The following is a 71,155-nucleotide window of genomic DNA, read 5'->3' on the forward strand; positions in this document are numbered from 1 at the left end:
CCAAAAGCCACTAAAGCTGTTGTGTAAATCGTTATGTTGATATTATTTTTAGTCGCTGCTGTAGCTTTTGTCACCATTCTAAGTCAGCTAGCCTACTCCTGGCCATTAAAGCTTTAGTAGTTTCTGGTGTGAACACATAGACCCTGAGCCAGGGCCTCAAAATATGGAAACCGTTACCGAAAAAGTGGAAAAGGCTACCATACCTTTTCTGAAAGCTTGGATTCTCAGCTTTTCAGTGATGTATGATGGCCATCTGACAAGAGTAGCTGTTTTGAGTTATCACACATAATGTAAACTAAGGTTGAGAAAATATTGCGTATAAATCAAGCAGAACACTGTATTCATTTTGTAATGTAAATTCCATGAAAGTTGGGACCTGATATAAATTATATGTGGTGGACATGTATTAAGGACCCTTTGAAATATCTCAAAATGCTGAATAACAACTTTTTCTAAAAATGTTTTACCTCAGACTTTCAACTCGACATGTCAACAAATTAGAATCGTACACTACTGTTTTGTCTTTGAAAAAACGCCATGTCTGTTATCAGACTGAAAATCCCCCCTCCAAATCAGATAATATGGGTAAATGGTACATTTTCTGAATCCTCAGGGTCATGCCAGTATTTCAGTGTTTGGATTTTGTTTTTCTGGTGCCACAGAATTAAAAGACAAATGATGACTTAGGCAGAAATGGAAGGAAAATGTGTGTGATTAAAAGTTTGAAGAGCTCCAGGGTTGGCTGTACTCATCTAAAAATGCTCACAAAAGGATTTAAATGAAAGCTCAGAGTCTCATCTCATTATCTCTAGCCGCTTTATCCTTCTACAGGGTCGCAGGCAAGCTGGAGCCTATCCCAGCTGACTACAGGCGAAAGGCGGGGTTCACCCTGGACAAGTCACCAGGTCATCACAGGGCTGACACATAGACACAGACAACCATTCACACTCACATTCACACCTACGCTCAATTTAGAGTCACCAGTTAACCTAACCTGCATGTCTTTGGACTGTGGGGGAAACCGGAGCACCCGGAGGAAACCCACGCAGACACGGGGAGAACATGCAAACTCCACACAGAAAGGCCCTCGCCGGCCCCGGGGCTCGAACCCAGGACCTTCTTGCTGTGAGGCGACAGCGCTAACCACTACACCACCGTGCCGCCTGAAAGCTCAGAGTCTCCCCTTTAAAATGATGCCAAACATAACAAAATAAAATATTCCAATATGTCCAATATAGATTTCAGCAATATCAGTGTTTTGCTTGATTTATACACAATATTTTCTCAACCTTAGTTTACATTATGTGTGATAGCTCAAAACAGCTACTCCTGTCAGATGGCCATCATATATCACTGAAAAACTGAGACTCCAAGCTTTCAGAAAAGGTATGGTAGCCTTTGCCACTTTTTCGGTAACGACCAACCCCTCTAGCTCACGGACTAACAGTAGAGAGTGGTTTACAGTTGATACTGATGTACCACTTGCACTAATACAAACATTATCCTTAGAATGAGTGTGTTAGGGGAAGAGGATGCTGCAGCTGTTAAAAAGCTGGATGCAGGCATTAAATGCAGCTGGAAGTGGGCCTGGCTTAAGCTGGAGGGCAAGGTAACTGTGAAGGGACAAGAGGTGTCCTTTCACGTTGGGGATTTCTTTAAGAAAATTGACAGAGAGGGATTGGCCAGGTGTGTCCTCTGCCACAAGGACACAAATTATGCAAACAAGGGCAGCCATGCTTTGATTGCTCACGTCCAAACTGCGATACATAAGAAGAAGATGGATGTCATTGCGTCCACACAGTGTTGCCAGCACTTTTCTCTCAGCATCAGCAAGCCAGAGTCAGGCAAGCCAGAGCCAACCAACTCAGGGCCCAGAGACTATAAGGCAGCAGTTCCAGGGAAAGATGCCGGTACCTGTACTAAGCCGCATTGCAAATGCAGAGGTAGGTGTAGGTCTGTTAGATAGCACAGGCAGCAAAGACACAGTACACCATCACTTTCTTTATTCAGTTAACTTTATTATTATTATTATTATTATTATTATTCACAATCATACACCATCTTTGTATTCATTGCACACTCTGTGTTTTAGGCAATGGTCCTTGGAACCCTGGCGGAGCATTCCAGCCCCTTTTCAATGGCTCCTGTTATTGTCGAGCTTGCCCGGACCCTGTCCTTAGACAAACTAGCTCTGCAGGGAATGAAGCTGTCGCGGACAGCAGCGTCCTACAAGATGATACATGGCTTGGGTATTTATTTCAATGTTTTAATTTCTATCTTGGTGAACTATACATATGTTATACTGTGTTCCCATAATATTGCTATATTTGCCAAATTAATTGTGGTGGGATTTATTTTTAATCAATTAGATTATGCATGTAATGTGACATCTGTCCACCTTTGCTAGGGCGGACGTACTCAGAGAGGACTTTTTTAAACATGAGGAGATTTTCCTTTTCTTTGAATATTGATGAGAGCACCTCCAACAACAACAAAAAGGTTGGTTTCATATCACAATACTGCCATCAAAGTGTCCTTATGTTTATGCTTCAGTGCATTCCCTTTAAAATACTGTGTGGCTAAACCTAAACCTTTGTACGTTAAAGGTCCTCTCCATGCTGGTGTGCTATTACCACGCTGACTTGCAGAAAGTGATGGTGGAGCATTTGGGGTCCCTGGAGATTCTACAAGTCGATGCCGCTTCATTGGAGAAGATCCTCTCTGATTTCTTTAAGAAAAACAACATCCCATGGCACAACCTGGTCAATTTACTGATGGATTCCTGTGCTGTGATGAGGGGCAGCAAAACCGGCCTTGAGACCAGGATTCACCAACATTGTCCAAACCTGCTGGATGTTGACGGAGACTCCTGTCACTACATACACAACGCCGCAAAGAAACTTTCCGAGGCCTTTGATGGGTACTTGGAGAGGCTATTCAGTGACCTCCAGGTTGACCACCAGTGGAGTCCAGACCAGGTAAACAAAATACAAGCACATTTGACACTTCAGTACTTTACCATCCTCTGGCATTCCACCAATGTCAATGTATGAGCCATTTTTGGTATTATGGTGATTTGTGATTTGTTCTGTATTGCATCATGTTAAAGTTGTTAAATCTATCTGATGGGCCACCCATCCTAAATGTTACAGGTGAGCAATCTGTCTTGGTGAAACAAAGAACTGAACATTTAAACATTGCGGCTTTGGAAAGTCTAGACCATGGCTGCTGACCTGACTGTACTGAATTATGTAATGTGTAGATTGTGTGTGTGTGTGTTTTTTTTTTCATTTCGTTTTCTATCTTTTGTCAGGTGATGTACCTCAAAGAGGTCGCTATGATATTAAATCTCCCCGCCTCCAGCCCACAGAGGGGCTTTGTTAATCATTGCTGGCTCTCTGCCTATGACGCTAGCATGGCAACCCATGCCATGATGCCAGCATACCGAGTGTTATATTATGGATTCCTCTCCACAGCAGACAAGGAGCTCTATAAGGAGCCATTAGAGTCTATCCTCACCAAACACAATGTTAATCAGACTGCAAGAGCGAGAGTCAAGGTGATTCAGGACAAACTTGACAAGAAAGGTGATGAGAGTTGACGTTTCAATGCCTAATAATTGGCACAATACTTGATAATGAAGTTACTGATCAGGAGGATTATGTCTTTTGTTGTTCACTTACATTTGTCTTTCACAGGCATGACTCCTCAAGGCCGTGAAAGAAGAGGATTTGTCAGAAATTGTGGCATGAGGAGACGACAACGGTTCTACAGCTGAGCCTCTACATGGGTGTGCTGGCTATATTAAAGGACTACGTCATGGTTTTCCAGGTCTGTGCTAGTTGTGCTTGGAAATACTACATCTTTACTGCAACTGTATGCACATTCAATGTTGAGTTGGTCCATTTCCTAAGAATTTGTTTCCATGCACAGGGCAGACAGACATTGGTCCATAAGCTTCATGATCGGCAGCTCGAGCTTTTCCTGTCCTACTTGGCTTGCTTTGTGAAGGCAGAAGACATTACTAAGGTAATTTCTCTCCCTTAGGCTTTCTCTGCCTACCTAAGTTCATTGTTCATTATTATACTTTTGGTTTCCCATGCCATCTGTTGAATGTTTCATTTTTTTGTTAAGGATCACATGCTGCTGCCCTCGAAGGACGTATATGTGGGACAGGAGGCTGACGCATTCAGGAGCCAGAATCCCAAACATGCTGTAAGCACCCTGCATCACCTACATGACTTTCTAAATTGTTTTTGAGACTTAAATAATGCTACATTTGTTCCAAGTCAGAGGCATGCTCAGTCCCTTCAGAGAATAAACCAAAAAAATTTGGCTGAGTTCTCTTTGGTCCAAGGTTATGTTATCCAAGGTTAGGTGAAAATAACTTTTTGCATGGACAATTTTAAAGCCCTTTTTGGACATTTCAATATAAATAATTTTTTACGTCATGGAGTGCCTTGGTCAAGAACAGTTATTCTTTTCACCTAACCTTTCTTAAAATAATGGTCTTTGTTGTTTTTCTGTCAGTTGTTGGTGCCATACCTAGCTAGCGTCAGGAAAGCCTACATCACCACTGCCATTTACCTTCAGAAGAAACTCCCCCTGGACAGTCCAACTCTAATAGCCCTCTCTGCACTGGACCCTCTCCTGCGAGGTCACTCACACTCATTCAGTTAAAGAGGTAAGATAAAAAAAATACTTTTTTGCTTTGGGATTTTGCTTACTCCTGTCATTGATTTTAAACTCGTATATATTTCTTGGCAGGCTGAGTGCTATGCTGCGTCACCTCTTGCCAGAAGACCAGGATCTTCCAAGGGAACTGGTTCAATTCAGTGTGGATCTGACCCTCCCCAGGTACAAGGAGGGAGATGGGATAGTGGAGTGGTGGGGTCATGTCTTTGACCAGCCTGGTAAGTACCCCACCCTCAGTGCATTGGCCAAATGCTGCTTTTCTATCTTCCACGGACCAAGAGTGGAATCCTCCTTCAGCCTGATGAACGAGGTCATTGACGAGCGTAGTGGCAACATGAATGTGGAGACCTTCAACGCTATCCAGACGGTGAAGTATACCCTGCGGTCCAGGGGGCAGACAGCCATGCAGATGTTCCAGCGGAGCGACGTGAAATTTGGGGAGGTGGACAGAATCATGTGCCGAAATATAAATAATGCAGCAGCCACATACAAACAGAAACTGAAGGCAAAAGCAACAGAAAGACAGCTGCAGCACAGAAAATATGGCTGTCAAGAAACTGGGAGTGCTCAGCAGGCAAAGAAGCAGGCTGCTGAAAGTGAGAAGCAGGCAAGGCTGAGGCATGTGGCCACTCAGCGTAAAAGGGCCATGGAGACTCTGGCAGCCCAAGAAAAAAGAAAGAGTGATCAATTGGACTTGGAATTGGATTTATTGGAATTGCATATATTGTTCTCCAGTCTGGCAGGGCATACATTGATCTAGAGTCTTTTTTTTTCAGTTTTTTTTCCTCTTTTATTATTGTTCATATGGCCTTGTACAAACAGTTTTGAACACCTCTCTCTGACTCATCTAACACATTTGGCTTCTGTGAAAGTAAACTTTGTTTCTAAATAAAACATGGCCAGCACAAGATGCATGTGGTGTGTGTGAGAGAGACTTGGAGTGTTTTTGGCGCCTCCTGCAGATCACTGAAATAGTGTGGGTGGACAGCTCAATGGAGCACTTGCATGTGATGTCACAGCCGATCCAGATTGTGACAGACGCCATCTTGTCGGTCAAACGCCATATCCGCCTTCTACTTCTGCTTCTACTTCTGCTTTTACTTCTACCTTTTCTTCTGGAAAACCCTACTATATACAATTCTACTACAACGGCTGCGGCTACAAGCTCTCCCTACCTGTGCACGTTTGTTTTTGTGTGTATTTTTGCGTGGTGTTCGTCTGTACCGGACTTCAATATCCACTACAACTGTATGGACTTACTGGACATGGGTTTCCAGCAGAAAATGACGGTTTGTAGCGATTTCCATCGCATGCACAACATTCCGGACGAGATAGTGAGACCAGCGGGGTCTCCGTGGATTGTTATCGGAAGCAAAGCGAAGGAGGCGGCGCCGGGAGCGGAAGCAAAAGCGAGGCTGCAGAGCCGGCCTGTTGACTAAGCTCAGAAAACAGCCACTCAAACCTCCACTGCTAAGCCTCTATCTCTCCAACGCCAGATCCATGGCAAACAACACGGACGATTTGGAATTACAGCTGGAATTACCTTATTCTATTCTATAATCGGCTGGTCAGTGCTATACTCAATACTTAAGTGACTTACCCATCCAATGAGGATTCTTGTTTACAAGATGCCACATCTGAGTCGCTGACAAATCCTGAATTTCTGTCGAGATAACTGTCCAGAAATTTATAAGCACGCAGTGCTTCACCACTGAACAGCGAGGGAAAGTTAATGAGGTAATTATACACGTCTGGGTATTCCGCTGGCAGTTCAAAATCCGGTCGTGAAAACTCCGTCCGGTAAGCCATAAGGGTCACTAATCTGTAGATCGTTTATTTTAGACATATATCTAGTTATCTGTTCATTAGAAAAATGAGCCGTGTAGTCCGTCGGTTGAAATTGATCCATTCTGTACACGAGTGCAGCAGTATTCAGCGGTGTTTTTTGCCGACAATATGGCGGCTGTGTACTTTCCGGTCACGTGACTGCAAGATCTCTATACTGTATTTTGTTGGGTTGTACAGTGTACCGGAAGTATTTCCTCCGCACCACCAACGCCCGTCTCCCGACAATACCCCACCCCCGCGCGTCCGCACCCTTCTCACCTTTTCAACCCCTGACCCATTTTGATGCCTGTGTGTGTGTGTGTGTGTATGTATATATATATATATATATATATATATATATATATATATATATATATATATAAGTGCTATCAAGCGATTAAAATATTTAATCGCGATTAATGTCGCGACTGTCATAGTTAACTTGCGATTAATCGCACATTTTTGTCACATGAAAAACCACTGTAATTCTCTTATCAGCATAAAAAAGTGAATGGGCTTGCTCACCGTTCGAACTACGGGGGTACTCGGGGGATCCGATCTCCCCTGAAACAGACATGAGATCCCTTGAAAACATGATTTGGGAAATGTTGGGGGGTCTCTAAAATATTGGCAAAATGATGTTTATTGACATAGCAATCGTGTGTAATGGGAAGCATTTGCATATCCGAAGTGAGCGCGCGATGGAGAGCCGTGCTCTGAGACAAGCGCAAGCACCCCCCCCCCAAGGGAAAAAAAAGGGACCCCCCGAAAATATCGGCATAGTTCGAACACTGGTTGTACCAATGTTTTTTTTTTTTTTATTGCAGAGCATAACACGTCTTGTCACAGCCACTGCAAAGTCGGGCTGGAGCCGCCGATGGGAAAACGAAAAACTTAAGCCGAGCACCGTGGCGCTTCGGGGGAGGGCAGAGGACTCTGGCTGTGCGGGGCGTGGCATCATGTCACAGAGCGTTAATCTTGCGATAAAAAAATTACTGCCGTTAAAATTGAGTCAAGTTAACGCATTAATAACGCGACATATATATATATATATATATATATATATATATATATATATATAAAAATGTGCTGTCAAAAATGTCACGTAATTAATGCGTTAACTTGACTCAATTTTAACGGCAATAATGTTTTTATCGCGAGATTAACGCTCTGTGACATGATGTAGGTTTTTCATAAGCTTTTGAAACTGCCAGGAACTTGGAACAGAGACTTTGCTTAGAAAAACGATAGCAGCTAGACTGTAATGCCACGCCCCGCACAGCCAGAGTCCTCTGCCCTCCCCCGAAGAGCCACGGTGCTTGGCTTAGGTTTCATTTTCCCATCGGTGGCTCCAGCCCCACTTTGCAGTGGCTGTGACAAGACGTGTTATGCTCTGCAATAAAAAAAAAACATTGGTACAACCAGTGTTCGAACTATGCCGATATTTTCGGGGGGTCCCTTTTTTTCCCTTGGGGGGGTGCTTGCGCTTGTCTCAGAGCGCAGATCTCCATCGCGCGCTCACTTCGGATATGCAAATGCTTCCCATTACACACGATTGCTATGTCAATAAACATCATTTTGCCAATATTTTAGAGACCCCCCAATATTTCCCAAATCATGTTTTCAAGGGATCTCATGTCTGTTTCAGGGGATCTCGGATCCCCCAAGTACCCCTGTAGTTTGAACGGTGAGCAAGCCCATTCACTTTTTTATGCTGATAAGAGAATTACATGGTTTTTCATGTGACAAAAATGTGCGATTAAATTGCGATTAATCGTGAGTTAACTATGACAGTTGCGACATTAATCGCGATTAAATATTTTAATCGCTTGACAGCACGTGTGTGTGTATATGTGTGTGTGTGTGTGTGTGTGTGTGTATATGTATATATGCACAATTATTTTAACACTTACACTTTGATTGTAGACGAGTAAATGACTTCCACTTCAATGCTGATCGTTTACTCCCAGTCACCGAGGCTCCAAAGAAATACACACTAGTAGATGAAATTCAGCAAGTTGATAAATGAACACACCTATCTGAGGAAAAGCTTGGGAGTCATGTTCCTTAGCAACCAGATTGCCCAGCCATCGGTTCCATCCACTGACAGTGTAGCAGCTAGCAGTTTGTAACGGAACGCTGTTGAATATTATAATAGCAGCCAGCAGCTACACTGTCAATCTTACTATGTCTGCTGTCAATGGTTCCATATGTCCACCAGGGGGAACCAAATGTTATATGGTCTGCACAGTACTCGGGTCTATCATTACTACCAGAGTGGATTACCGGAGAGCAAACCCCCCCCCCCAAAAAAAAAAAACTCTTCGGATCTGCACGAATTACACAAGTCACCCAAAATACTGGGGGAAAAAGCGGAATGCGCCGAAAAGCGCGACGTTTGCACGCTTGACCTGGGGACTCCTCAGTGTGCACTTGTCGTCAGCAGTGGAGTGGAGCTGTGAAAGGTTGCAGGGTTGAAATCTTGTTCATATGGTGTTCTATGTTCTTTATAAATCGTGTCATGTTTTGTTTTAATGATCTTATTAAATTATTTTTGCAATTATTTCTTAATATACTTCTCTTTAGATTTTATTATATAATATACGTTAGTATACTTGTTTAATGCACCTGTTTAAGAACGAGTTTGATTCCAAGAAAATCATCAAAATAATAAAAATCAGGGATGAGAGTTTTCCACTTTTTGGCGGAATTCCGCTTTTTTTCAGTCAAAATGGACCTTTTTTTATATTGTTGCAAATCCGTTGAGAAAATTTTAGGGGGGTAGGGTAGGGTCTGTACTATTTCTGGGCGGCCGGACTGACTTGCCGTCAGCTGACTCATATATCAAGACTCACGTAATGTTTACAATTCACAGAAATGTAGGCATCCATTTTGAATATCGTACTTTCTCGTAAGACGTTAGTTTGCCGTTAGTTTGTATTTGGTGTATAACCAATGTCTCATGTGTTGTGATTGGCCCCTTTATCGGCATTTGCTGAATGACAACCAATCCGTATTCACCTTCTTAAACCACCTTCCCGCGCTACATGAACTTCAGGCAAAGAGAGAATTGAAGAAAGCTACCCAGACATCAATGGCTGTGCCAAGCACAAGCATGCAGAGTAAGAGAAAGGCCAAGGAGGAGTTAGACAGGGAGCAAAAGAATGCAAGGCTGGAGCATGTGAAAAATCAAGAGGAGTTGGCTAAAAAGAGGGAGAGGACCAACAAGCTTTTAGCTCTTGCTAAAAAGCTCAAAATAAAGAATAAACCATGCACCATGAAACTTCTGCACCATGAAACTGTAAATAGTTGTATATATTGTAAATAGACAAACACCTTTATAGAACCAAAGGAAAAATGTATTCATAAATCATATAAACCATTATTTAATATAGCAGTGAATGTGTTACCTTAGTTTGGATTTAGAGCAGCAAATTTGAAGTATCATGTTGGTGCTCACCTGGAATGTATATGCAAAATTTATCACAAAAGGCCCGTCAATGTTTCCTTTACATAGGTGTAGTTGATCTTTATCAAATGAAAGTTTAAGTAATGTATGTACTTGAAAGAGAGTTCTACTTTTGTATAAGTGTCAATTTTGTAAGCAAACAGGGTATGGTATTTCAACAACATTTGTAAAATTTTGATGATAAATGGTTTTTAGGGTAAAATATCTCTAAAATCCATGAGCTCCCGGGGGCTTCGCCCCCTGGGCCCCCACCGGGGCTTCGCCCCTGGACCCCACCGGGCCTTCGGCCCCAGACCCCCGACTAATTTTTCAGATTTTTTCATCACAAGCCACTCTCATCCCTAAAAAATACATATTGCTTGGAGTAACAAAGTGGTTTTGCATCAATAATAAATGTAATTTTTTTTTTAAATAAAAGCCACTTTAATGCTCACTCGTGTAGGTGTCTGTTCAGCCGGTCATGTGTCAGTAGTTTATATGCAGAACATAAAATCGTGCAGATACAGGAGCAGAGCTTCAGCTAGTGTTTACAACTGACATCAGAATGGAGAAAAAAATAATCCTTTTGATTATGTGATGGTTGTGAGTTTGAGGATTTCAGAAACTGTTGATGTCCTGCTGGAAATTTTACATGCAAGTCACTGGAGTTTACACAGAATGGCATGAAAAACAAAAAGCATCCAGTAAATGTTAAGCCTGTGGGCAGAAACACCCAGGTTAGGAGAGGATCAGGGGGTAATGGGCAGACTGGTCTGAGATGAGAGAGTGAGTAATGGGCAGACTGGTTTGAGATGAGACAGAGTGATGGGCAAATTGGTTCAAGATGAGAGAGAGTAATGAGCAGACTGGTCTGAGATGAGAGAGTGAGTAATGGGCAGACTGGTTTGAGATGAGAGAGTAATGGGCAAATTGGTTCTAGATGAGAGAGTAATGGGCAGACTGGTTCTAGATGAGAGAGTAATGGGCAGACTTGTTCAAGGTGAGAGATGGTCAGAGGATAATAGGCAGACTGGTTTGGGTGGACTGGAAGGCTCCGGTAACTCGATCACCCTTTACAAAAGTGATGAGCAGAAAAGTATCTCAGCATGCACTTATTGAATCTTGATTTGGATGAGTTACAACAGCGGGAAACCACATCAGGTTCCACTTCTGTGAGCCAAGACCAGGAGTCTGAGGCTCCAGTGAACAGACTCTCTCTCACACACACTCTCTCACTCACACACACACACTGGGCAAGTGAAGTCTGGAAAAAGACCAGGAGCCATTTTTAACAATATTCAGACTTGATATGCCTCATGACTAGCCGCTCGAAGCACTTCATGAGGATGGGAGTGAGTGCGACAGGGCGGTAGTCATTGAAGCAGGAGGGAGACGGCTTCTTCGGGACCGGGATGATGGTGGTGGTTTTGAGGCACGTGGGGACAACAGCCTGGCTCAATGAGATATTGATGTCTGTAAAGACATCTGTGAGCTCCTCAGCACAGTCTCTCAGGACACGACCAGGAATGTTATCAGGACCTGGGGCTTTCCGTGCATTTGTCATCCTGAGAGCTCTCCTCACGCTGTCTGGGGACAGCGTCAACACCTGGTTGCCGGGAGGTGGTGGGGTCTTCTGTGCCGTGGTGCTGTTGTTTGCCTCAAAGCGAGCGAAGAAGTCGTTCAACTGATTCAGCAGAGACGTGGAGTTGTCACAGGTCTGTGGCGAGGGCTTGTAGTCTGTGATGGTCTGAATCCCCCGCCACAGGTTCCTGGTGTCTGTCGTTGAAATGGTCAGCAATGTGCCTGGAATACTGTCTCTTGGCCACCCTGATGCCTCGTGACAGATTGGCCCTAGCTGTCCTCAGGCCCACCTCGTCCCCAGCTCTGAAGGCGGTGTTCTGAGCCCACAGGAGCCTATAGACTTACATGAACAAGATAAACAAATGAACAAGAAACATTGTCAACTTTCAAAAGCCTCACTTCGTGTTTCATTTATAAAATGAACAAGAGTGTTAAAAAAAAAATTACTTGCTAGCATATGGGACAGTCTTTCTCTCATATACACACACACACACACACACACACACAAGTACGCGTGAAGAACTCACATTAACTGAAGCACGAAGACAAATCAAGTTGTAAAATTCTGACACTTGGCCCTGTATGTGTCCTTCTCAATGCATTTCCTGTCTCTCCAACTACTCCCTCTCTTTCTGAAACATCTCCTTCTGGAGTTTTTCCTTTCTCGAGCTCCATCTTCTCCGTCCAGCTCTCGGATCTGCTGCTGCAAACTCCTCCTCACTTCCCGCTGCACGCGCCTCAACGCCTTTGTCAGCTCGCGCTTGAGGATTGTCATTTTGAAAATAGATCTAGTTTACAGCGCTGTATTTTGAATAAAACACAGTAAACAAAATTGGTAACCAAAACACTCCACGCCCTGATGCTGCTCACAGCTCGGTGATGTTTGTAAGAGATGAGGCGAGTATCATTGATAACACGTATATATGCTATATTTACTATATGGACATGGGATCAGAAAACAATTTTATTTATAATCAGTAGCCACATGTACCCAAAGGGTACCTAATTTTTTTAAAGATAACATCAGAGAAGGGTCTCAAGATCCATCAGGGCAGGAAAAAGTGCCTGAGAGAGTTTAACGAGGGGCCTCGCATTGACAAGTACTTCCTTAGAGGTAAGAAAAATAAGTCGAGTGAAGCCCAGTGGTAGGACAAGCACCACAGTCCACAGCGTATCAGCGTAGCCTGAGTGACAGAGCACACTGCCCCCTAGCGACTGCTGCACGAATTACACCTCGCTCTCTCCATGCTTTCATCTTTTTTTTAAAAAAAAAAATCTCATCTCATTATCTCTAGCCGCTTTATCCTGTTCTACAGGGTCGCAGGCGAGCTGGAGCCTATCCCAGCTGACTACGGGAGAAAGGCGGGGTACACCCTGGACAAGTCGCCAGGTCATCACAGGGCTGACACATAGACACAGACAACCATTCACACCTACGCTCAATTTAGAGTCACCAGTTAACCTAACCTGCATGTCTTTGGACTGTGGGGGAAACCGGAGCACCCGGAGGAAACCCACGCGGACACAGGGAGAACATGCAAACTCCGCACAGAAAGGCCCTCGCCGGCCACGGGGCTCGAACCCGGACCTTCTTGCTGTGAGGCGACAGCAGTAACCACTACGCCGCCGATATTTTTTTAAAAATTTCTTTATTATTTTTATTATAACACTTTAAAAAGTACAAATGCACAAAACCAATATGGCAACATCATCATATCATGTTATCATCCTATTAAATAAAGGGGAAAACAAAGAAATTATCAAAGGGAACAATCTGGTAAAAATCGAGTATAAACAACTTATAATACAAAACTGAAAATAAAGTATGTAGGAAATGCTGTAGTTAAAGATGTACATGGATAGAAAGGGAAAAAAAGGAAAACGTAAACAAGCAAGAAAAACTAATAATAATAAAAACAAATTTTAAACAAGTGTTTCCAGGCAAAACAACCCTCTCCCGGTAGCACTTATGATGAATATGAAGGAAGATGTGGTGAAATAAATAAATGGGTCCCCTATGGGTCCATGTGGCTCCTGTTTATAAATAAAATAGTTTTCTGATCCCGTGTCCCTACAGTAAATACAGCATATATATTTACTCTCTGAGCCACAAAAATGAAGCGTAATCCAAAAATGAACAATTTATAAATCACAGAAGTAAAATATACCAAGTGTCTGTACTTTATATTATTCTACTCTTCCCTCTTACAGTTTTCCAAACTGAACCCTCGGAACCGAGGCTGACACGCTGTCGCCACGACCCAAACTCTTATCTCCCGGAAATGGCCCGGCGCTAGAGCTCAGTGGAACGCACTTTCCCTCTGGAATAACCATAAACGTGTCTGAAAGCCATTTCTTTAGTCCATTTATGTATAATTTATATTTATAGTAATAAATCAACAGAGCGGGGAAGTTTTAATCAATGGGGTTCAAAAGTGGGCGTGGCCCAAACCCCTTCCTTTGCGTATGTAAACGAACCAAGAAACCATCCAATGATAGCAGTATATGCAAATGAGGGAGGTAGTGATCCAATCAGCGTGTTTGTGGGAGGAGTCTTTCCGAGGCAGCTCTCCTGCAGAGCTTTTTTTTTTTTACCTTTTAGCTCACTGTGACCTTGACCTTGGCCGGATGACCCCCAAAATGTTGGAGGTTCTATTTGAGACCAATGCCCATCTGTCCTACAAGTTTCATGAAGACGGGTCCAGCCGTTTTCCCATTACGTCATTAACAAAAAACAAACAAAAAAAGGAACAAAAAACAAACAAACAAAAACAAACCCCACCGAAAACAATAGCACGCCCCCTGGTGGACTCCGTCCCGGGCGAGGTAGAAAAAAACCACCATCCAGACATACAAGGGGAAACAGTTTAATCTGTGTTATCTCATTCAGTGGGAAAATGTTTCAAAATATCATACAATCTTTCTGCTTTTGCTCCTTTTACAAATTTTACAATCTTAAGTATAATTTAAATTCATTCAAACAAGAAACAAATTTGGCAGATGATTCTAAAAAAAAAAAAAAAAACTTAACCAGACACAGAATTACATCACTCGAGCTTTCATCATTTTGGTTTTGTAAGATCATACCAAATGTTATATTGTCTCTTGAAATATAATCTAGAAACGAGGAGACTTTTTGTTTTATCTGTTTGTGAATGTCAAGTTAAAATGTATTTCTATCTGTCTTCCACCACATGAGAGAAATGCATGGTCTGTAGTTTCAATATCATTTTCACAAAATGAGCAAAAATTATCATCCGTGTTAAAGCGTAGTCTAAATCTTTCATCCTTTTATCAACTCCTCCATCTACACACTTCACTGTCGAGGTATAATTACTTACTGTAGCCCATATCCTGCTTTGTGCAAAGTATTGGCACCCATCTACCTGCATCTGTGAGTAATGGGTTCATAGTTTTTAATCCACTAACCAAAGCAGCCGATTAGAACATGATCCTGTTGGAGACAAATCATAAACACACAGTTCATGGACACATAATAAGGCAAATAATAAACACCAGGTTCTGCTGATACACTAAAATACTGAGTGACCTACTGGTGTCATGAATTAGAGATACTCTCATAACTAGGAAGCTGATTATTTCCCTCAGTGTTTTATTCCACTTATACAACAGCAATGATTTGGCAAAAAACTGAAATGTACAGCTTCACCTCTGACTGTTACAGACACCTGACACTGCAAACTCCTCCCATAAACTGAAAATAAATGTCTCCTTACAGACATCACCTTATTGTTTATCAGTTACACATTTTATTTTTTATCCACTGAAACCTGTGTTTTGCTGCTGCACTATTGTCAGAGCTGCTCTTTTAGAAAATTAATAATCAACACCTTCTCTTCTGACCAATCACAACCCAGAACTCAGCGGCACTGTGGGATAAAGGGTTTGAAACATCAACAAAATCATTTCTATCGCAGTTGGTAAAACAATTAAATGAATTATACACTGATGACAGACTGATAAAGACAGACTTTATGGAGTAGAATGGATTTAAAATGTTCCTCAGGCTGTATTTTGGGATTCAGTCCATGAGTTACTTCAACATTAGAAGTGAGAAGTCAACATGAGGAAGGTCTAATGGATAGAAACAGGGAGGAAAAAACACTTTTTGGGGCTTTTTGTAGAAATAAAATCATGCAAATTGATACAATGACATAATCCATTCCTGCCAATCAAATGTGTGTGTGTGTGTGTGTGGGGGGGGGGGGGGGGGGGGGGGGGGGGGTTGACTGCAGAAAAAGTTGAAGAGACAGAATAAGATTAGATAGATTGAGATAATATCCTGAAGCAACACACAGAACCATTATGGATTAAATTCTTTCCTCCTCATTATGAAGCACTGTGCAGACGAGCATAAGCATTAATCCCAGATTTATTTTTTTTCATAATCTCATGCCTGCACAGTCCTCCCTGATATTTTACACTCCCACAGTTGCCTTCAAGCGCAGCTTTTTATCTCAGATACACGAGCAGGCAAGACATTTTCTAAAGGCTTGATCAACCTGTGTGAGCAAATAGTTCAGTGTGTGTGTGTGTGTGTGCAGATGCTGTGACAGCTCAGGATTCTGGATTAATAACAAAATGTATCTGCTGCTGTTCCTCTCCCTCTGCCTCAGTGAGTAAAACTCCATTCAATTTCCGAATGTGTGGCTAAATCAGGTTTGTCTTTTAAAAATTTTCTGTCATACAACATTATTACAGTGACATTATAACGTTATTATAGTAACTTTATATTATAAATGCTTAATTAAAAAAAAAACACCAGGAAGATTTTATGGTTTTTGTTGCGGCGACCTGCCACAAGGAGTGCCTGAACGCAGGCTCACATGATTGACAGCTGCCTCCGCCACTTCCTGCTACGCTGAATCGCTGCGCTACCAGCGCACGCACGCTGCGCTGAACAGGCAGCCAATCACAACGCTAGTTAGCAGGGCAGCCAATAGCAGGGCAGCGGTCGTTCTAGAACGCTAGGCAGAATTGACGTTCAGTTTGTAATGAAGCAGCAGCGCAGCAGTTGCAAAGAGAACTTCGCTACTAACACAAACTTTACAGCACATCAGGGAAAAAAGGACAAAAAAGGCTACCTGTAAACCCACTGAACTTTTTTATATGCAAACACTGCGCTCGCAGTAATCCGTGGGCATGAGAAATGTTTGTTCCTTACCTGTGATTGGTTTAATGTGATTGGTTTAAACTTCCTTTCTCAGTGGCGTGTAGTAAAAGATCTTCAGTTAAAGTGAACAAACTGCCTGTGAAAGGGCTAATGGTTAAAATGGTTCTTAGTTTAAAACTGTCTTTCTGTTCATTTATATTTGTTCAGCAACATATTACCTGAATTATTAAAAATGGTTAAAATATACCTAATTTACCTTATACATAAATATTTATATATTGTTGCCTAATTAACTTGGGTTTTGTTATAGAAAAACAAGCATTTATTCATACATGCTTTGTTGTAGAAAAACAAGCATTTATTCATACATTTATTTTATGTTTGTATGTTTTTAAAGGTTTTTCACCTTCTAACTTCGGCTTCAAGCTCCAAGCTTCTAGCTTCTACTTCTGATTCTACCTCTGATTCTACTTCTGATTCTAACATCAGTTCCACTGAAAACCAATAAAATACAAGACGAGTGGAATCCTGTGTCCGAGTCCTTCCCTTTCAAGTGTGGGAAACCCTGATGCTCACATACACTTGACAGTGAAAAACCGATGCACCAGTGGAAAATGACGACTGCCAGACGACTGCCAGTGAATCACCACTGCACCAGTGCATCAAACCGAAACCAGTGACCAAGAAGCAAGACTCCACTCATGCCACAACCCAACAGAGAGGGAAGACACTTCACCTGGGGGCCTGGAGGATAAAGCTAGAAGTCATCTGGAAAAAAGAAACGAAATGGTGAAATCATTAGAAGAACTGAAAACAGAGCGAACCACAGCCAAAAGACTTTTCTCCCATCTTGCTAACTGCATTGCAAGAACATACTCAGAGATGACTGTGGAGGAGCTAAAGCAAAACTTCAACAAGCTTACAGCAGAAAGCTCGAGACTCATGGAGGCGAACGAAGAGATTGAGGCCGCCTACATGGCAGAAGCAGACGCAGCCGCTGTAGAGGACCTGGGCGCCGAGAAGAAAGCCGACCTGGAGAAGATAGAGGCATACTGTAAGCAGAGGACTAAAGAAGCAAAGCTCCTAATTCAACAAACACTCTGGGAATCGTATGGGGAGAAAGAGCTGCCCCTTGCTCTATACATCGCTGAAGCTGACTGCAAGAATGTCTCCTCTGCCCAGCTCGACGTGACTCTGGAGGCATATGAGTTCATGCTGAAGCACTTTGAGATGTTGGTGCTGAAGGCCAAAGAAGTGCACCGTGACTGGAACCGCTGAGCTCCCGCTGCAGAGCAAAGAGACTTTGATCACCGCATGACAGAGCTCGAAGTACAACTTCCCCAGCTGGTGTCGCGCAAGGCCGCCTTCATCAAAGCTGCAAAAATCAAGACAGAATCTGAAGAGCCCACTGTCCACCGTACAGCTCCAGTGCCAGCAATAAAGCTGAAAGCCACAGCCCTTCCAAAGTTTGCTGGCAACCAGCGAAGTTACTACAGGTGGAAGAAGGAGTGGGAAGCTCTACAGAAGCAGGGTGAACCGACAGGGTCTAGAGAGGTCAAGAAATTCCAGCTGCTCGACAGCATCGATGAAAAGGTGGCCGAAAACCTACACCTGTCGACCTACAGCTCCTCAAACGAAATCTTCAGAGTCCTGGATAACCGGTTTGGGAACCAAGCCAACATTGCTCTCGAGATCATTGAAGATCTACAAGCAACTCCTGCAGTCAAAGCCGGCCAGCCAAGAAGAGTCATCGAGCTCATCCAAACAGTGGAAAAAGCTCTCTACGACTTAAATGAACTGGACAATGCCGAGGCCATAAAGAACCCCATTGTGACCAAATCCATTGAGGGCAAGCTTCCAGAAACTTTAAAGAAAGACTGGCTCACCTATGCTGCTGATGTGAGTAACGCTGTGGACCATCACGACCGCTTTGACAAGCTGCTGGCTTACCTAAAGTCACAGGAAGCCATATATGAGCAACTTGACCAACTGAAAGATGGCGCTGAACCTGCCAAGGACAAGACCAAGTTCCTGAAGCAAGCCAGAACAAAAGCAACCAACAGTCCGGCAGTGTCATCCAACGGTGACGCAGCAGGCTGCATCGTCTGTGGTGACCCAAAGCACAGAAGAAAACTGTACTTCTGCAGAAAGTTTAGAACCAACCTAAAGCCATTGGAGAAGAGGGATGCAGCACAACAACTCGGTGCCTGCAAAAGATGCCTCGAAGTCCACACTGGTGAAAGCTGCAAGAAAACCACTTACCTGTGCGGGAATCCAGAATGCAAAGACCAACACCACTTCCTCCTCTGTCCAGTTACCAGACCCCAGTCCCAAAGAACACCCAAGTTCAGTCCAGTGAGGGCTGAGGGCAGAAGACTCACTGAAACCCAGGAGCAGTTCCTCTCCAAACTCACACCAGAGCTGGCACAACAGTGTTGAGATGCCTTCTGCAACATAGCGTCCAGGGCATTCAACTCCAGTGCTGCTGAGAGAGGTCTTCTAGATGAACACTGCCTCACCGAGTACCCAGTCATCCTAATGCTCCTCAATGTCACTGCTAATGACGGACAGAGTGTCGGGACCCTCATCGACCTGGCATCAGACACAAACTACATAACGCACAAAGCTGCAAGCAAGTTGAACCTGAGAAGTGAAGACGTTACGCTGGAGGTTCATGGCGTTGGAGGGATGAAGGTGTCTGTTGCAACCAAGCGCTATTTGCTGAAGATACGAGTCAGCACCCCAAGAGGGACACTCAAAGCACACCAACTCATCTGCTATGGACTTGACAAAATAGCAGAAGTCCACAGACATGTCCCGGCGAAAAAACTGCAGAAAATCTTCTCAGACATCTCCCTGGAAGATCTGGCAAGACCAAAGGAGATCCAACTCCTCATCAGCCACAAAGAAGGGCAGCTGGTACCCCAGAAGGTTCGTTCCGTCGGTGACTTGGTGCTCTGGGATGGCCCGCTTGGCAAAACCATTGGAGGCACACACCCAGACCTCTTTGAGGAAGTCACCTTAACGGCCCACACCTCCAAGACTCACTTCGCAAGATCCATGCGCACTGCAGCTGTCATTGGAGACAAACCTGCTGGTTGCATAGCCCAGGTTGCCATGCGAGAGACAGCCAGCCTGCCTTCATTCAACCACTTCAAAGAGGAGAGACGTGTCCTCGAAGAGGATGCCTATGTCGATGACATATTGACTTCCCACAACAACCTCGACCACCTGAAATGCCTCACATCCAACATTGAGCAGATCCTTCAAGCAGGAGGGTTCTTCATGAAGCCCTGGATCTACTCGGATCAAAGTGGGAGAAGCGAGTCGAGAGGTAAGAAGATCGAGTCAAACACCATGATCCTGCCAAACCAACTCACCGAAGAGGATAACAAAGCCCTGGGCCTCGGCTACACCATCGACGATGACAAGTTACATGTCATGGTTGCAGTGAACTTCTCCAAGAGGAGGAAGAAAATGCGCCTCGGCCAGGACTTGTTGAAAGAACAAGTGAGAGAACAAACCCCCCTTGACCATAAAGGTGACCCTGTGAAAGCAGAAATGTGCGGAGCAGTCTTTGCAGCACGGCTGAAGAATTACTTCCAAAAGCACTGCCGAATCGAGGTCAAGAGGTGGTATCATCTAGTCGACAGCCAGACCATCTTGGGTGCCATACAGCGTGAAAGTTATGGATACCAAACCTTCTACGCAAACAGAGTTGGTGAGATCCAGAGCAGCACTGACATCCGAGATTGGTGGTGGATTCCAGGTGCCGAGAACATTGCAGATATTATCACCCAAGGGGCCAGTCCTGATGACCTAATCGAGAAATCCAAGTGGCAGTCAGGTCCGCAGTTCCTTCAGCTTCCTGAGAGTGAGTGGCCAAAAAAGTCAGCGAAAGATGTTGCTGCACAGGCAAGAGACAACGTCACAAAAATGCAGAAGAAAACATTCACTGCTGTACTCACCCGAAGTCAGCTGAAGACACAAAGCCCAATTGCAGTCCAGGACAAAGCACAATCCAAGTCCAGAAACCCGCCACCAACAGTAGCAGCAGTCCAAAATCTATTGGACGAAAGGCGCTTCAGCAGTCTAAGACGGCTGGTCGGGACGGTTGCATGGATTTGGAGGGTGGCTAAGAAGTTCTTGCACACCAAGAGGGGAGATGAAGCAAAGTGGGAGGCAATACCTTCATCTGGCGTCATCACTGTCAGCGAAAGGAAAAACATGTTCCTGAAACTATGTCTGGCAGCGCAAGAAGGTGTGAACTTCCCAAATACAACTACTGACAGGCTTGTTGTATACAAAGACCAAGTAACTGGGATCCTGATGTGTGGAGGGCGGATACAGGCCTTCAAAGAGGACCATAATGCTGTTCCCCTGCTACCATACCAAGCCTGGGTCTCCACTCTCCTGGCCCGTGAAGCACACAGTGAGGGACATGACGGAGTGGCAGGAACTCTGCTGCGGATGCGAAAGAGAGCCTGGGTGATCAGAGGAAGAATTCTGGCCCAAAAAGTTGTTGACAACTGCATCATCTGCAAGAAGGAAAGAGCAAGAACCTGTCAGCAAATCATGGGTGACTTACCTGAAGAGCATGTCAATCCAGCTGCGCCATTCCAGTTCACATCCGTCGACCTGTTCGGACCATATCAAGTGAAGGATGACGTCAGAAGGAGAGCAAGCATGAAAGTATGGGGCGTACTATTCTGCTGTATGTCAAGCCAAGCCATCCATGTCGAACTGGCAAACACTCTAACAACAGAGAGCTTCCTCCTTGCTTACCAGAGGTTCACTTCAATCCGTGGTCATCCGCAGAAGATCTGGTCCGATCCTGGAACAAACTTCATTGGAGCGAAACCTGTCCTGGAAGAAATGTATACTTACCTGAGACAACTGAACAAAGAATCACTTGAAGAGTATGCTGCCAAAAACGGTACCTGCTGGACGTGGAAAATCCTTCCAGCTGACTCACCCCACCGGAACGGTGCGGCCGAAGCTGCTGTCAAGGTCACCAAAAGAGCTCTGCAAAGCCTCGGTGGCGGAGGAGGCCTTACCTTCAGTGAGTTCCTGACAGTGCTTAAGCTAGCTGCTAACCTTGCCAACGAAAGGCCAATCGATGCCAGAGTTCAGAGCCGTGAGGACCGCATCAACTACGCAACCCCAAACACACTGTTGCTTGGCCGAGCCACACAAACTGGAGACTTCAAAACAGTAGACTACACCACCTACCCCTTCAAGAGACTGCGAGAAATGCAAACACAAGTTAGCCACTTCTGGAGGTCCTGGAGCCAACTTGCAGGTCCGAACCTGTTCATCCGCAGCAAGTGGCACACTGCAAAAAGGAATGTTGCCGTCGGAGACATAGTGTGGCTCTGCAACCAAAACGCACTGAGGGGGCAATTCAAGCTTGCAAGAGTGGTCAGCGTGAATGCAGACTCCAAAGGCATTGTCCGGGATGTCCATGTGAAAGTCCCCCTAGGTGGACGTGCTCGAGTGAAGACTCCAAAGCCAACCGAAAAGTCCTGGGACCCACAGGGTACCACACTGCATCGGGATGTGCGACGCCTCATTGTCCTCCTCCCAGTGGAGGAACAAGTCAGCAGAGACCAGCTCGCCTGATGGGTGCGATCTTCCCGTGTCGCGCCACACCAAGATCGAGTGGGAGGTGTTGCGGCGACCTGCCAGAAGGAGTGCCTGAACGCAGGCTCACATGATTGACAGCTGCCTCCGCCACTTCCTGCTACGCTGAATCGCTGCGCTACCAGCGCACGCACGCTGCGCTGAACAGGCAGCCAATCACAACGCTAGTTAGCAGGGCAGCCAATAGCAGGGCAGCGGTCGTTCTAGAACGCTAGGCAGAATTGACATTCAGTTTGTAATGAAGCAGCAGCGCAGCAGTTGCAAAGAGAACTTCGCTACTAACACAAACTTTACAGCACATCAGGGAAAAAAGGACAAAAAAGGCTACCTGTAAACCCACTGAACTTTTTTATATGCAAACACTGCGCTCGCAGTAATCCGTGGGCATGAGAAATGTTTGTTCCTTACCTGTGATTGGTTTAATGTGATTGGTTTAAACTTCCTTTCTCAGTGGCGTGTAGTAAAAGATCTTCAGTTAAAGTGAACAAACTGCCTGTGAAAGGGCTAATGGTTAAAATGGTTCTTAGTTTAAAACTGTTTTTCTGTTCATTTATATTTGTTCAGCAACATATTACCTGAATTATTAAAAATGGTTAAAATATACCTAATTTACCTTATACATAAATATTTATATATTGTTGCCTAATTAACTTGGGTTTTGTTATAGAAAAACAAGCATTTATTCATACATGCTTTGTTGTAGAAAAACAAGCATTTATTCATACATTTATTTTATGTTTGTATGTTTTTAAAGGTTTTTCACCTTCTAACTTCGGCTTCAAGCTCCAAGCTTCTAGCTTCTACTTCTGATTCTACCTCTGATTCTACTTCTGATTCTAACGTCAGTTCCACTGAAAACCAATAAAATACAAGACGAGTGGAATCCTGTGTCCGAGTCCTTCCCTTTCAAGTGTGGGAAACCCTGATGCTCACATACACTTGACAGTTTTGATGGACAAACAAAAATGCAAATGGACAACAGATTTAATACGCATGCACGCTTTCAATTTTTGTGCTACACGTCACTCTTCACCAACTACTCCTCTCATGCTGTGTTTAAAAATGCTGCTTATAATTTTAAACGTGAGGCGGCACGGTGGTGTAGTGGTTAGCGCTGTCGCCTCACAGCAAGAAGGTCCTGGGTTCGAGCCCCGGGGCCGGCGAGGGCCTTTCTGTGCGGAGTTTGCATGTTCTCCCCGTGTCCGCGTGGGTTTCCTCCGGGTGCTCCGGTTTCCCCCACAGTCCAAAGACATGCAGGTTAGGTTAACTGGTGACTCTAAATTGAGCGTAGGTGTGAATGTGAGTGTGAATGGTTGTCTGTGTCTATGTGTCAGCCCTGTGATGACCTGGCGACTTGTCCAGGGTGAACCCCGCCTTTCGCCCGTAGTCAGCTGGGATAGGATCCAGCTTGCCTGCGACCCTGTAGAAGGATAAAGCGGCTAGAGATAATGAGATGAGATGAGAATGAGATGAGAATTTTAAACGTGTTTCCAGACCCAACATCCTTTTGTAAACAACCCTTTACAACCCAGAAACAGACTCCGCCCCATGTCACAAGCAGAGCTCCTCAGCGCCACGTCTTTTCCGTATGTGTCAAATCCTAAACTCAGAGTGCTCTTCATTTCTGCGATACGGTTCAGGAATGTGGGATTGATCCACCCTATGTGAGCCTGACCTCCTTGTTTACGCTCTAAATCTTTACATACCGCCCCTTTAATATTTGGTCAGTGCTCTGAATAAAGTGAAATGGTCAGTGAGGATGAGGCGTACCCTCGTATGTCTGTCAGCTCCACGTCAGTCTGACTCAACAGCTTCCCGAGTCTCCATTTCTTTCCTGACTGGTCACAAAACTCCAGTCCTTCCTCCACGGGCTCCACGGCACACACTCGCTTCGCCCGTTTAGCTTTGCCTTTCAACAAAGACACACAAAACACAACAGCAGGAATATTTACAAAGTGTAGAAAAGTGCTTTCCGTTACAAGGCTCCATGTTCGGTTCGTTTTGACAAGTTTGAATGACAGCTGTGTCGATACTTTTCTCAGCTGCTGTGTAATCGCTCACCTGAGGGTGGAGTCTGACAAGACGGAGAGAACACTTTCTTTTGCTCTTCCTCTTCTTTCACTTCCGGGGACGTTTTCTGTTTCCGAGGCGATGTGACCGGACTCTGACCTGAAATCCGAAGGGAACAGATAAGAACTTTAAGGCTTTCTGATCGCCTTGGATTTTACAATAAATCGTTTGCTTTTAGAGGAAACTGGATAATTATGAATGAATGAACCCTTTATTGTCACTAGTCACAAATACCAGCGAAATTAGCCGTCAACCTGTCCGTCATACATATTGACACAGGGGTAGACAGGACAGGAAGACAGGGATGAAAAATACAGAATAACATGAGGGGAGAGGAGGAGAAAAAAACAACCCCCACACTATGCTTCTGTGGGAAGTACAGTGTGGGAACATTAAAAACACACCTCAGCACATAAACACAAAAAACACAGTACACTTTACAACATGAAAGCTCGGGACTCGAGGGGGAAGGGAGTGAGGGAGGGCAATCATGGGGGGCAGAAGTATAGGTAACCCAGCGCAAACGAGCAGTCCGGTCCTGCAGCCAGACGGCGCTTACCCACTTGTCACACTGGGGGTAAAAAATTATGATGTTTGAAGTGCGTTCTAATGTTTTACATTACATGGCTGTGACTACTGAGTTTGTGGTTAAAGCCAAGATTTCACTTAGTTTCTCTTTTTTAAGCACCATCACTGTTAGTAGTAGTTAGTAATAATTGTTTGTAAAAATGTGTGGATTTGACAAACTATTTTATTAAAAATCGTGCTGTTATCTTTTTCCCTAGATTTGTGGGTTTTTTATTTTTATTTTTATTGAATATTCGAGGTTTCTTCCTCAGGTTTTCTCAGAGCTTTTCCTCGCCCTAGTTAGTTCTGGCTTGTTCATGAAGAATCTCGGCCGAAATCCATATTTCTGTAAAGATAAATCCATTTATTTTATAAGTCGAGTCAAAGTCAGATTAATTTATAAAGCACGTTTAAAAACAAAAGTGCTGTCCAATCACGGGTAAAAACCAGAAAAGAACAAAATGCAAAGACCAAGTTCAGAGACTGATAAAATTAAATGTATTAATAGAACCAGCGATGGGCAGCACGGTGGTGTAGTGGTTAGCGCTGTCGCCTCACAGCAAGAAGGTCCTGGGTTCGAGCCCCGGGGCCGGCGAGGGCCTTTCTGTGTGGAGTTTGCATGTTCTCCCCGTGTCCGCGTGGGTTTCCTCCGGGTGCTCCGGTTTCCCCCACAGTCCAAAGACATGCAGGTTAGGTTAACTGGTGACTCTAAATTGACCGTAGGTGTGAATGTGAGTGTGAATGGTTGTCTGTGTCTATGTGTCGGCCCTGTGATGACCTGGCGACTTGTCCAGGGTGTACCCCGCCTTTCGCCCGTAGTCAGCTGGGATAGGCTCCAGCTTGCCTGCGACCCTGTAGAAGGATAAAGCGGCTTGAGATAATGAGATGAGATGAGATGAGAACCAGCGATGGAAAGAACGTTTTCAAGATCTCCTGAACCAAGACTCTTTCGTTGATGAATCCTTGCTAAATAAGATCCTGCAATTACTGATCAATGAGCTGCTGAAGATAGAATCGAGCCTCAGGGAAACAAAATCAGCGGTCAGTCAATTGAAATGCGGCAAAGCCTCTGGTGTTGACGGAATACCAGCAGAGCTCTTTAAGCACGGAGGTGAAGATCTGGTCAGATGTGTTCACAAACTTATTTCCATCATCTGGCAGACGGAGGAAATAGCATCGGACCTACGGGATGCAGACACGGTGAGGATTTTTAAAAAAGGGGACAAATCGGAGTGTGGGAACTATCATGGTATCTCCCTTCTTGCTGTTACTGGCAAGATCATTGCTCTAATCCTCGCCAATCGTCTCCACCCATATGCCGAGAGCTTCCTACCAGAATCTCAGTGTGGCTTCCGAGCTAACAGAGGGACAACCGACATGGTATTCACTGCCCGACAGTTACAAGAGAAATGTCGAGAGCAGCATCAACCGCTTTATATGGCCTTTATAGACCTTACAAAGGCTTTTGACTCAGTCAATCGAGAAGCACTGTGGCGACTACTGGCTAAATATGGATGTCCTGTAAAGTTTATCTCCGTCCTCAGACTTCTTCATGACGGCATGTCCACCAGAGTTATTGCCAGCTCAGGTGACAGCGAAGCCTTCGAGGTGCGGACTGGTGTAAAACAAGGCTGCGTTATTGCACCTACCCTCTTCTCTATCTTTATATCGGCTATCTTTCACCTGATACAAGACAGACTACCCGTTGGAGTAGTGGTCGTCTATAGAATGGATGGGGGGCTGTTTAACCTCCGAAGACTGAAGGCAAGAACCAAGACCACAACTATTTCCCTGATCGAGCTTCAGTACGCTGATGATAACTGTGTCTGTGCCACCTCAGAGAGTCAGCTACAGGCCATTTTAGATGCAGTTGCATATGGGTACGAAAGTCTTGGTCTATCCGTAAACATCAAGAAAACGGAAGTCCTCTACCAGTCAGCTCTTGGTCAGCAACCCATGTCCCCTTCTCTTAAGATTAGTGGGACTTTGCTGAAGAACGTCCAGAGCTTCCCTTACCTAGGCAGTATTCTCTCCACAAAGGCTGATATTGATGCTGAGATCTTACATCGTCTCAAGGCTGCAAGCTGCGCCTTTGGCAGGCTGCGTGTGCGAGTGTTTGAGGAGAAAGGGATAAGGACCGATACAAAAATTTTGGTCTACAAGGCTGTCGTGCTACTTTCCCTCCTGCACAGTTCAGAATCCTGGACAACTTACAGGCGTCACCTCAAATGCCTTGAAAAGTACCATCAGCGGTGTCTCCACTGCATTCTTGCCGTGAGTTGGCAGGATCGTCGAACAAACAACAGTATTCTCAAGGAAGCCGACTGCACAAGCATTGAAGCTATGGTTATCAAAAATCAACTCCATTGGACTCGGCATGTCATCAGGCTAGAGGACTCACGCCTTCCAAAGCAAGTCCTACGGTATATGGGGAGCTGGGCCAAGGACATAGATCACAGGGTGGACAGCAGAAACGTTCCAAGGATAACATCAAGGCAAATCTAAAAGCCTGCAATATTGGCCTAGCTGGCTGGGAAGACTTGGCTCATGACAGGGCTGAATGGCGAACAATCGTTCAGGAGGGCGTGGTGCTGTTTGAGCAAGAGCGTCGTCGCAAGGCAGATGATAAACGCCAGCGCCGCAAGGAGCGTGACGGGGCTCCTGGTCAGCCGTCAGTTACCATCCACACATGCGCTTCTTGTGGCAAAAGCTGTGGCTCTCGCATCGGACTGATCAGTCACCTACAGGTGCACAAATGAAGCTTTTTTTCTCTAATGGACAATCTTACTCTTAATGAGGGATACCTATGATGATGATGATAATTGATAGAATAAGAAGAAAAAGAAGGCAACAAGCAGTTTTCATAGTGAGTTAAAAGCCAAGATGCGTTTTAGGACAGGATTTAAAACCCGGTGGTGTCGGAGTCCATCTAACCTGCAGACGCAAATCGTTCAACTGCAAAAACGCAGTCTCTCCTGTGCTTGAGCCTTGATTTTGGGACGACGAGAAGCAGCTGGTGATTGGACTGGAGTGACCCTGAGGGGACATGTGGCTGTAAAAGTCACAGAAAGGGTGGAGCTGGCACCTTTTAATGATTTTAGGCAAATATAAAAATCTTAAAATCAATCCTAATTTGTGCGGTGAGCCAGTGAAGAGGTCATTACAGAGGAAATGTGTTTCAAGATCATTAAACATGAAAAAGACTTGACCTTCAAAAAGAGGCCCAGTTGAAAAAAAGCCGGACTTGTTCCTGTTCATCCTATTTCTAATCACTGTCCCTCATCACAGCCAGATTTATTCCAGTGGGTTTTACAGTTCGTTCCAGAGAACACGTCCAAATATCACGACTCCAGTTTCGTTCTCATCTCATTTTCTCATTATCTGTAGCCGCTTTATCCTGTTCTACAGGGTCGCAGGCAAGCTGGAGCCTATCCCAGCTGACTACGGGCGAAAGGCGGGGTTCACCCTGGACAAGTCGCCAGGTCATCACAGGGCTGACACATAGACACAGACAACCATTCACACTCACATTCACACCTACGCTCAATTTAGAGTCACCAGTTAACCTAACCTGCATGTCTTTGGACTGTGGGGGAAACCGGAGCACCCGGAGGAAACCCACGCGGACACGGGGAGAACATGCAAACTCCACACAGAAAGGCCCTCGCCGGCCACGGGACTCGAACCCGGACCTTCTTGCTGTGAGGCGACAGCGCTAACCACTACACCACCGTGCCCCCTAGTTTCATTCTCATTAAAGTCTAAATTTTAATATTATTGTGAGCATTAAAAACCCACTCATTTGCTGTTTTCAGTTCCTCCCACCACTCAGGTCACACAGCTCTGTAATTAGACGAATAACTGATCACTGACTTACTTTCTTTACATAATGTTTATTTATTTTTAGTTATTTTCTTTCTTTCCTTTCACATTGTTTATTTGTTTACTTTATAAACACCCCTCCCCTTTCTCTCTCAGCTCCACCTACCACTTTCGTCAAGTAATCTATGAATAATTAGTCTGGTCAGTCTGTAGCGCTGCATAAAGTATTGGCACCCATTGAACTTGCCCTTCGATGGAAATAGCGCGTTATTATATTTGGATTTATTCTCAGTACAGCAGTGAAATGGTGCTGTAGAAATGGTGTTGGGGTGGTTTAAACACCGCACAGGGTTCTGTTTCACCAGAAATGTTCCTCAAGAGGGCAGCAAGAGACGCTTTATATCCAAACCGGAACTTAAAAGCCTTAGACGTGTTTCCGCACGGAGCGAAAACAAGAGTGCACCGTTCAGCTGAGGGGTTTTGAGTGGAAATTTCCGTGACGTGCGCGCTTTTAACTCGAGTAGAAATAAAAAGAGTAGTTTTTAAGCCTTTTTCGGCTGTAATGCGGCGCTACAGGACCGAGAGGGAACCGGAGCCGTGGGTCGAGCAGCTGATTCACAACTACGGCAAAGAGCAGCGAGACCTCGGCGTGAGAGCTCATGTGGTCGGGGTGAGGCTCCGAGTCCCAACCTGCCTCTTCCCTGTCAGCACGAACCCTGTCCTGGGCTCACAGCTACACCACTCCCCTCTTCTGCTGTCAGCCACGCCCATGAGTGTGACGTAGGCTGTGATTGCATTTCCGTGCATCACCACTGCAACACACTGATGAAAGTGACCTGCAGTGCACTGGGGGGTTACAGTCATCATGATAGAATTGTTTTTTTTTTATTAAAGCAACCCCTCCAGGAAAGCAGTGAAGGCTATCCTGTTCAGTTTGAAATGTTTTCTGTAGCTCACTGATGGAAAGAAGAAAAGAAATAATACCATCTCTCTGTTGTATCTCATCCCAGTGAAGTGAAATCCTGAGACTTTTGGGTTGCTTTTAATAGTGGACAGTGTTTTTACCTCCAACAAACTCAGAAGTGTTTTAGTTCTTAAAAAGCAGCTTTTTCTACTGTGACATTAAGATTTTACCTTCTATCTTTCACTGTGCTGCTGCTTTTGTCCTCATGCCACGCCCGTGTATCACTTTTGATTGCTTTTCTGTCCTTCACGTATTCTTTCTAAAATGCATCCATAAATCTAAATAAGTGTCATGATTGCAAATCTTAATTTAACATTACGTCATTATATACAACTTTCTTACTATGTTTATTGCATGTTTTTAAATGCAAACATACATTTACCAAACATTACAAATAGTAGAAGAAAAGGAACAGGTATGACACGCATGTATCCAAATCTATAAACAAATTAAAACATGATAAAATCATATACAGGACTGTAGCACCTTCTTTCTCCAGGTTCTCTAAAGATGCTCATTAGTAACTGAAGCAAAATCTATTAGATCAAATTTGCACGTTTATTGGTTAAACTGAAATATCTGACTGTTGGAACATTTTGAGGGGCGTGACCAGGTGGAAAGTTCCAAAGCAATATGGGGCGGGGCTAAAGCAAAGTGAAAAATTACAGAATGTAAGATTTCAAGCTACAGATTGATGCATAAATCTGAAATGCATAAAATTTCTCAGGATTTTTTTTCTTGATTTGGAATGACGGTGCCATTGAGATGGGAGTTGGTGTGGTGGACTGGGGTGGCAGATTGTTCTAAAGGGTGGCAAGTTTTCCCCTGTGCCACCCCAAGAGCCACACCTTAATAAACCATAGCTGTCTTAAATGGAGAGCATATGTGTACTGTGTCTCTGTCTAATAAAGTGTGTGTGTGTGTAGGTGAGCGAATTGACCGAGTCTCAGCGCACAGGTGAGAGCGATGCCTGCATGCTGTTCCTGTCTGATGGGACCATGTTCATCCCTGCGGTGCTCAGCACCGCCGCCTGGGAGCACATGCAGGAGTGAGTACAACACACACAACTTATTAACTACGTGTTATGACACCAACGACTAAACACCTGAGCCCTCAGCTAATTTTACAGAATCATCATCCTCAGCAGCAGCAGCCTATTGTGTTAAATCAGCAAACGCACTAAAACACACTTAAAAACATTTTTAAGACTAAAATATCACACAAACTCTGCACGATGAGACGCGACGGCAGGTTTACCTTCTAATGAATTCACTCCAGGTGGATTTTAGCACCAAGCGTTATATACATAGAACTGAGAAAAGAGATTTTTCAGCTTTGCAAGGCTTTTGAAGACAGATACAGTTACATATACACTCAATTTTATTTATGAGTTCTTGTGAGAGTTAAATAGATTAATAAATTAAAGCGAAGGATAATTGTCCTGTACCAAATATTTAAGTTTTAGAAGTGAATAATAATTTTGGTCACTTGATGTAAATGTATGTGTTGGTGTATTTATGTTCGTAAAATGCGCCTTATTTTAGGAATTATGTTTCTGTAGAATATTATTATAATAGCTTGTTCTGAAACTACAGGCTGTTCATGCAGGTCAGTGTTGAGCCCTGTGTGTATTTTTTAATGTATTTATTTTGTAATAATTATAAATATTTATGGATTTCATATATGGGTACACACTGTAATAATTTATTAATATAAAAAAAGTAATATTACCTTTGAAAGTCATATTTCAAAAGTAACAGATTTTGAAAGTAAATATCTCAACTTGTTACTTTTTTATGACATTTTCAGGATTTTGCATCAATAAGACATTTTAATATCTATACCTTTTTATATAAATATTTATTTAAAAATAATTATCATCTGTATGGATTGTCATGTAAGGGATTGCATCAATAATAGTAATTAAAGGTCTCATTATTATTATTTTAATTAATTTCTTTTTTTAATAATATTTTTTAAAGTAGTATTAATATTAATTTAAAATTAAATATTATTATTTTTCAAAACCAAGCTTAAAAAATGTAAATTTTCCTCGACCTGGAGTTATATTTTTTGGTTTGTGTCCGTAATAAACATTTGAACTGTGTGTGTGTTTCAGGTTAGAGGAGAGAGACACGTTTTCCGGTCTGGACAACACAACGGTGTCGGTGCGAAAATTTCAGCTGAACTTCCACATGGACCCAGAGCTGGTACAGCAGAGAAACACATTCCTGGCCTTCAGATATGTTCTGTTATAAACAACTGCGTGAAAAAGTTTAAATAAATTAATGAGACCGTCAATGAGGGTGTAGCTCACTCTGGCCCCGTCTAGTCCAGAAGGAACGCTCTAAAGTGGGCCACCTTGCACAATAAATGTTGCGAGCTATATACACTATATACAAGCTATATATAGAAGCGATATCCACCCTAGGAATACCAACCGATTTACCAGAAAGAATTCAAAACGGTGATGAATTGACCGAGAAGAAGTGATTTTTGTTGAACTGCTCATTAAGGCTTAATTAGTCCATAACTTCATTAATAATTGTAATGAAGCAAATCTGGGTGGAGGTTATATGCACCCTAGGTTCCCCTACCTTCATTCCAGAAAGAATCAAAATCAGTGAAGAACTGAGGGAGAAGAAGCGATTTGTGTGGAAACTGCTTGTTAAGAATTAATTACTCCATATCTTCATTATTAATTGCAATTATGCAAATTTGGGTAGAAGCTATATGCACCCCAGGCAGACCGACCTTCCTGCCAAAAAGAATAAAAATCAGTGAAGAACTGAGAGAGGAAGCGATTTTCGTAAAATATGGATGACGGACAACACATGATGACAAATTTATTACGTGTCGGCTGGATGAGCTAATAACCATAAGACATTTAGTGTTTGATTTTATATATATATATATATATATGTGTGTGTGTGTATATGTGTGTGTGTGTGTGTGTGTGTTATTTACCAGCTGGGAGGTCCGTATCGTGAAATACCGTGACCGAGGTCTTGAGAGTACTGAGCGAGGCCCTCTGGGCCGAGGTCAGTATTCAAGGCCGAGGTCACAGTATTTCACCATACGGACCGACCTTAAGCTGGTAAATAATATATTTATTTTTTTCTTTACCAAATTGTAACAGAAAACGAGAGAACGTCCGAAAGGGAAAACCGAGCCGAGCCGCCATTTTGAATCCTCATTCACGGCTGTGATGCAAATGGCTTCCTCCTCGGTATACAAGTGCACTTCCATGGCAGGAAAAACACTACATTTTGCCGCCTATGTAGTCCCCTATTTATACAAATAGGACTCATTCAGGATTCAGCCATGCTTTTGCTCAGCGTTAGCAAATTACAGGTTTTTAGCTTCCTCCTGAAATGTTTTCTTTTATTTCTTCTTCCTCAGGGGAGTAAAACTCACTTTTGCTGTGAACACTGTCGTTATCGCTATCCATGCTGTAAAATTAATGCTATTCTCCTGAGAAATGCTGGCAAAAATTTATAAGGTTTTTGATAATCTTATAAATAAATCTTATAAAAAAAGATAAATGTTGACAAAAAATGTGACTATGTTTGTTGTTGTGAACGAGCGAGTCGCCAGAGGTCCGTAACCAGGGTCTGTACTGTAGGATACGGACCCGCTCGCCAGCCAATCAGAGCGCAGGATTTGGACCGCGAGAAAAATATCCTTTATTATCCCAAGTAACAAAAAAGAAACTATTAAAGAGATCCTGTTTACACCTGGCATTAAAATGTCTCTTGGATCACAGGTGGACAGCGTTAAATCCAATTATTATTATTATTTTTTTTTTTAAAGATATTTTTTTGGGCTTTTTGCACCTTTATTGGATAGGACAGTGTAGAGACAGGAAATGAGCGGGAGAGAGAGAGACAGGAAGGGATCGGGAAATGACCTCGAGCCGGAATCGAACCCGGGTCGCCCGCATTCATGGTATGGCGCCTTAACCACCTGAGCCACGACGCCCCCGTTAAATCCAATTATAAACAACCATGAAGACACATTCACTCCACCGCTTGCCGAGGTGATCTGGGACGCGTTTAACCATGTGTCATTTGTGGTGTAAACGCGAATGCATCCTGATGTGTCCTCTGATAAGGACATAACAGGAAACGTGATGTAGGCAGTAATGAAATCTGAACGCATGATCAGCTGGACACCTTGGAGACGCGTGATAGACACAGGTGTAAACAGCAATGTGTTCCGCCTGTCCTTTCAGCCCTATCGTCAAGAGATCGTGAGTTCAAATCCCGATGCTGCTACAGCCATCTGTGGCCAGGAGCTCAAGAGAGCAAAATTGGCCGTACTCTCAGGTGGTATACACCCCCCCCCCCCCCCCGTCAGTTACAGTGACACTAGTCAGTCATGTATGCAGAAGTGGGCAGATAGCGCTTTCCTCCGAGTTTGTGATGGTGCACCAGCAGCAGTTTGAAAAGATGCAATCGGTTGATTTCGTGTGTTTCGGAGGAAACGTGATGCACTTCACCCTCCCTGTTGTGTGATAGGGCAGAGCTGTGTGGTGGGCGGGAATTGGCCATGACTACATTAGGGAGAGAATCAGGGGGTAAAATAGTGTGTTAAGAATCAGGTTAAAAGTTTGCAGATGTTCTGTTTTGCTTTTATAACTCCTCGTTCTCTGAGCAGCTCTTCCAGCCCTCCCTACCAAAATACTAAACTGTACAGGATGTAAACTTTTACACTCAACAGTGGACTGTTTTTATTTCAGCCTTCAGTCATGTTCTTTTCTTTCTTCCTGCTTTTTCAGACAAACTGTCAGTTTTATCTCCGTGTTAATCAGATCATCACTGTGGGTCGAGTCAGTCGGCATCACCGCCCCCCGAGCTGGCAAGACATTTCCATCAGACACAATCATTATATTTTAAATACTCAGTTTAGTTTAAAAAGCCAAACTATTTCTGTCTCTTTCACTTTCAGCACGATGCTGCCATCAGTCAGGGAACAAATCCTGAAGACATGGCGGTACGTATATACGTGTGTGTGTGTGTGTGTGTGTGTGTGTGTGTGAGAGAGAGAGAGAGACGCATAATGTGTTTCCTTTGTCCCCATTCCCATTTATCTTTCAGTAAAAGTGTGTGTAAACGTGTTCATGGAACTGAATTAAGAATTCCAGACAAATAAACAAATGCCATAAATTACTGCGTGTTCATGTCACAGCTGATTAACATTTAGCCACACCCACAGAACACCATAAAAGGCAAAGCTCATAGAGAGTCAAAAACAAAACGGCGACTAAATGGTGAAAGAGCGCCTCCTAATCCTGGTGTGTGCTTAATCTGGCAATGCAGCTCCTCCTTTTATAGGGTGCCATTACTTTTACTTTTGTTCTGATTGAATAGCTGGTCTTATTTTTCATTTAATGCATTCGAGTTTTACAGAATGTTCATTAAATTGGTGTGTTAAGTGAAATAAATAAGCGATTTAAACTTCACAGTGTAATCCGAATAGAAACTCGCAGGAATTCAACAATAATCGTACGATTGAAGACGATCATTCGAGGTTCACGTTAATCTCAGGACAGAAACCTCGGAGACGAGCGGGGTTCTTTTTCCCCCTCCCCCAACTGAATAGATTTTCATGATTCACATAAACGCTGATGCTGTGTATCTTAATGTTCACTGCAGATCCCTGATGAAGGAGAGTTCAGTCACTTCTGTGAACTCACAGTCAGGCTGGTGTCTCTCTCACACACACACACACACACGGGTGTGCATACACACCTTTTATATTCACCTCTACATCTAAACCTGACTCATGCTTTGAATCGTATTTACAAAAAGTATATTTAATGTTCTTTTGTTGTTGGAAATTTTTCCTCACAGGATTCCCACTTTCCTGTCTGATGGGGGCGTGGCACAATGACATCATCACAGACCTCCTGAATGAGGCGACCAAGAAAATAACCGCACCCACCATGGGTCACCTGAGAATAGCCACACCTACTCACTGGCACCGAGAGAGACTTCGCTGCAAGGTAAGCCCGTAACCATAGTAACTGGGTGGTACCAGATGTCAGTACAACATCCAAACAGGGTGTGTGTGCGCGCGTGCGTGCCTTTTTTTTTTTTTCCAGGGTGAGGAGTGTTTCAGCACTCCTGTGTCTCATCTCGTCATCCCAGAGGAGCAGAGGGCCATGTTGACAGCTGATCCCGGTACTGTACTGTCTTCCGTCTAATTAATTGCTCCTTATCATTACGGACCTTCGGGAATTCCACCAGACGAGTACATGAGCTGCTTCATAAATGTTTTTTTGTTTCTTCTGTAAATGTTCCCGTGCTCAGGTGTGTTGAGTGTGAGCGAAACTCCGAGCGGCCTGGTGCCTCCTTGTGTAGCTGAAGCGGCGAAGCAGCCAATCAGGACGCAGGATCAGGGTGGAGACTCACCCACTGTGGCTTCCGACAGGCCGGAAGATGGGCATCAGCTCACGCTAAACAACACCAGACCAGGTAGGAGACGTGAGCAGTGATGTGGAAATGCTGAGGAGAGTAAATGCTACTCCAGGGAGCTTATTGTGATGTTATTGTATCCCCACCCCACCCCAACACACACCTCTTCTCTTCTCGGCCTCTCAGAGGTCTGCTGTGTTGGAGGAGGAGAGAGCAGGGAACATGAGAGCCCCTGGGATATGTTCTGTCCTGCTGCTGACCTGCTAGAAACTCCAACATCTTCAGAGAGTAATTTATTATTTACTGAATCAGTACACACACACACACACACAATGTTCCAGATTTAAGTTAAAAATTCGGGGGCGTCGTGGCTCAGGTGGATAAGGCGCCATACCATAAATCCGGGGACCCGGGTTCGATTCCGGCCCGAGGTCATTTCCCGATCCCTCCCCGTCTCTCTCTCCCGCTCATTTCCTGTCTCTACACTGTCCTATCCAATAAAGGTGCAAAAAGCCCAAAAAAATATCTTTAAAAAAAAAAATTCAACTCAGTATAAATGTGTGTGAGTTAAACAGTGTTATCGGTTACGGAACAGGCCAGTTATAATCTACTAAATATAAAATTATTGAAATCATTCATTTTAATCAATATAACTTTATATAAATTTGCCTCACTTGTGGAATTATTTCAGTAGATATTAGCATAAATATCAATATTTTGCATCAACAATCAGTGTTTGTTGATATTTAATTCAAAATATGTATGACTTGTCATAAAGGGGTTTGCATTAGTAATACACATTTAAAGCTGTATTAATTTTAATCATCTTAAATATTAATATTTCATAGTAAACTTATTCATACTTAAATAGATTAATATTGAATTACATTGTAAAATTAAATAGTACATCCTTATTGCTTTTATAGTGGAGTTTTACAGGAGTTAATCATATTACTAATGTATTTTAAAAAAGTAATAAGATTTTATGTCGTGTTTTATGTGATTTTATAAAGATTTTAAAATTAAAAATTATTGCCCTTTTATCACTTTTCAGTGTTTGTTTGAGTAATGTGCATTTTGATATTAAAAGTAATATTAGCTGCTTTTTAAAAAATATATATATTTTAACATTTTAAAGTCACATTGTAAAAATAATATTTATTCCTTAAAAAACCCACAATAAACTAAACAAAAAAGTAAGTCCTTCTTGAAAGAGTTTGGAATTAAAACCTGAATGAAGCGCAAAATTATTTATTCATTATGTTGTATGTTAATTTATACCTCATTATAAAACCTTTTTAATAATTAATTTAGTAATAAATCTAGTCATTCTTGTTACTTATAGGCAGTCTGGAGTCACTCTTGCAGCCGGACAGCCGCTCACTGCTCACCGACAGCAGCTCGGCTGAGTCCGGGATCATCATTCCACCGTTTCAGAGACCACGCCTGTCTCCTTATAGCACCGCCCACCCGAGTAACCCGACAACCTCGGACCTGCATCAGGAGCCGCTAACACCGAGTCCCGAAACATCATCCAAACACACTGCAGCCGTGTGTGTGGAGGAACAGTCCCCAAAAATACCACACCACATGTCACACACCCCACCCGCCAAAAAGAGACGGGTAGGTGTACACACACACACACACACACATACACACACACACACACGTGGCATGGTCACACAGAATCACTCAGTCAGTTGTGTTGTAAATAAATGTTCACTCTCAGGTCCATTCAGACGGCAGCAGTTTCTCGTACGCGTATGAACCTTGTCCAAACGTCGCCTCGGCTCTCAGCCGGTGCAAGTAAGTCCATCTGAAAATAAATAAATAATAAATTGGTGAATATAAAGCAAACCAACCAAAATACACACTAACAGTTTTTCCCCCTTTTGTTTACTTTTTTCTTTAAAGTATTTTGTGTCTAATTAATTGTAAATGCATGGCACACCCAAGAAGAAAAAAAAAAGTTTTCAAGTAATTAAAGTTTTAAAATAAATTTAACCATTTATTTTGGATTATGACTCAACAAATGTATGAAATGAATGATTTATTACATTTATTATTTAAGTTCTATCTGCTGTGTAAAATGTGTTTGTGAAGAGAGGTGTGTGTGTGTGTAGGGTCCCAGAGCAGCTGGTGCAGTGGGCGGTGGCTTACCTGGGGACTCCTCAGCGTGCGCTTATTGTCAGCAGTGGAGTGGAGCTGTGAAAGGTTGCAGGGTTGAAATAAATCTCGTTCATATGTTGTTCTATGTTCTTTATAAATAGTGTCATGTTTTGTTTTAATGATCTTATTAAATTATTTTTGCAATTATTTCTTATTAATATATTTCTCTTTAGATTTTATTATATAATATACTTTAGTATACTTGTTTAATGCACCTGTTTAAGAACGAGTTTGATTCCAAGAAGATCTCATCTCATTATCTGTAGCCACTTTATCCTGTTCTACAGGGTCGCAGGCGAGCTGGATCCTATCCCAGCTGACTACGGGTGAAAGGCGAGGTTCACCCTGGACAAGTCGCCAGGTCATCACAGGGCTGACACATAGACACAGACAACCATTCACACTCACATTCACACCTACGCTCAATTTAGAGTCACCAGTTAACCTAACCTGCATGTCTTTGGACTGTGGGGGAAACCGGAGCACCCGGAGGAAACCCACGCGGACACGGGGAGAACATGCAAACTCCGCACAGAAAGGCCCTCGCCGGCCACGGGGCTCGAACCCGGACCTTCTTGCTGTGAGGCGACAGCACTAACCACTACACCACCGTGCCGCCTCATCAAAATAATAAAAATACATATTGCTTGGAGTAACAAACTGGTTTTGCATCAATAATAAATAAATGTAATTTTTTAAAAATAAAAGCCACTTTAATGCTCACTCGTGTAGGTGTCTGTTCAGCCGGTCATGTGTCAGTAGTTTATATGCAAAACATAAAATCATGCAGATACAGGAGCAGAGCTTCAGCTAGTGTTTACAACTGACATCAGAATGGAGAAAAAAATAATCCTTTTGATTATGTGATGGTTGTGAGTTTGAGGATTTCAGAAACTGTTGATGTCCTGCTGGAAATTTTACATGCAAGTCACTGGAGTTTACACAGAATGGCATGAAAAACAAAAAGCATCCAGTAAATGTTAAGCCTGTGGGCAGAAACACCCACGTTAGGAGAGGATCAGGGGGTAATGGGCAGACTGGTCTGAGATGAGAGAGTGAGTAATGTTGACTGGTTTGAGATGAGAGAGAGTGATGGGGCAAATTGGTTCAAGTTGAGAGTAATGGGCAGACTGGTTCGAGATGAGTGTGAGTAATGGGTAGACTGGTCTGAGATGAGAGAGTAATGGGCAAATTGGCTCAAGATGAGAAAGAGTAATGGGCAGACTGGTTCTAGATGAGAGAGTAATGGGCAGACTGGTTCAAGGTGAGAGAGGGTCAGAGGATAATAGGCAGACTGGTTTGGGTGGACTGGAAGGCTCCGGTAACTCGATCACCCTTTACAAAAGTGATGAGCAGAAAAGTATCTCAGCATGCACTTATTGAATCTTGATTTGGATGAGTTACAACAGCGGGAACCCACATCAGGTTCCACTTCTGTGAGCCAAGACCAGGAGTCTGAGGCTCCAGTGAACAGACTCTCTCTCTCACACACACACTGGGCAGGTGAAGTCTGGAAAAAGACCAGGAGCCATTTTTAACAATATTCAGTTTCCGAGTTTCAGTGGTCACATGTTGTTAACATTTTCATTTGTTTTTATTTATTTTCTTTTCAACTATTTTGCCCTGATGTCCGTTGAGTTTGTAAAAGTTGCTCTTGTTGACATTGTGGTGCTGGTTGTGAAGAAACCGAAAGGTGAGCGCGAGCGTTTTGATGACGTCAAATGGATGCGACGGCCTGGGCTCCTGGCGGGGAGGCTGGATTGTGTGATGGCTCCCAAACGGCGCTCGGATCAAAGTGATGAGGGGAAAAGTGTGAAAAAGAGTAAAGAGGGCGAAGTCGCTGTTATCCGCTCGGATCTGGAGGATGATGGGATCCGGAATGGAGTGAAAGAAGCCTGGAGGAGAAAGACGAGTTTCTGTCACGGTGTGTGTCGCGCACGCGTGGTTTACTGACCCACACGGAGTCCCTGAGATTCATTTAAACCCGAGTTTAAACCCGAGTTTAACGAGAGAGCGGAAGCAGGTCGCCGGTTTAGTCCCCACCGAATGAGATCTTCACTCATTCATAAAGAAAAATGAACAAAAGATCAACAGCACATGCAGTAAATGATACCTGGAGGTTTGACACACACTGGATGATGTATAGTTTTACTTAATATTGGTTTTTAAAAGTATTTACACCCCACAGCCACATTCAGAATTTGTGACGGCTTTTTATTTATTTTATTTTTATTAAACCTCCAGTTTAATCTCGATCGATTCCCAGCCAGTGTATGTGTGGATCCTGTGCATTCTTAAAGCACCCACAATCCTATGTGGAAAGGTGGGACCTTTTCCATGACACACACCTGCACACTCACTAGACTCTTCCATTCTTCTCTCTGAGGACTAGGAAGGAGTCTTGCTGAGTCTCTGAAGGACCCAACCTTCCAAGAAAACATCCTTGGCTTTGAGAAATACCATGCCGAGGGTGAGGGTAATACGGTCTTCCTCTGAGACACGATGTGTCAAGTGGAGCGTAACACACTCGGAGGAAAGAGCTATCAACCCTCTTCTACATACATGAGCTCACAGATGCCAACGATGGGCTTTTATTGCTGTGACTGACCTGAGAAAGTGTGTATGCCCCTCCCACACAGAGAGCATAGACAATTTTATTTTCTTGACTCCTGGTCAGGGGCGGCACGGTGGTGTAGTGGTTAGCGCTGTCGCCTCACAGCAAGAAGGTCCGGGTTCGAGCCCCGTGGCCGGCGAGGGCCTTTCTGTGTGGAGTTTGCATGTTCTCCCCGTGTCCGTGTGGGTTTCCTCCGGGTGCTCCGGTTTCCCCCACAGTCCAAAGACATGCAGGTTAGGTTAACTGGTGACTCTAAATTGAGCGTAGGTGTGAATGTGAGTGTGAATGGTTGTCTGTGTCTATGTGTCAGCCCTGTGATGACCTGGCGACTTGTCCAGGGTGTACCCCGCCTTTCGCCCGTAGTCAGCTGGGATAGGCTCCAGCTTGCCTGCGACCCTGTAGAACAGGATAAAGCGGCTAGAGATAATGAGATGAGATGAAAGGTGCCAATACTTTTAAAATCCTCCCCACCTTTTTTTTTTTTTTAAGAGAGCACTTTCAAAATAAGTTTGTATTAGAATGACTTGCTGTTGAAGGAAAAGTGACTCATTTCTCACACTGATGAAATGAAAGTCGAGTGAATTGTAGTTGAGGAATGTTTGTTACGCAGTCATATTTGTTTGTTCTCGTAACGGGTGCCAATAATTCTGTGGTCGAGTTGCCGTTTTGTTCTATAAATGTGAAGTGATGTGAGGAACGTGTGTGCAGGCAGTGTGCAGTTGGACTGTGAGCCGTTTCCTCACTGCAGAATCGGGAATTTTGTTCAGAATGAAAGTTTCGTGGAGAACCTGAGAGACGAACTCCTGCGGCTCAGTTTCCACAGCAAGTCCAACGACCTGTACAAGTTCCAGCAGGTGCCTCAGTCAGCTCCAGTGTTTTTAATTGAGGTTGGGAGTTAACGTCCTCATTCATGGTGACAGAAATGTGGAATTGTGTCTTTTACAGTCTGATGATCTGAAGAAGAGGAAAGAGCATCACATTTCTGAAATCAGGTTTGAGCTTTCAGTGTTTATGACGTTCCTGGAGCGTAAGAACTCAATTCAATTCAACTTTGTCATATGGACTAGAGACAGTGTCACACAGTACAATGAAATTCTTATTCTGTGAGTCCTCCAGCAACATTACCTAAACATGAATAAAAAAATTAAAAACGAGATATAAAATAATTAAAGAGATATAAAGTAGTATAAAAAGATGTAGTAAAGTGCAGTTGTGTTTTTATGTAATTAGTGTGAACAGTGTGTGTGTGTGTGTGTGCGCGCGTTAGGTCACTTCTTTTCCTCCAGTTCCGCTCTTGGCTGTCTGGGGTGTTAGGAGTGGACTTGGAGCCGACTGTGGACATTTCCTGTGCTAAATACGAGCACACGGGTAATGAAATAACAAGCTGCAGTGTGTGTGTGTGTGTGTGTGTGTGAGAGAGAGAGATGAAGAGGAGTGTAACCACATTATGTCCCTCATCTTCCTCTTTCACAGACATCTTGCTGTGTCACGATGATGAACTTGAAGGACGGAGAGTCGCCTTCATCTTTTACTTGGTGCCTCAGTGGGACCTGAGTGACGGAGGAACATTAGATTTATACAACACGGACGGTGTGTGTGTGTGTGTGTGTGTGTGTGTGTGCACCTTCTTAAATACACAATCGTTTATTTTTCTATAACAGCAATAATAGCACATCCCAAGGTTTTTATTTCCTTTATACCCTAGTCGTTTGAAAAGAAATTTAATTTTTTTATTAACTAAAGCTCAGCATGTCCTGCTGTAGATATTCAGTGTTGTGGAACATCAGTAAACCAAGTCCATTCCTGTTCTTACGTCACGTTATAGCAGCTATAAACATTTACAGATTTAGCACTGACACTGGAGACTCCATCCGCAAATGTTAAATCTCAAAATATTATTTATTAAACGATAATATAATGAGTTCATTAATATAAACCTGTGATGTGCGGCTGTGCTACTGTCAGAGCTGCTGTTCTAGAGAATTAATCAACACCTTCCCTTCTGACCAGTCAGAGTCCAGAATTCAGCAGCCTTCTAATAATAATATATATTGTGTGTGTGTGTGTAGAACATTGTGAGCCGCTGAGCGTAGTGAAGTCTCTGCTGCCCTGCTGGAACACTTTGCTATTTTTTGAAGTCTCTCCTGTTTCCTTCCATCAGGTCATTACACACACACACACACACACAGTCCATTTTACGGTTATTCATTCTTTTTTTTTTTTTGGTCATGCATTATTAATGCAGTAACGCAGCCTGTCTTTTTTTTAACTGCTCTGATCTGCAGCTGTGAGAAACTGAAACAAAACCTGTCAGAGAGCTGCAAGTGAAAGTGTTCTGTAATCTAAACGAAGCATAAACTGCTGCTTTTGTGTCTTAAATGGCACTAACCAGCTCACCAAATCCTCACCACAGCCTGTTCATTTCTGTTTTTACTTCACCACTGTGGGACTGTCTGTCCTGCTTCCGTCTGAGTGCCAATACTTCTGTTTTTCTCCTGTTTTGCATCACAGTTTATTCGACACTTAGCCTATTGTAACGTCTAAAAACAGACTGTGTTTTCTGTAGTGTGTTGTCTTTGGTCTTGTATGGACACACCCAACGTGAAACCATTTATTCCTTTATTCACACCTGAGCCGCAGGTCAGAGAGTCACTGAGCTGTAACCGTGTGTGTGAGAGGTGTGAAAGTGCTTGTGTGTGAGAGAGAGAGAGAGAGAGAGAGAGAACAGAACCCTAGTGTGATAACACAGTGATCACACTCGGGCCTGAGAGTGTCAGAGTGTTGTGTTCTCGATCCGCTTCCGAGTGAGAAAGTGATTCGACTCTGAGTCGACTCCCTGCAGGAAGTGAATCAGACACTCTGTGTTTTGGTTTGCTGTTTTTTTTGTGCTCCAGAAATGTGTTCTGGAGATTTGGAAAAAAATAAACATAATCACACAATGCCTTAAAGCGGTTATCCATATAATTACCTCATGGCGGTTTAGCACTGGCTCTGCGTTTTCTACATGCACTCAATTGTTAAACTTTTTCCGTTGCCATATTTCTGACCAATGAATGAAAGTTTGATGAGGATGTTGTCAGATCTACACACACCCCAGACAATGAGTGTTCACTTTTTGGTTTGTTTAGTGATGTGAAATGAAGTGTGAAACTAAATCAAACTGAACCAAATAGCAAATTAATTGGAAGAATCAATTTCACTCTGATTCAGGTTCATAAATGGACTCCTAGGTGTGAAAGCGTTTACTTTGACACACTCACACTCTCTCTCTCTCTCTCTCTCTCTCTCTCTCTCTCTCTCTCTCAGGTGTCTGAGGTTCTTACCAATGAAAAGTGTCGCTTGTCTCTGAGTGGTTGGTTTCACGGCCCGTCCCTGCCGAGGCCCCGGCGCTACACTGAACCCGCAGTGCCACGTCTCACACACGTCCTCCAAGATGTGAGTCAGGTTCAGGGTTAAACTCTCGCACTGTTCTTAGAGCATTTAAAATATTTGCATTTACCATTTTTTAAATGTTTGCATTCATTTGAAAATTCAGTTGAGTTTTACTTGTTTTGAATATCAGGCTGTTGGCCTCTATTGCTTTTATTTTTATTATATTTTAATTTTCTTTATTTTATTTGCATCAAAAAAGATTTTTCAAAATGTTGCAAGATTTGGTTTCTAACAGTTAAACTGGTGGAGTTCAATAAGATTTGGATGAGGTATTTCTGGTTTTTTTTTTTAACCCTTGTACACAAAGCTCCGCCCCCAGAACCTGCAGTGGTTCAATTAGCATTTTATAGCAAGAGTTCGCGTTAGAAAGGATTGTCATCACAACACTTAAGTGACATTCAGCTGCTTGAAAGCCAAATAATAACAATATAAATGTACAAAATTCAAATGGTTTACGAGGATGGTCAAGAGTGAGATTTTCTTTGTAATGGGGAAAAAACCCACAAACGAGCACTCTGGACCAGAACCCAATTCACCTCAACTGGTTTTCTCAGCAATATAACATTCTTGTGCTGAGGCCATGGATTAAACAGTTTTTCTTGCATGTTCTACACATTTCTCCAGGTTATCTGTACAAGAAGGAAAGTTAAAAAAAATTGTCTATGGCACCTTTATTTTCAAAAAGTCCTTGAACACGTCATTTTCTACACAAGTGTCTGCCATTTGAAGCCCCAGAATTAACTGCTGTGTGTGTGTGTGTGTGTGTGTGTGCAGGAGTCAGTGTTGTTTGAGTGGGTGAATGAGATGTACATGGATCCTCTGTATCAGGCTCAGGTGCAGCAGGAGTTTGAGGACGCGTCAGAAATCCGCTTGCCGAACTTCCTCCAGGTGAGCCGCTGTTCCACTGAGTTAAACTCGCACACGTTAAAGAAACACACTGCGCGATCTGTATATACATACACACAGTACCAGTCAAAAGTTTGTACACCCCACTCGACTCATTCACGGGTGTTTCTGTATTGTGACGATTCTCTACACTGTAGAACAAAACTGAAGACATCAAAACTATGAAATAACATCTGGAACACATCTGGAATTATGTGGTGAACAAAAAATTTTTAAAGAAAAAGTTTGATATTTTAGATTCTTCAGTGTATCCAGCGTTTCCCTTGATGACACTTTCCACACTATTATCATTCTCTTAACCAGCTTCACGAGGGAGTCACCTGGTCTCGTCAAAAGGTAATCAGTGGACGAGTTTCTTACCGTCTTAATGCGTTTAAGCTCAAACAGTAAATAATAAATAATTAAAAATACCCTATTAGACCTATTTAACACCACAACTATAGTAATCCATATTATGTCAAGAACCGAACAACTAAGTAAAGCAGAACAACATCCATCATTACTTTAAGACAGGAAGTGATTTTAATTCATAAAAATAAAGAAAAATGTTGAATTAGGAGGTGTGTACAAACTTTTGACTGGTACTGACTGTATGCGTGTGTGTGTGTGTGTATATAATATATAGGACAGACAGATAGATGTACAGGTTTATATTAATGTACTTGTTCTTATGTTATCGTTTCTATAGTAACAGTGAACACTTGCTGTTTATAATAAGTAATTGATTTGCACTGCAGCGTTACTTTGCCATTTCCTCTGTTTATCAGGAGGAGAAATATAAGCAGGTGACCGAGGCGTTACGATTGGCTGAAATCCAGTGGGAGAGGAGAGGACCGCCCAATAAGAGGTGAGGTACTGATGAGGTTTGTGTTTTTATGATTTAACTCGTCATCCAGGGATTCAGGGAAAGTTTACATCATATTACTGCTGCGTTCACACTTGAGAGTCCACACAGCGACTTTCTGCCATTCCTCATTCTGTGTGTGTGTGTGTGTAGGTGGTATGCACGAGCACAGCTGCAGAATTTGCCCTCCTGTCTCAAGGAATGTTGGGATCTGCTCTCGTCTGAGGCGTTCTTCATCCTGCTGTCCAACCTGACGGGGCTGAGGCTGCACGCTCTCGCCACCGAAGAGGATGAGAGTGACAGCGACGGGCAGGATGGACGGAGCGAGGGGCAGGATGGACGGAGCGAGGGGCAGGATGGACGGAGCAACACAGACAATGCAGAGGATGAGAGAAATGATCTGGATGGTCAGGGCCCCAGTAGCACATCTTCATCCATGGAGAAAAAACCCAAAGGTGGTCAGACTTTCCTCAGTTTGGAGAGAGACAGAATTCTTTCTTTTTCCTTCTTTCTTTCCTTTTATTGACCTTTAGTCACATGCTCTGACATCACCATGAGCACAGAGGCATGACTTATTTCTTTGAAAAGTCTAATGTGTTCATATTGGACCCAATAAACTCTCTCTCTCTCTCTCTCTCTCTCTCTCTCTCTCTCTCTCTCCTCGTGGGTAGGTCCATGCCAAATGACCAGATGGTGGTTGCAGCACCAGATTCTTTTTTTTTTTTTGTGAGAGCTTATGGGAATAGATACTCGTGAAATATGAACTCATAAAAAATGTCAGGGCCCTATTCTGTGTATTTAATGAATTGGGTCATTTTGAAAAATTAGTGAAATTAGACCAGAATGCACCCCCTAAATCCTCACCAGGTATTTTTGGGGTTTTAAATGCATTTTTCTTCTCAGCTTCTAGGCTACACAGAGGTTTGAAATTTGGTAAATTAACTCTCCATATGTTGCTAATCTGGAAGGAAAACGCAGAACCTTCTATCTAGAAAATCCTGGCCATAGGTACTTCCTAAAAATGCTAAAAATTAAGAAAAACGCACTCGCGAGTGGGGTTTAGGGCCCTAAAAATACTAGAAAACAAATGTATTCATCTCCTATCACTACCTGGTCTTATTATAAACCAGATTGCCTGGTCACTTACTGTACATAATGGGAGCTCTCTCTAGATAGAATATTTACAGAAATATGGCAGATTCAGTTACATACCTCACAAAAAGTATCATATCTTTAAGACCCTGAATGGAAATGAAGCACAGGTAGCACATATTAAACTTTGTCTTGTCAACATTTTGGAAATTGTTTGTGTTCATTGAGATATTGTTTAAAATGTTTACTTTTCAAAGGGGGTGGACTCATTTACGCTGAGCACTGTATGGCCAGGATTTTCTAGATAGAAGGTTCTGTATTTTCCTTCCAGATTAGCAACATATGGAGAGTTAATTTACCAAATTTCAAACCTCTGTGTAGCCTAGAAGCTGAGAAGAAAAATGCATTTAAAACCCCAAAAATACCTGGTGAGGATTTAGGGGGTACATTCTGGTCTAATTTCACTAATTTTTCAAAATGGCATAAATAAAAAACCTGTGGGTCTAGAAAGCTGAAATTTTGAAAACTAATGTAGATTTACATATATTTTCATCAGTAACTTCCACAATTAAAATAAATATGGCTGCAACCAATTTTCTATATATTGGGTCTTTTTGGCTTGGACTTACCCTCGTGTGTGTGTGTGTGTGTGTTTCAGGCCCTCCTGTGTGTGTTGGTGAGCTCCGTCGTTGGTCTCATGGTGATTACACTCTGCTGCACGACTCTGTAAAAAGAGAGTTCGCACTGGACCTGCTGCTCCATTTGGGATGTACAGGTAACACTTGTATCACACCTGTCTTACTCGTCTCTGACTCCTGTCTTACTGTTCACACCTGTCTCACTCCTTTATTACTCCAGTTTGACACTTGTCTAGTGCGTGTGTTTTTACACATTTTACACTCCCTTGATTTTCACAGGCCCAAAATATAATGGGACAAATTAGCATAATTATCAATATAAAGATTATTTTTTTAATACCTAGCTGTAAATCCTTTACAGTCAAAGACCTCCTGAAGTCTGGAGCGCAGGGACTTCACCAGATGCTGAGTTTCCTCCCTCGAGATGCTTTGCCACGCCTTTCGTGCAGCCACCTTCAGTTGCTGCTTGTTTGTGGGTTTTTCTGCCTTCTGTTTCATCTTCAGTGAATGAAAAGCAGCTCACATTGGGTTGAGTGACTCAACTGTTTAAAGACATTCCGTTTCATTGCCTGAAGCAGCTCTTGGGTTTCTTTCATGGTATGTTTTGGGTCATTCGACCAAATCTGAGCAGAAAGTAAAACTCTGTACACTTCAGAATTCATCCTGCTCCTTCTATCAGCAGTCACATCATCAATAAACACCAGTCACACAGTTCCACTGGCAGCCGACGCCCATGTCCACCATGTTTGACAGATGATAATTGTTTTGGATCATGAGCCCTTCTTTTCCTTCTCCATACTCTTCTCTAATCATCATCTGCTACAAGTTAATCTTCATTTCATCTGTCCAGAGAATCTTGTTCCAGAACTGAGCAGCCTTTCTAACAAAGTCTAATCCAGTCTTTCTCTTCTTGAGTGTGACTGGTTCTTTGCATCTCGAGGTAAAGCCTCTGTCTGCTTTGTGTTTTCAGCTGAATGACAACCTCTTTCGTTTGCATCGACACCTCTTTGGACTGCATATTGAGAGTTCCCATGAACAGCTACCAAATGCAAATTCAACACTTGGAATCAACTCTAGAACTTTTGTCTCCTTAATGTGTCACGAAATAATGAGGAAACAGGCCACAACCGGCCATGAAACTGCTCATCAGTCCAGGCAACTGTCCTGTTACTTTTGAGCCTGTAAAAATGAAGGGACTATGAAAAACTGGCTGTAATTCCTGAAGTTAATGTGATATATTTATTAAATGCACTGAGTTATTACTGCTGAAATTCTCCACTTCAATCCCATCTTGATGGCTTCATTTCAAATCCATTGTGGAGGTGAACAGAGACAACACTAGGGAAATTGCATCACTGTCCCAATACTTATGGATCTGATTGTCGCTCTCTAGTTCCTTCTCTTAGACACTCGTCTCATGACCCTCTCAAGAAATTGCCTTTTCTTTATTGCTTTCTAGATTTTGGTTGCTTGATTGTAGAAACCCCGCCCCCCTTTTATGTTTTTGATTAAAAGTTATTTTTCTCTTTCAGGCTGGAAGGCGGAGTTCGGAGGATTTACATCGTACATCGCGCATGACGAAGACGAAGAGGTCGGTGATGACATCACTATAATTTTGTCACATGGTCTAAGGGCAGCTGTTAAAACTTCCTCAGTACATAAAACACAAACTTAAATCTGCAGCTGTTCCACAGGAACAATGAGAGAAACAGATGTGAGAGAGAATCTTCCTAAAGCTCTTCTGATGGATTTTTATCCAAATGTCCAACAGTAAAAAGTCATTCGTTACTTTACACTTTCCTGAAGGTTCCTGATGGACATCAGAGACACAACACACACATTCCTCCCTCTGAAAAAGGAGTTCCATCTCAGAAAGGAGCAATTCAACACATTTACAGTTTCATTTATTTAAAAAAAAAAATTTAACTGAAGACTTTAATGAGAAAAGGTTAAACATCTGCTCTTATACTTCTATTTAAATGAGTTTGGAGGAAAAAAAAACTGTACATTGTGTAGTAATTGTGTGTGTGTGTGTGTGCGCAGCTCCTGACCGTGTACCCTGAGGACAACTCTTTGGCGTTGATCTACAGAGACAGAGATACTCTGAGTTTCATCAAACACGTCAATCATCACAGCGTTGTTCAGGAGCGCGAGCACACACTCGCACATTTTTACGATTTCTCTTTCACGTACTACGAATAAACACAACCACAAAGACTTTAATCAGGACTTTATACAGCAACAAAGGCATTTTACTGCATAACACGTACAAAAGTTTGCACCCCCCCTTCATTAATGGATGAATAAATAAAACCATGCCTCTGTTATACAGTTTATATACAATAATAATAAACATTCACGCTTCATTCATATTTAATGTTTGATGGCGTTTTCTGTGTACAACTGAAATATTCCATAAACTTTCCTTTGACGTGATCATAAGTTTACACTCCCACTCTAAATCAATCAATCAATCTAAGGTTTATTTCTCTCCTGGAGGAGGAACCTCTCCCCAGCTTAGTCCACAGTGGTCCTGGAAGATTGTCCCTCCATCTTGTTTTTGGTCTCCCTCTTGGTCTTGTCCAACTCCTTGGTGTCCATTCTGTCACTCTAGCAGTCCACCTGTTATCTGGCAGTCTGGCTACGTGTCCTGCCCAGCGATGTATTGATTTTCTGATGACACTGATAACGTCCTCTACTCCTGTTTCTTGTCTCATAGCATTATCCCTAACATCTTTCTTTGTGCTACTGCCAGCATCTCCATTTGAGCATTTATTAGGTCCCAAGTTTCGCTACCATTGGTCATCACAGGTAGGATGTATCCGTTCAGAATTTTTTTTATTAGCTCATTTGTCCATGAGGCTGTGGAGCTGTTGCCATGGCGTGGTGTCTGTCGTCCACAATTCAGTTAAATCGTATCTCCTCCGTCAGTTCTTCACAGATTTCCCTTCCGATTGTTTTGTTTGAAAGAACTCATCACTGCACAAAAAACTTAGTCGTTGTTTTGTCAAATTTTTTGCTAATGAGTTACTAATTAGGGCGGCATGGTGGTGTAGTGGTTAGCGCTGTCGCTTCACAGCAAGAAGGTCCGGGTTCGAGCCCCGTGGCCAGCGAGGGCCTTTCTGTGCGGAGTTTGCATGTTCTCCCCGTGTCCGCGTGGGTTTCCTCCGGGTGCTCCGGTTTCCCCCACAGTCCAAAGACATGCAGGTTAGGTTAACTGGTGACTCTAAATTGAGCGTAGGTGTGAATGTGAGTGTGAATGGTTGTCTGTGTCTATGTGTCAGCCCTGTGATGACCTGGCGACTTGTCCAGGGTGTACCCCGCCTTTCGCCCGTAGTCAGCTGGGATAGGATCCAGCTCACCTGCGACCCTGTAGGACAGGATAAAGCGGCTAGAGATGATATGAGTTACTAATTAAGCCAAATTGATGAATGTGGCAGCGGGGGCATGGTCAAGCGTCAGTCTGTGACCGGAGGGCGGAGTCAGGGAAGGTACAGTGGGGCAAAAAAGTATTTAGTCAGTCACCAATTGTGCAAGTTCTCCCACTTAAAAAGATGAGAGGCGCCTGTAATTTTCATCATAGGTACACTTCAACTATGAGAGACAGAATGGGGGGAAAGAATCCAGAAAATCACATTGTAGGATTTTTAAAGAATTTATTTGCAAATTATGGTGGAAAATAAGTATTTGGTCAATAACAAAAGTTCATCTCAATACTTTGTTATATACCCTTTGTTGGCAATGACAGAGGTCAAACGTTTTTTGTAAGTCTTCACAAGGTTTTCACACACTGTTGCTGGTATTTTGGCCCATTCCTCCATGCAGATCTCCTGTAGAGCAGTGATGTTTTGGGGCTGTCGCTGGGCAACACGGACTTTCAACTCCCTCCAAAGCTTTTCTATGGGGTTGAGATCTGGAGACTGGCTAGGCCACTCCAGGACCTTGAAATGCTTCTTACGAAGCCACTCCTTCGTTGCCTGGGCGGTGTGTTTGGGATCATTGTCATGCTGAAAGACCCAGCCACGTTTCATCTTCAATGCCCTTGCTGATGGAAGGAAGTTTTCACTCAAAATCTCATGATACATGGCCCCATTCATTCTTTCCTTTACATGGATCAGTCCTCCTGGTCCCTTGCAGAAAAACAGCCCCAAAGCGTGATGTTTCCACCCCCATGCTTCACAGTAGGTATGGTGTTCTTTGGATGCAAGTCAGCATTCTTTCTCCTCCAAACACAAGTTGAGTGTGGCAGCGGGGGCGTGGTCAAGCGCCGGTCTGTGACAGGAGGGCGGAGTCAGGGAAGGTAAGTGGCAGAATCACTGCACCTGACGTCAGTTAACCTGTGTTTGTGTGTGTCTTCCCAGTGACCGCGCCCTATTTAAAGAGGGAGAGCAGAGAGCAGAGAAGTTTACCCGAACCAGACGCCGGTTATGTGTGTGTCTGTCTGTGTTTTCGAACTAAGTTACGACTGAAAAGTGTGACAATAAAATGGTTTATCAACTTGAGCTCTGTCCTGCCGTCTTCTGTGCTCCGCCCATACACAAGAACTGCCACAGTGGTGCCGAAACCCGGGACTGGAGCACCAAAGCTGAACCGCCCCATGGAGTCTTCCCCGTTCGCCGACCTGGTCCACGCCCTCGCCACGGCCCAGCAAAGCCAGCACCAGGCGCTAGTCACGCTCCGTAAGGAGCAGGAGCAGCGCTTTGAGGCCCTGGTGTTGGCCCAGCAAGAGGACCGACAGGCGTTCTGGCACCTCCTCACGTCGGCGGGGACAACCGACGCTTCCACCGCAGGCCCGTCCCCCCTCACCCTGACAAAGATGGGCCCGCAGGATGACCCCGAGGCTTTCATCACGCTCTTTGAGCAAGTCGCGGAGACCTCGGGGTGGCCAATGGATCAGCGCACAGCGCGCCTCCTCCCCCTGCTGACGAGAGAGGCGCAGCTGGCCACACTACAGCTCCCCGCCGACCGCTGGCTGGCCTACACGGACCTTCGCCGGGCCATCCTCTAGTGTGTGGGGTGCACCCCCGAACAGCAGCGCCAGCGCTTCTGCGCTTGGAGGAAGTCGGCCGGCCATTCGCGTTTGGCCAGCAACTCCGGGACGCCTGCTGGCGGTGGCTGAGGGCAACAACCGCGACGCCGAGGAGATCGTCGATCAGGTGGTGCTGGAGCAGTTCATCGCGCGCTTGCCCACAGGAACCGCAGAGTGGGTCCAGTGCCACCGCCCGGCGTCGCTGGATCAGGCCATCGAGCTGGCGGAGGACCATTTGGCGGCTGTTCCGGTGGCAGGACAGCAGACAACCTCTTCTCTTCTCTCCTCTTCTCTCTCTCTCCCCCTCCTCCTGTGTCCTGTCCTCACCCCATTCCCCCACCGCGGAGGTGGGGGCTGGCACCACCCCAGCCGGCCCGCCGCACCCACAGTGCCCTCCCGTTTCTCCCTTCTGTGTCTGTCTCTTCCCCCCCCTCAGGTGAGTGAGCCCCCGAACACCAGTGCAGAGAGGAAGCCCGGGCCGGTTTGCTGGCGCTGCGGGGAACCGGGCCACCTCCAACAGCAGTGCACGGCCATGGAGGTGGGCGCGGTGGTTCGGATCCCCGACGCGCCAGAAGCTGCCCTCGATCGGGCCGGAGCGTATCACATACCGGTGAGTATTCAAGGGGATACATATCAGGTGTTGGTGGATTCTGGTTGTAATCAGACCTCAATTCACCAAAGCCTGGTGCAAAACGAGGCATTGGGGGGAGCACAGGGGGTGAAGGTGTTGTTTGTGCATGGGGACGTTCACAGCTACCCTTTGGTGTCGGTCCACATTTGTTTCCAAGGGGAAAAAGTTATAGTGAAGGCGGCGGTTAATCCTCACCTTACCCACTCTTTAATTTTGGGGACTGATTGGCCGGGATTTCGGGATTTAATGACACACTTAGTAAAGAGTGGGTCCTGCCATTTAACAGGGGGAGGTCCTGGTGTCGCTTTGGCAGGAGCAGCTGTCGCAGAGCCATCTACGTCATCTCCGCGGCAGAGTGAGGAGCCGCTGGCCCCTCCTCTCTCTGTTGGGGAATCCCTCGCAGATTTCCCATTAGAGCAGTCGCGAGACGAGACTCTGCGGCATACGTTTGACCAAGTGAGAGTAATTGATGGTCAAACGCTCCCGCCAAACACCACCCCGTCCTTCCCCTACTTCGCGATTATGAAGGATAGGTTATACCGAGTGACGCAGGACACTCAAACTAAAGAGCGAGCCACGCAACTTTTAATTCCAAAGAGCCGCCGGGAATTAGTATTCCAGGCGGCTCACTTTAATCCCATGGCTGGACACTTAGGGCAGGATAAGACACTAGCCCGAATAATGGCCCGATTCTATTGGCTGGGGATTTGTGGTGATGTTCGTAGGTGGTGTACGGCGTGCCGCGAATGCCAGTTAGTAAATCCAGAGGCCATTCCAAAAGCACCTTTGCACCCTCTACCATTAATCGAGACCCTGTTCGAAAGGATTGGGATGGATCTCGTCAGGCCATTAGATCGGTCAGCACTAGGGTACCGCTTTATATTAGTTCTGGTGGACTATGCAATGCGATACCCGGAAGCAGTGCCTCTGCGCAATATCTCAGCACGCAGTATTGCGGAGGCGCTCTTCCGCGTTATCTCCCGAGTTGGAATCCCGAAAGAGATTCTGACTGATCAAGGCACCACATTTATGTCACGGACACTGCGCGAACTGTATGGGTTATTGGGGATTAAGCCGATCCGCACCAGCGTGTATCACCCACAAACGGATGGTTTAGTGGAACGGTTCAATCGCACCCTCAAGAATATCATTAAAAAATTCGTAAGTGAGGACGCACGTAATTGGGATAAGTGGCTCGAGCCCTTGTTGTTTTCAGTGCGAGAGGTCCCCAAGCCTCCACGGGGTTCTCCCCATTCGAATTATTATATGGGCGTAAGCCGCGCGGCATTCTAGACGTGCTGCGGGAAAATTGGGAGGAGGGACCTTCACAAAGTAAGAACGAAATTCAATACGTTATGGATCTGCGCGCAAAACTCCACATGCTCACCCACCTAACCCAGGAGAATTTGCGGCAGGCCCAAGAACGGCAAGCCCACCTGTACAACAAGGGTATGCGCCTTAGGGAGTTCACACCGGGAGATAAGGTACTCGTACTGTTGCCCACATCGAGCTCCAAATTGATTGCCAAGTGGCAAGGACCCTTTGAGGTCACACGGCGAGTCGGGGACGTCGACTACAAGGTGAGGCGAACGGACGGGGGGGGCGCTACAGATTTACCACCTCAATCTGCTTAAACTCTGGAATGAGGAGGTCCCCGTGGCGTTGGTGTCGGTGGTTCCGGAGAAGGCGGAGCTGGGAGCGGAGGTTCAAAAAGGGGCATTGGCATCACGTACCTCTCCGGTCCCCTGTGGAGACCACCTCTCCCCGACCCAACTCACGGAGGTTGCCCAGTTGCAGACCGAGTTTTCGGATGTGTTCTCGCCCCTGCCCGGTCGCACTAACCTCATAGAGACGCACCCGGGGGTGGTAGTGCGTAGCCGCCCTTACAGGCTACCCGAACACAAAAAAAAGGTGGTTCGGGAAGAACTTGAGACCATGCTCGAAATGGGCATCGTCGAGGAGTCCCACAGTGACTGGAGCAGCCCGGTGGTCTTGGTACCCAAGGCCGACGGGTCGGTCCGGTTCTGTGTGGACTATAGAAAAGTCAACGCGGTGTCTAAATTTGACGCGTACCCAATGCCTCGTATTGATGAGTTGCTCGATCGACTTGGCACTGCTTGCTTTTATTCGACACTGGATTTGACAAAGGGATATTGGCAGATCCCCTTGACTCCACTATCCCGAGAAAAAATGGCCTTTTCCACACCGTTTGGTTTACACCAATTCGTCACACTTCCGTTTGGGCTGTTTGGGGCGCCCGCGATGTTTCAGCGGCTGATGGACAGGGTCCTCTGCCCCCACGCCACCTATGCGGCCGCCTATCTCAACGACATCATCGTCTATAGTAATGACTGGCCAAGGCACCTCGAACATCTAAGGGCCATCCTTAGGTCGCTGAGGCGAGCGGGCCTCACAGACAACCTGAAGAAGTGTGCGATTGGGCGGGTGGAAGTACGGTATCTGGGCTTCCACTTGGGCAACGGGCAGGTGTGTCCCCAAATTAACAAGACCGCAGCAATTGCGGCCTGCCCGAGGCCCAAGACCAAAAAGGGGGTGAGACAGTTCCTGGGGCTGGCTGGCTATTATCGTAGGTTTATACCTAATTCTTCAGATGTCACCAGCCCGCTGACTGATCTCACTAAAAAGGGGGCACCAGATCCGGTCCAGTGGACGGAGCAATGCCAGCGGGCTTTTTCTGAGGTAAAGGCTGCACTGTGTGGGGGGCCACTTTTACACTCCCCTGACTTTTCTCTCCCCTTTATGTTGCAGACCGATGCGTCAGACAGAGGGCTGGGGGCGGTTTTGTCTCAGGAGGTGGAGGACCGCCCCGTCCTGTACATCAGCAGGAAGCTGTTGGTGCGTGAGGGGCGCTACAGCACCATAGAGAAAGAGTGTCTGGCCATCAAGTGGGCGGTCCTCGCCCTCCGGTACTATCTGCTGGGGCGCCCTTTCACCCTCTGTTCGGCCCACGCGCCCCTCCAGTGGCTCCACTGCATGAAGGATGCCAACACGCGGATCACCCGTTGGTATCTGGCACTCCAACCCTTTAATTTCAAGGTGGTCCACAGGCCGGGGGCGCAGATGGTCGTGGCGGACTTCCTCTCCCGTCGGGGGGGGGGGGGAGTCAGCTGTAGGCCGGACAGCCTCCCGGCCTGAGTCGGGCGGTGGGGGTATGTGGCAGCGAGGGCGTGGTCAAGCGCCGGTCTGTGACAGGAGGGCGGAGTCAGAGAAGGTAAGTGGCAGAATCACTGCACCTGACGTCAATTAACCTGTGTTTGTGTGTGTCTTCCCAGTGACCGCGCCCTATTTAAAGAGGGAGAGCAGAGGAGCTTCCCCGAACCAGATGCCGGTTGTGTGTGTGTCTGTCTGTGTTTTCGAACTAAGTTATGACTGAAAAGTGTGACAATAAAACGGTTTATCAACCTGAGCTCTGTCCTGCCGTCTTCTGTGCTCCGCCCATACACAAGAACTGCCACATTGAGTTTTTACCAAAAAGTTCTATTTTGGTTTCATCTGACCATATGACATTCTCCCAATCCTCTTCTGGATCATCCAAATGCTCTCTAGCAAACTTCAGATGGGCCTGGACATGTACTGGCTTAAGCAGGGGGACACGTCTGGCACTGCAGGATTTGAGTCCCTGGCGGCGTAGTGTGTTACTGATGGTAGCCTTTGTTACTTTGGTCCCAGCTCTCTGCAGGTCATTCACTAGGTCCCCCTGTGTGGTTCTGGGATTTTTGCTCACCGTTCTTGTGATCATTTTGACCCCACAGGGTGAGATCTTGCGTGGAGCCCCAGATCGAGGGAGATTATCAGTGGTCTTGTATGTCTTCCATTTTCTAATAATTGCTCCCACAGTTGATTTCTTCACACCAAGCTGCTTACCTATTGCAGATTCAGTCTTCCCAGCCTGGTGCAGGTCTACAATTTTGTTTCTGGTGTCCTTTGACAGCTCTTTGGTCTTGGCCATAGTGGAGTTTGGAGTGTGACTGTTTGAGGTTGTGGACAGGTGTCTTTTATACTGATAACGAGTTCAAACAGGTGCCATTAATACAGGTAACAAGTGGAGGACAGAGGAGCCTCTTAAAGAAGAAGTTACAGGTCTGTGAGAGCCAGAAATCTTGCTTGTTTGTAGGTGACCAAATACTTATTTTACAGAGGAATTTACCAATTAATTCATTAAAAATCCTACAATGTGATTTCCTGGATTCTTTCCCCCCATTCTGTCTCTCATAGTTGAAGTGTACCTATGATGAAAATTACAGGCCTCTCTCATCTTTTTTAAGTGGGAGAACTTGCACAATTGGTGGCTGACTAAATACTTTTTTGCCCCACTGTAAGTGGCAGAATCACTGCACCTGATGTTAATGTGTTTGTGTGTCTTCCCCAGTGACCGCGCCCTATTTAAGGAGAGAGAGCGAGAGCAGAGGGAGCTCTCTCCCCAACCAGACGACTTGTGTGTGTGCGTGTGTGTGTGGCTGAGAGCCAAATTTCCACTGAAAAGTGAAAATAAAAGAGTTTTGTGAACTCAGTTCTGGCCTGCCGTCCTTCTGTGCTCCACCCACCCATACGAACTGCCACAATGAATTTTCCAGGCATCTCACTAGCATTGTATCTCATTTCTCTTCCGATTCCAGTTCTGATCGATGTTTTGGGTCAGTCTTCCTATGAGGAACAAAACTTGGTCATTTGTTTGTTTGTTGATTTTCCTGTTTACAACTTTATTTCCAGTTAAATCCTGTCTCCTCCATCAGTTCTCAATGGATTTCAGTTCTGATTGTTTTACTTGAAAGAACTCGACCTTCTGCACAACACTCGGTCATTGTATTGTCAAATTTTTGCGAACAAATTAGTCATTAGTTCAACTTAATACATTTTCTTCTGACTAGAATTGTATCTCCTCTCATTTATCATGTGAATTCAGTTCTGATCGATGTTTTGGGTCGATCTTCCCTCAGGGAACAAAGTTTAGTCCTTTGTTGATGTTCCTGTTGTAAACAGTTAGTGGTGGAGGTTGGTCCTCTCTCTCTCACATCGTCACATTTCAGTTCTGTTTGATGTTTTGGTCGCCAGGGTGGTTTTGATGGCAGGACAGATGAGATACTACACCCTTGACATTCTGGTCTTTTTATTCTCATACTCACTTTTTGATTTTTCATGATATTATTCACTTTGCCAAAAGCTGCCCAACCTCATGTGATTCATCTCTTGATTTCACGTAAAAGATTTCCATTTCTTGTTATTATAGTCTTTCCGAGGTATACGTACAGTGGGGCAAAAAAGTATTTAGTCAGCCACCAATTGTGCAAGTTCTCCCACTTAAAAAGATGAGAGAGGCCTGTAATTTTCATCATAGGTACACTTCAACTATGAGAGACAGAATGGGGGGGAAAGAATCCAGGAAATTACATTGTAGGATTTTTAATGAATTAATTGGTAAATTCCTCTGTAAAATAAGTATTTGGTCACCTACAAACAAGCAAGATTTCTGGCTCTCACAGACCTGTAACAACTTCTTTAAGAGGCTCCTCTGTCCTCCACTCGTTACCTGTATTAATGGCACCTGTTTGAACTCGTTATCAGTATAAAAGACATCTGTCCACAACCTCAAACAGTCACACTCCAAACTCCACTATGGCCAAGACCAAAGAGCTGTCAAAGGACACCAGAAACAAAATTGTAGACCTGCACCAGGCTGGGAAGACTGAATCTGCAATAGGTAAGCAGCTTGGTGTGAAGAAATCAACTGTGGGAGCAATTATTAGAAAATGGAAGACATACAAGACCACTGATAATCTCCCTCGATCTGGGGCTCCACGCAAGATCTCACCCTGTGGGGTCAAAATGATCACAAGAACGGTGAGCAAAAATCCCAGAACCACACAGGGGGACCTAGTGAATGACCTGCAGAGAGCTGGGACCAAAGTAACAAAGGCTACCATCAGTAACACACTACGCCGCCAGGGACTCAAATCCTGCAGTGCCAGACGTGTCCCCCTGCTTAAGCCAGTACATGTCCAGGCCCATCTGAAGTTTGCTAGAGAGCATTTGGATGATCCAGAAGAGGGATGGGAGAATGTCATATGGTCAGATGAAACCAAAATAGAACTTTTTGGTAAAAACTCAACTTGTCGTGTTTGGAGGAGAAAGAATGCTGAGTTGCATCCAAAGAACACCATACCTACTGTGAAGCATGGGGGTGGAAACATCATGCTTTGAAGCTGTTTTTCTGCAAAGGGACCAGGACGACTGATCCGTGTAAAGGAAAGAATGAATGGGGCCATGTATTGTGAGATTTTGAGTGAAAACCTCCTTCCATCAGCAAGGGGATTGAAGATGAAACGTGGCTGGGTCTTTCAGCATGACAATGATCCCAAACACAATGCCCGGGCAATGAAGGAGTGGCTTCGTAAGAAGCATTTCAAGGTCCTGGAGTGGCCTAGCCAATCTCCAGATCTCAACCCCATAGAAAATCTTTGGAAGGAGTTGAAAGTCCATGTTGCCCAGCGACAGCCCCAAAACATCACTGCTCTAGAGGAGATCTGCATGGAGGAATGGGCCAAAATACCAGCAACAGTGTGTGAAAACCTTGTGAAGACTTACAGAAAACGTTTGACCTCTGTCATTGCCAACAAAGGGTATATAACAAAATATTGAGATGAACTTTTGTTATTGACCAAATACTTATTTTCCACCATAATTTGCAAATAAATTCTTTAAAAATCAGACAATGTGATTTTCTGGATTTTTTTTTTTCTCATTCTGTCTCTCATAGTTGAAGTGTACCTATGATGAAAATTACAGGCCTCTCTCATCTTTTTAAGTGGGAGAACTTGCACAATTGGTGACTGACTAAATACTTTTTTGCCCCACTGTATCTGTCCACTTCTTCTATAATTGAGTTGTTTACGGTAATATCAGCCCTACTGGCGTTACCATTTATCATCACTTTGCTCTTTCCAGTGTGCATGTTGGGTCTGATTTTCTTGCTGGTATTCAAATATCTGTGAGCATTTCTTGGAGTTTGAATGGTGAGTGACTTTTATTAGAAAAAATATCATCAGCAAAGATCAGGTGGGAAGAGGAACTTGCTGTCAATCATCTTCTTCAGGCTATTTCCCACATCCGTGCCCTACAATACCTTCTGTCAGTTGCCATTTCCTCCGTCATTCCAGCAGCTTTCATATCTTCCTTGACAGTCTTGTAGATGTCGTTTTGGTCTGCCTCTTCCTCTCCTTCCAATGGACATCTCTCTCACTCTTTTTCCAACATACCCAGGGTCTCTCCTTAACACGTCCATGCATCCTTAGCCTTGTTTCCATGAGTTTTCCACTCCAAGGCCCCACTCCTAACTTTTGTCTTACCACTTCATTCCATACCTTGTCCAGTTTAGTCAGACCAAGAGAGAATCGCAGTATCTTCATCTCTGCCACACCCATCTGTTTCTCTTGTGCCTTGGTGACTGCTGCTGCCTCCATTCCGTATAGCATTGCCGGCCTGATGACTGACAGTTTTGTAGAGTTTCCCTTTTGACTTTTGGGGCTACCTTTTTGCTGCACATGATGCTAGTCACTTTTCTCCAGCTGTTCCAACCAGCCTGGATCCTTTTGGCCACTTCTCTTCCGCGTCCTCCGTCTTGTACAGTTGACCCCAAGTACTTAAACTCCATTACTTTTGGTACCTCTTCTCCAAGTAGTGTAATTGTACCATGCTGCTGATGGCTGTTGCTTATTTGGAGGTATTCAGTTTTTGTCCTGCTGACCTTCATGCCTCTCATTTCCAAGGCTCTCGTCCAGTCCTCAAGATTTTCTTTCAATTCATCCCTCAACTCTCTACATAGGACATCATCTGCATACGTCATATCCCAAGGTGAATCCTTTCTTATTTCATCTGTCAAACAGTCCACAATGATCACAAATGGTCATGGGCCAAGTGCTGATCCCTGGCGTACTCCCACCTGTACCTCAAAGGGGTCACTTAATCCACCTGAGCACCTAACCTGTGTAAGGCAGCCTTGGTATATGTCCTGGACAATGTGGACATAGTTTTCTGAGATTCCTTTCAGTCTGAGACAGTTCCACAGCTTGTTTCTTCAGATGGATTTGCATCCCTCTCTTTCTTTCTGTCCTTCTTTGCCTTGACTGCTTCTTGAACCTCTGTGTTCCACCACCATGTTTCTTTCTCTTCCTTTACTTTTTCTAGATGTTTCCACAAGTACCTGTCTTGCAGTGTTTCTGATGGTCTCACTGATTCTATCCCATTCTCTGTCAGTTCCATCAAAAATCTGTTTCACATTCTGTACAAAGCTTTCCCTGCATTCTTCATTCTTTAGCTGCCACCATTTGGTGTTTGGGATGTCTCTGGCATTTTAGTGTTGTTTTGCCACACTTTCTCCTGGTAATACTTTACAGTCTGTTACAAGTTTACACTGTCTTTCTGCACAGGATATAGTCAACCTGGGTACTGCTGTGTCCACTGGAGTAAGGGATCTTTTTTGAGTCACTCTTGTTAAAGAATGTATTCATGATGGATAACCCTCCTGCCATGGCAAAATTTATGATTGCTTCTCCTTCAACATTTCTTTGACCAAAACCACGTCTGCCCATACATTCTATTGCTCCAGTGTTGTCCGAACCCACATGACCATTTAAGCCGCCACCTATCCACAGATGCTCACTTTCAGGGATATATGACAACATGATCCTCATACTGTATCTTCCCAAAATTGCTCTTTCTCTTCGTCGCTGCATCCGACTTGTGGAGCTCAGGCACTTGCAAGGTTTAATACTTCCCTGTTTATTTCAGTTTTCAACCAGATGAGACGATCTGATTCCCGTTTGATTTGCAGGACATTCTTTTTGAGTACAGGGTCAAGTATTATTCCCACACCATTTCTGGCTGAGCTTGTTCCATTGTAGTAGAGTTTATTCCCATTACCAATCTCCTTTGCCTTCATCCCTTTCCATCGAGTCTCTTGAACGCATAACACATTCATTTTCCTCTGTGACATCATGTTGACCATTTCCATACTCTTTCCTGTCATGGTGCCAATGTTCAGGGTGGCAATATTAAGCACAACCCCGTTTCTTTCTCTCCTTGCTTTCGCCGTATCCGCTCTTGATACAGTAGCTGTAGCTTATTTGCCACATCTTCATGGTCCTCGGGCTGCACGTCGTTTCTGGAGAACGCTCTAGCATGACACTCACTGGATTGAATGGACTGCGTTCTAGAGTTAGTTTGGGAAAGATTTTACGACCGGATGCCCTTCCTGCCGTCAACCCTCCTCATTTATCCAGGCTTGGGACTGGTGCACGAATCCAATGGATTCCAGGCCCTTACGGCTGAGTAGTTACTTGCTGTCAATGTTTATTTAAAACTGTGCCTCATTATTGTGTCTAAGTAGGAAAAAATAAATAAATGTTCCCCGTGTAGGTATCATGCCGCCATTTTGTCTCTAAGAACTACAACTACCAGTCCTCTTCCACGTGACCTACATCACGCGTGGGCGGGATCATCTACGTCAGTCCGCCATGCGCGCATAAGTCCAGGCGGAAGCTCCGCTCTTTCTCTCTCGTGTCCGGATTCCAAGGAATCTAGACGCACAGAAGAGATGCTCTCAAGCCCGAAAACACTTCCTTCTTGCAAGATCCATCATTCAGCACGATTTCTTACCCTTGGCCAAGGTAAACTCTAGAGTCGCGCGATCTTTAAACTCAACCTGAGTTACAACCAGTTTATTCGTATTAGAAGTGACGTCACGACTGCAGCCCAGACAGTTAAAAGTTAAGAAGCGATTGAATCCTTTTTAACTCAAAAGCGCTGTGCATCTTATTCTGATCAGAGACTTTTCCTCACGAACGCTGAAGTTCAGACCAAGAATCCTCTGCTTTCCACGGGAACCACCCAAGTGCTCCGCTGGACCAGAAAGTTTTCTACGCCTCCATCACAAGCGGCTCACGTGCTCCAACGGCAAGGCCCGAAACTACAACGGCGAATATTTCTTCATATCTTGCTAAAGGCAGGATTAAGTAAGATTTTGGCATTTAGGCATAATTAAGATAGTCTTAGGAATTTGCTTTTATTGAAATAGTGTGAATTTAAACCCAGGTTTATCTGTTACACTGTTAAACACGCAGCGTGTTGAATTGTTCTGTTTTGTTTTAATCTCAATTGTTTTAATAGACAGGCTGTGCATGCTTCTCTCTCTCTTATTCTTACTAACATTTTAATTTCATTATTATACATCTTGATCTCATCAAGATTTCAGTGGAGTCAGTATGGTTATGAGCTAGTGGGTTAGCTACAGCTTCCCTTTGTCTGCTTAGCAACACAAAGCTAATCAAGGCCTACCATGTGCTCAGCAGGCTATCAGGCCTGATAAACCACACCTCAGCTAGAAATCCACAAGCTAGCTTTTTGTTCAGGCCATAGGGCCTTTCACAAACACACACTAGCAACACAAGGCTAATCTAGGCCTCCACCACGTGTAGTTAGCTACACGAGGCTAAACACATGGTCAAGTCCTTCCCACACACACACACAAGCACACATTAGCAACCGAGCTAATCCTTTGTTCTATTTAGATAACGTTACTTTGTTTTAGCTAGCAACAAGCTAGGCCATACACACACACACACACACACACACATATATATATATATATATATACACACACCTCACTGTATTCCAACTGATTATCCATTTTTATCTTTATTATAAATTCATTTATTAAACAAACTGTGTATTTTATTTGTGTGAACAATATCTCGAAGTCCCCAATCTCTCAAAGAATTCAAAAAGGTGCAGATGATTTATGTAATATAGTAAGTGATCAATAATAATTTGGAAATATACCATAATCTAGCTGTTTGGTAATTTATCCAGGATTAATGGTATGATTCACTAAATGATTCATTGAACGATTCACTAAATGATTCACTGAATGATTCACTGAATGATTCACTGAATGATTCACTTCAAATGAGACTGATTCTATGGTATGATTCAATTCAAATGAGTCAAAGTAAACGATTCAATGGGATTGATTCATTTTAATTATTAACCTTCAAATTTAATGAGACTGATTTAATGAGATTGATCACTTAATTTCAATAATTAACTGATTGCACCCACACCCGAGGTCTGAGGATGGCTCATGGTGTACTAGGTTTCTAAAGAACTGGAACCTCTTATGAAATTCTGCTCTTGGGTTCTACACAGAAATGGAAAAAGACTAAAACCTAAGAACAATTTCCGATACAAAATGAAAACGCACTCCTGGAAGGATAAAAGTTGAGTCTTAATTCAGGCACAAAAGGTTCAGAGACTCAAACTCCTGAGTTACATGTGAATAAGAATCAGGAGAACAGCTCTCACACACATTAAACCAAAAACATTGACTTTCCAGAGACATGGAGACAGAGATGAAAAAGACATCAGAGTGAGAAACGATATTCAACAAAAGAAACCAAAAAACTAAATTGTCAGTATTGGAAAAATCCAAATTAAAGTGCAAGAGACCAATAAAAGCCCACATTTCTATCAGTAATAAAGATTTAAATTTATTTAAAGTGAACGTAATGCCCCTAAACCCCACTTTTTTTCATACAAAGCAACAATCATTATGTTGATTGATCATGTGTTTTCGAACCATAGCTGATCCAAAAGGCCATAAATTGATGGAAAATCAATAAGATCAGCCGATTTTCATGGAATCTGCTGAGAGTGATCCAGAAGATCCCGAAGGGATGCGTGACGTCACACGTGTAACAAGGATCCAGGTATCCATTTTGTTCCTGTACGCAGCAGTGGTTCGAGCAGTCGCAATATGGAATCACGTTTTGGAGAGAATTCTGATCGTGATTGCGATTCTTATGTCGGATGAAGGGGCAGATGATTATCAAGGATATTCCTGAGTAGATGGTTATCTTTTCAAGCCCCCAAGATGAGAAACTGCCAGTTCACTCAGTTCCCGACAGTCTTCCTCTGTAGCGCGCATGAGATAGATAGATAGATAGATAGATAGATAGATAGATAGAAAATGTGTAGAACACAGTGGTTACCTTTCATCATGTTTTCCTGAACAAAACTAAAAACAAATCAAGTCTTGCAATATTGCAATCTGAGAGCATTTAACACGTTTCAGTTAATAATTAATGACGAGGATTGCGCGCACGCATTTTTCTTCCTGTTAAAGTGCATCAGATATGATGAGATCAGATGTCGCAAGCGTGAAAATGTTGCTCATAATCCTGCGTCTGGTGCAGTGTGTGTGTGTGTGAGAGAGATAATAGGGGAATCAACAAACTGTCCAAATGTCAGATCAAATGTCATTTATTAAGTCATTGGGCTTATTTTTGCTCCAGTAATCCCCAAGTGGTCATTCTGGTGGTGGTGAACACTTGATGAATCAGATTTATTATTAGTAAGCGACATGAAATCTGCTTGCTTCATTTGAACAAATCCCGTTCACTGTCGCTTTAGATTAGTGTCGTTTCTCAGAAATTCGTGAACTGAAATGTCCTGTTGTATATGGATTTGAACATCCAAACACAACGCAGTGCTTTCACATCGTTATTTTTGGAAGATTCCAACCACAATATCCAATTTCAGCGAGCAAACAAGCACGGAGTCAGATGAACTGAAATGTCCCAGATAACCGCGGTTCCACGTGTGACGTCATGCGAGAGTAGCCCTTGGGGAAGGTTGCTTTTTTCTGGGATCCGGACACTGTGATTTATCGATAGTTTTGTGCTTGATAAAATAAATTCATATTATTCCCCCCCTATTAATTTTGGTTGTTACTAATGAGATATATATCATTTTAAAGCATTACAATAATGCATTACATACACTTTAATATTTAAATAAATCACAATATACATTGATAATTGTGCTACTCGATTTAATTTGGCTTCATTATGAAGTAACAGTGTTCTGCTACAGAAAAAAAGAGACTTTCATAAAAGCTAAACAAACATCAATCAACAATTTCATACATTTAAAAAAAAATCTGTTTATCATCAGTGGAGTGTGTGCCAATCCCAGGCCAGAACTCAACAACGCTGTAGTGTAAAAGAGTTTAAAAGTGACTGTGTTAGTTATCTAAGAGTAGTGCAGGTCCAGGGGTGCAGCTCTTTGCGTGTTTTGAGTGTGTATCTGCGTAAATCAGGACACAGTGAACAGAACGTTTCGATAACGTTCTGTGAAACCACGCAGTAACAGTGAACCTCGCGGAGTTTCGTGCACCGTGCTGCCAAGGTCTCCAGCACCGCATTGAGCTCGGGGGACGCAGTGGTCTGCAGTTCAATCACCTCCAGCGTTCCTGCGTAACTCTGTGCCACCATGCGTATCTCCTCCAGCAGGCAGGTCCACGTGTGGAGGTGGAGCCGTCTGACAGGGATGCTGGGCTGAAGCACGCTGGGAACCTGCAGCTCCGGGAGGGTGTGGTCCAGCTCCAGGTCTACCCTCAGTCCAGGATGCCTGTCTCTCACATCTGCCCAGATTTGGTCGCACAGCGGCGTGACGTACTTCAGTGCACGCTCGCAGCGTAGCTCCAGCAGCTTCAGCTCTGTTCTCTGGGGTTCAAGGAGGTCTCGGAAGACATCGTGAGACACACTGGCTTGGAAGAGGCCGATTGTGTTGAGTGCCGGACAGCATTTCAGGACATCCCTGATCGTCTCCGAGACTACTCCGCACACCAGAGAACCGTTATTGATGAAGAGACTTCGCAGGGCGGGGCACAGGGCGGCTACGCTCTTGACAAAGCTGTCGCTCAAGGTGAACGGCACACCCCTCAGGTCCAAGACTGTGAGCGATGAACCATTTGTCAAGACGGCCACTAATCCTTGGAGCAGATCCTGTCCTGCGTAAAACAGAGGAGAGTTCTCCAAACAGCTGACGCATAACCCGCGCAGCCGTCCATCACCGCTTGCGAGAACCTGCTGCAGAACCCACAGTCCATTCTTCCTATGAGCAGGATCATCCATGCTGATAATCAGCTTTAAGTGTCTGATACATGGTAGAAGATCACAGAACCTGTGGGGAACACAGTCTCCAGACTCACACCTGAGTGGGGGAAAAAAATTATCAAGACAAAGTCACAAACTGCAGTAACACTAAATCAATTCTACTCACCTGATCTCAGTGTGTCCCCAGACCCTCGGACAGGTTAAGCTGTTGGCCCAATTTTTACACACCAGGAAGACATTGCATTTATCCTTCAGAGACAGGAAAGAGAAAATATGTGCAAGGATTTCTTCTGGAAGTTCCATTAATCTGTCTTTCAAACCAAACAATACTGCACAAAAAGTCTCAACAAAGCCTCTGAATCCACTTTACTGCAGGACTGTCTTTTCTTCACCACCTCAACGTGATCAGGTTTGGAGTATGACCTTACTTCCTATTACTCTCTTCTCCACTCCTACGTCACTGGATACGTCAGACACGGCGCTCTCCGCCGCCATCTTGGTAAGGGCAAGTTTTCAAGCTCATGGCAGAGATCACTGACTTGAATTTACAATGTCAACTAAAATATTATACAAAAATACCGTCATATTGTACAGCATTTGGATATAGAAATAAACGACACAAATAAGAAAAAAAGGGACGTTCAGAAGGAAGATACTGTTATATGAATGAAAAATAATGGTTGTAACACTTATTATATTATTATTATTAGATAAAGTGTGTTGTGTATTTAAATATACCAGCAGCAGTAAAACACTTGCTCAACTTCAAATGATTAAGATTATTTTAGTCCAAACACTGGTGCAGTTTTTAGGAACAAGAGCGTTACGTGTGAATTTATAAAGATAGATTGACTTGTATTGGAATGAAGACCTTTCCAATATGGCGGGCGTGTTGCCGTAGTTAGCATTAATGGCTAATACCTAGTCTATTTTTTTCTACACTTACGAGCGAGACGCCCAGAAACTTTTGACCAATCAACTTGATGCGCACGTTCGTTTTACCCAATCAGAATTCACTGAATAGTGACGTCGCCGCGTTCCCATACTGACCAACTGAGGCACTGTGTTTTGTCCGAGTTTTAAAACAACTTCTTTATTCCAAAGTGCTGCTGTTTTTTCGGACAAAACCCCTTTCCATCGACGCGTAAGTAGTTAAATTATTTCAAACCACTGTAAATTGTTCTTTAGCTTTGCCAGTTTCCGCCAATTTGTTTTTTGCTAACTGATTTAGCTAAGTAGCTTGTTAGCTCGAAACGTCAGATTGTTCCAGTCAGTGGAAATATTGGAGAAATTCGATCTGTTAGTGTTTACTTCATGAAAAAATTCTCGCGTTGACTTCTTTGGAATACATATTCTGTTAAGAAATAAAAATTTTTTTTTAGTCATGTCTTTTTTTTCCTGTCTCGTGCTCCATTAACATTACCTGCAAACGAAACTCGCGTGACGTGACGCGGGCACTTCCTGTTTGTCCTTGCGCGCACGAGCTGCGGTTAGAGCCGGAAGATAAGGAGGAAATCTTGTGCATTTTAACTTTTTTCACTTTAATGTACTAAAATAGAGTTTACAGAGTTGTGGAAATGGAGTTAAAACGAGCCAAATTCCCTCTTTACCTCTTTAAACTTCATCATTTACAAATAAAATCAGTTTCAGAGTCAGAGAGAGTTTAATCAGCCAAGATTTCACTGAGTTTCAGCAGCAAGATGCAGAAAAGTTCTAAAAGTGGCCCAAGTCACTGCTTTTAAGGTCCAGTGTCCGTTCATCCATTTATATATCCATCTATCCATCCATCTGTTCATTCATTTATTCTCTTTGTCTTTTTAACATATTAAAATGAGGTAATTAATATCAACCTGCACTATTGTCAGAGCTGCAGTTCAAGAGAATTAATCGACACCTTCTCTTCTGAACAATCACAATCCAGAACATTATTATTATTATTATTATTATTATTATTATTATTATTGACAGTGTAAAAATCAGTGGTGTGTAGATATCTTAGAGTGCTGAAAAAAGTGTTTTTATTTATTTTTTGTTGTTTCAGGCTCTGAGCGGAACAGGGGAGTCTGGAATGCTCAGAAAATGGACAGAAGCACAGATACATTGGTACGCAAACCTGGATTTTATTCACACAGCCCTGTTAAATCCCACTGCGAGCAGTTATTTATTTATTTTTGCTCGCACTGTTTGTGTGTTTGTTTTTTCCCCCAAAAAAATTAATTTTTCTTGTATTTTTATGACATGATTTATTTATTTGTTTGTTTGTTGTTCACTGAGAGAAGCGATCTTTGGTTGGTTCATTGATTTTGTTGCCAGTTTAAAAAAAAACTGTTTGAGCTCTTTGTCATTAATGAAGTACAAAGTGAACAGATGAGTAAAAAGTGCAATTTGTGTTCGCTTTTGTTTCGGTTAATAAAACTACAGCTGAAGAGAAGTTTCAGGAACATTTGTGTTTAATAGTAGTTTAAATACTGTATATAAATGTATAAATTGTTAAGAATAGTTTACATTGAGTCAAGTTTTAACTCGGGCTACTCGTTTAAAATAAAAAAAAAATTCTTTCATTCTTATAGTTAAAGTTTACTAAATATTTCAGTTTCGCACAATCTCATTATTGTCTTTGTTGTTGTTTTGATCTTGAAGCAGACCTTCTTCAGGTTCTCAGGTTCCTCCTAAAGCCTCTGCAGAATTCTAAATACGGTTTCAACCTTCACAATAATTGAATATTCAGGAATTTACAACATTTTATATTTTTCACATCTCCGTCACCTGAATCATGTGATCAAGATGAACATTTTATTTGCTCTGAGATGGAAATTGTTTTAATCTGGATCACTTCCAGTGCACTATTTTACATTTATATTTTAAACATTGTCCAGGGGAGGATCCCCTGCCCTTTTTTCACATCACGCTGATAGTGTACGCTTTGGGTCTGCCTACTACTCTTTTCCAAATGCCCTGAGCGCTCTCTTTCCCTCCTCACTAGTGGGCGTATCCTATCCTACCTTTACTAAACTACTGTATTTAAAGTGTTGAATACACTGAAATAGAATTTATTTTTAAAAACCGGTGCTGTATTTTTTTTATTTTTTGTGTAAATCATACACACTTGTCGCTCGGCTCAGAACCTGCGAGTGGAGCGAATACATGGAGCCGAAAACCACAGGTCGTGTTTCACAGATTGGGGAAAAGAAGTGCATCACTGTCCCTGGATTTCATGGTCACGCCACATCACTTTGCATCTCATTTGTAGGAAGTTACCCTCACATCTGCTTTGTTGCGTCACACACCCCGCACACTTTGCGTCATTAATGGTTGTGCCGCCTCTTTTGTTATAAATGAGGCTTCTGGACCTGAAAAAGGAAACAAGGAAGTAACTTGGGAATAAATGTCTGACCTCTCAGTCAGGAGGTTAATAACCTCAGAGTACATCATTATGTCATTTGTCTTCTGATGTGAAGGTTTTGGGTTTGGAATGTTCGTGTTCAGTTTGTTGTTCATGTTTTTGTAGAAGTTGACTGTGAGCAGTCTGGATGATCGTGCATGGTCGGGGTGTGTCGTGTTGTTCCTGCGCTGCTGTGGTCCAAAACCTGATCTTCTGTCCTTCTACAAAGACCAGCAGGAGAAGTTCAGTGTCTTCAAGACCATTAAACTCACTCTGAC

General features: G+C 43.8%; 4 protein-coding genes across 6 annotated transcripts in view; 3 read left to right on the plus strand and 1 right to left on the minus strand.

Annotated features, from left to right (window-relative positions):
* The first annotated feature begins 28,643 nt into the window (after window positions 1-28,643).
* On the plus strand, window positions 28,644-38,486 carry acd (ACD shelterin complex subunit and telomerase recruitment factor). 2 transcript variants are annotated; one of them, XM_060940751.1, is made up of 13 exons: window positions 28,644-29,457; window positions 30,678-30,799; window positions 31,871-31,961; window positions 34,532-34,611; window positions 34,702-34,746; window positions 35,409-35,455; window positions 35,607-35,758; window positions 35,858-35,936; window positions 36,066-36,230; window positions 36,357-36,458; window positions 37,516-37,793; window positions 37,900-37,976; window positions 38,274-38,486. In XM_060940751.1, the coding sequence occupies exons 1-13, from the start codon at window positions 29,350-29,352 to the stop codon at window positions 38,395-38,397; spliced, it is 1,470 nt and encodes a 489-aa protein (XP_060796734.1). In that variant the 5' UTR covers window positions 28,644-29,349; the 3' UTR covers window positions 38,398-38,486. The 2 variants fall into 2 exon arrangements, with proteins under 2 accessions (XP_060796734.1, XP_060796735.1); XM_060940752.1 differs by having other exon boundaries at window positions 28,647-29,457; window positions 38,294-38,486.
* A 1,558-nt stretch (window positions 38,487-40,044) lies between these two features.
* ogfod1 (2-oxoglutarate and iron-dependent oxygenase domain containing 1) lies at window positions 40,045-50,237 on the plus strand. Of its 2 annotated transcripts, XM_060940753.1 has the most exons (13): window positions 40,045-40,263; window positions 41,662-41,807; window positions 41,899-41,945; window positions 42,221-42,321; window positions 42,427-42,543; window positions 43,023-43,114; window positions 44,260-44,388; window positions 45,160-45,273; window positions 46,059-46,138; window positions 46,289-46,590; window positions 47,886-48,002; window positions 49,398-49,456; window positions 49,909-50,237. In XM_060940753.1, exons 1-13 carry the CDS (start codon window positions 40,065-40,067, stop codon window positions 50,065-50,067), a joined length of 1,662 nt encoding a protein of 553 aa, XP_060796736.1. In that variant the 5' UTR covers window positions 40,045-40,064; the 3' UTR covers window positions 50,068-50,237. The 2 variants fall into 2 exon arrangements, with proteins under 2 accessions (XP_060796736.1, XP_060796737.1); XM_060940754.1 differs by lacking the exons at window positions 40,045-40,263; window positions 41,662-41,807; window positions 41,899-41,945 and adding an exon at window positions 41,952-42,056.
* A 16,171-nt stretch (window positions 50,238-66,408) lies between these two features.
* Window positions 66,409-68,155, minus strand: fbxl8 (F-box and leucine-rich repeat protein 8). Its single transcript, XM_060940755.1, has 2 exons — window positions 67,662-68,155; window positions 66,409-67,592 (listed from the first exon to the last, which is right to left on the minus strand). Exons 1-2 carry the CDS (start codon window positions 67,796-67,798, stop codon window positions 66,626-66,628), a joined length of 1,104 nt encoding a protein of 367 aa, XP_060796738.1. The 5' UTR covers window positions 67,799-68,155; the 3' UTR covers window positions 66,409-66,625.
* Window positions 68,156-68,502: 347 nt separating this feature from the next.
* The window catches only part of tradd (tnfrsf1a-associated via death domain), an 8,758-nt gene continuing 6,105 nt past the window's right edge, over window positions 68,503-71,155 (plus strand). Inside the window, exons 1-3 of the mRNA XM_060940756.1 lie at window positions 68,503-68,639; window positions 69,537-69,598; window positions 71,004-71,155. The exon at window positions 71,004-71,155 is cut by the window's right edge and continues 2 nt beyond it. Of these exons, the coding sequence (XP_060796739.1) occupies window positions 69,575-69,598; window positions 71,004-71,155 (176 nt within the window). The 5' untranslated portion in view covers window positions 68,503-68,639; window positions 69,537-69,574. The remainder of the gene's footprint in view (window positions 68,640-69,536; window positions 69,599-71,003) is intronic.

The sequence above is a fragment of the Neoarius graeffei genome, chromosome 15 (genome assembly GCF_027579695.1).
Source record: "Neoarius graeffei isolate fNeoGra1 chromosome 15, fNeoGra1.pri, whole genome shotgun sequence".
NCBI classification, from domain to species: domain Eukaryota; kingdom Metazoa; phylum Chordata; class Actinopteri; order Siluriformes; family Ariidae; genus Neoarius; species Neoarius graeffei.

Coding starts and splice junctions, on each gene's coding strand:
- fbxl8 (XM_060940755.1), bottom strand. CDS start 67,798: ATGGAACTTCCAGAAGAAATCCTTGCACATATTTTCTCTTTCCTGTCT. Junction 67,593..67,661: donor TGGGGACACACTGAGATCAG/GTGAGTAGAATT, acceptor TCCCCCACTCAG/GTGTGAGTCTGGAGACTGTG.
- acd (XM_060940751.1), top strand. CDS start 29,350: ATGCGGCGCTACAGGACCGAGAGGGAACCGGAGCCGTGGGTCGAGCAG. Junction 34,747..35,408: donor CAAATCCTGAAGACATGGCG/GTACGTATATAC, acceptor TGTTCACTGCAG/ATCCCTGATGAAGGAGAGTT. Junction 35,937..36,065: donor CATGTTGACAGCTGATCCCG/GTACTGTACTGT, acceptor TCCCGTGCTCAG/GTGTGTTGAGTGTGAGCGAA.
- ogfod1 (XM_060940753.1), top strand. CDS start 40,065: ATGCGACGGCCTGGGCTCCTGGCGGGGAGGCTGGATTGTGTGATGGCT. Junction 43,115..44,259: donor CTCCTGTTTCCTTCCATCAG/GTCATTACACAC, acceptor TCTCTCTCTCAG/GTGTCTGAGGTTCTTACCAA. Junction 46,139..46,288: donor AGAGGACCGCCCAATAAGAG/GTGAGGTACTGA, acceptor GTGTGTGTGTAG/GTGGTATGCACGAGCACAGC.